At 34.2% G+C, this 72,089-nt stretch overlaps 3 protein-coding genes and 1 pseudogene across 3 annotated transcripts; 1 reads left to right on the top strand and 3 right to left on the bottom strand.

Annotated features, from left to right (window-relative positions):
- Positions 1-13,127: 13,127 nt before the first annotated feature.
- LOC122309176 (lysine histidine transporter 2-like) lies at positions 13,128-15,880 on the top strand. Its single transcript, XM_043122550.1, has 7 exons — positions 13,128-13,546; positions 14,013-14,396; positions 14,482-14,875; positions 14,955-15,060; positions 15,144-15,235; positions 15,320-15,388; positions 15,510-15,880. The coding sequence occupies exons 1-7, from the start codon at positions 13,374-13,376 to the stop codon at positions 15,606-15,608; spliced, it is 1,317 nt and encodes a 438-aa protein (XP_042978484.1). The 5' UTR covers positions 13,128-13,373; the 3' UTR covers positions 15,609-15,880.
- A 3,231-nt stretch (positions 15,881-19,111) lies between these two features.
- LOC122308985 (TLC domain-containing protein At5g14285-like) lies at positions 19,112-20,483 on the bottom strand. Its single transcript, XM_043122286.1, has one exon. The coding sequence runs from the start codon at positions 20,127-20,129 to the stop codon at positions 19,380-19,382; it is 750 nt and encodes a 249-aa protein (XP_042978220.1). The 5' UTR covers positions 20,130-20,483; the 3' UTR covers positions 19,112-19,379.
- Positions 20,484-22,191: 1,708 nt separating this feature from the next.
- On the bottom strand, positions 22,192-35,699 carry LOC122310095 (annotated as a pseudogene).
- Positions 35,700-61,921: 26,222 nt separating this feature from the next.
- Positions 61,922-62,701, bottom strand: LOC122310094 (putative F-box protein At1g67623). The gene has a single exon (XM_043123980.1). The coding sequence runs from the start codon at positions 62,699-62,701 to the stop codon at positions 61,922-61,924; it is 780 nt and encodes a 259-aa protein (XP_042979914.1).
- Between the last annotated feature and the right edge of the window lie 9,388 nt (positions 62,702-72,089).

Here is a 72,089-nt window from a genome sequence, read left to right as displayed (position 1 = left end):
AGATGCCTCACCATGCCAAAAAGTCAACAGAAAGACTCAAAAGTCTCCACAATATTTCACGGGGACGTGGATATGTGTGCGCAACCAAATTTTGTTTTTTATTGAAAAGTCGAAACGAAAAATTAAATAATAATTTCATATATATATAAGAAATAATAATACATTTTCACTCTAAAAACATAGTCCAAAGTACTCTATTAGGCTTCTCGAATAAGCTAATTCAATTTCTATTTTCAAATATCGTAAATTTTTTTATAACTATTAATTTGTCGGTTACTTGGCACTCTCTCTGGTCTATGATAATTAATGATAGATAGATAGATTGTGGCTCTAAGTCAGGAGAGAAAGAGAGGAGAATCCAAAGTATCTTTACCTTAGATGAGCATGATCCTCAACATTTTTATCTAAATATATTTTCTAAATTCATTAGTTTGTCTTCATATTTTCTCCCGCTTGCTTGACTCGCTCTTTGTTTTTAATAGTTGGTGGATCCAATAGAGAATCGTTATAAAGATGAAGCAGCAAGAGCACAAGCAAAAATAGATCTGCTCAACTCCATTGTAGATTATAGGAAGTCTGTTGATTCAATCCCACCCAAGGATCAAGAGGCAGTATGATATGAAATTGTCAATGATGACTATTACTAATCTCATGCTGTTTTGATGATGTTTCCAATGTTTTTAACTTTCCGTTATTTTCAAATCAATAATGAGTGCAATAAAGCAGAAAAGTATTTCACCATAGAATGGCAGTACCATTAATTTCATTTATTATTTTTTAATCATGCCTTTATTTATTATTTATTTTATCAAACTTTTAATTATTTCCTTACAAAAAATCATTTCATTCATCCTTCTTAATCGTGAGACAGCCGAAGAGTGTGGAGACTTTTAGTGGGAGAGTAGTTAGATTTGGTGAGATAAAATAAATTATGCACATGATTTCGAGTGAGAGTCGAGACAAAAGAGAGGTGATATTGGAGAGTGGAGATTTTTAGTGGGAGAGTAGTTATATTTGGTGAGAAAATGGGTGACAAAAGAGATGGTGATATTGGAGAGTGTGCAGACTTTTAGTGGGAGAGTAGTTAGATTTTGTGAGGAAATGGTTGAGGCTGTCGGGAAAGAATCCAAAACTGATTGCCATGTTGTAAGTCGTAATTCACCAAAAAGCAAAACTGAAAACCGTTTTAAGGACGGCTGGTTTTCATTTGGTGGGATAAAATCGACTTCTCAGCACAAATATATTACATGTGGCTTTCTGTTGTGTGTATTGTCACGTACACAAACCTCCCACATTCCTCTAACGAAATAAAAGTAGGAAACATATAGTTGCAAGCATAATTGTGTACTAATCTGTACACCAATGTGATGTGATTGATCAAAAAGTAGATTTTATTGAAAACAATGTTAATTTAAATTTTAAGTATGAATGAATCAGTATTAGTACACAGATTAATACGCGACTGTGCTTGTATACAGCAAAACTCATAAAAGTATTCCCCATTGACCCACCCCGACTTCTATCATTTCGCTCCTCACCTTCTCTTTCCTCTCACTTCTTTTCTCTACTTTTTTTTGCCCTATCTCATAGGGTTTTCATGTCCTGGTAGTTTTGTTACTCTCATGAACTCCTGGCCTAAAGCTATGTACGAAGAGATTTTGGCCGTTGTCTTCTTTGGGTTTCTCTTTTTTGTTCTCTTTTGGAGGGTTTTCTGGTGGAAAACGGTGCGGATTCGAGCTCCTAGGATTTTTTCAGCCGTACCCATGTCCAAGATCTTCGATTTTCAGTGGTAAATTCTCGATTGCCTTAGAAAAACATAAGCGATATACTTTAAATATTATTGTAAATACCATAGTTAGTAGAGAATTCATCAAAATTAAGCCGTTAACCTCTCTCTCTCTCTCTCTCTCTCTCTCAGTTTTTTTTAACAAAAGCGGTGGCCCTCTGTTTTAGACCAGACAACTTTGATCCGTAGGATTTTTACAGGTCTTCTGTAGCTGTCAGGCGCCGCATAGCTATGACACTACATTGCTCTTCTGTAGTTGTCAGGCGCCACATCTATGATACTACATTGCTCTTCTGTAACTGTCAGGCGCCGCAGCTATGATACTACATCGCTCTTGTCTCTTGTAGAGAAATGCTTCACGAGAGATGATTCGTCATAATTTTCTCTATAAAAGAATTATTCAGTTCATCTTCTTTCGCATCTCATCTTCTTCACTTTTCTGAAATCAGTCTGCATTCTTACTCTGCAATTTCTTTCTGCTTTCTCATTTTGTAATGGCTCAACAATCTTCTCATTACCAATATATGAGGTATTCTGCACCTCGTTCACAAGTTGTTTCTGCTTCTTCCGTAGGTGCTATAATTCAATCCAATAATGATCTGACTAATAAGTCAGATGATGAAATTATCTACGAGCTTGTGAGTCTCGGCACTCGATACTCATCAACCATTGTCGCATATTCTCAGCGACTACAATCCAGGACTGGTGGGGTTGACAAACTCCACGAGAATATTTCTATTCTTCAGCGGCTTCTTCTGGAGCCCAACATGAAGATAGAAGCACTAAAGCGAGATAATAGAGATTTAAAATCTTTGCTTAAATCTTCTTTTCGAGTGACTACTCCTTTAGATAGGAAAGACATGCAGATTTTTGAAGAGCAAGAGCGTTTAAAGATTGAGGCGAAAAGCCTCAAATTTCTGTAATTTTGTTTCGAGATAATAAAATAATGCTTCACAAATATTCATATTTGTATTTCTATCTTTTGGTAGATCTTCTATGTGTTCTATTTTATTTCTCCTTTAATAATGCACACTTCTTACAAAATCGTAATATGAATCTGAAATACTAATTGTATTTAACAGATGGTATTTCAAATCTAATAATTTCATTCATGTCCCCCTTGAATGTTCTCTAAATCCCAATTGAAGCTTCTCATTTTACAAATTTTTTAGTTACAGTTCACTTGTAAAATCTTTGCTTGTTATTTGGGAAAATTCCAGGGGATCAAGATATCAACAATCATGACAGTGCTGCTGCTCTCCTTCTAAACAGGTTGATTCACATGAATAACCTCAGTTACTTCAGTATACTTAATGAAATGTACTTATTTCTTCAGTTCTTTATTTTAGGGCATTTCATAAGTTTGAATTTGACGATGTACGAAAACTTGCTGCTAAGCTTTGTGGTCGCATTCACCCCCAAGTATCAACAACTGTGCCCAATCTTGTTATTAGTGCATCTTATTTGGCTTATGCTTGAGATTGTTTGATTATTTGGTTATGGTTTTTTTTTCTTTTTTCTTTTTTAAAAGTTTCCAAATTGATGTAATTGGTGTTGGTTTTACTTTCTAGAAGCAATTATTGGGTTCTCATTTCTGGTTGTTGTTTTAATTGCGTGTCTTCTCATTTTCATGTTCAAATACTTTTTGACTCTTCCTTTTGATTTGTTAGGTTCTATTTCCAATTCTTTGCACCGAGTTAGAGCATGTAGCAGCTCTCAGGATATACTGAAGATAAAAGTTTGTTTGTTTTCAGTTTGCACTTCCCTTATGGTAATAATCTTATGATATCAATATATTTTAATGTGATCATGAAGTATTGTTTTTCTTGATTACTTTGATCCAAAGCGTCATCAATAATAATTATGCCACAGCTAATGTAAAGGTTTTTTCTGCATTGTAGATCAGAGGCAGAGATTCAGTTACCCATCCTTTTGTGTTCAAAATTAGGAAGACGCTAGAAACCATGCTCCTATGGCCTTCACTGAATGGGGATGAAACTGCATGCCTGATTACTCTTTTTTTTTTTCCATATTTTTCTACTGGTTACTCTTATCTCTATGCAAGTAATGGCTGTAAGTATTTTCTCCCCTTAGTTTCCAAAGCACAACATGGATGCATTGATTGTCTAGCAATGATGATATGTGCTGAATTCAAAACTCTAGAATCATTTGCCTCCACCTCAGAGAAGATTACGATTCCTGAAAAGAAAGATTGTACCAGTTAGTTTCATATCCTTATTATGAACATAAATATTGATCCATATAAATATGCAATTAATCATGCATATCCAATCAATCTTAACTAAGCTTAACAATATAGTGGTCTTCAAAATATACCAGGAATCACATTTGCTCTATATGTTCTTGGGGCATCAGTGTCTGTCTCTCCAGAAATGACTGCATACAATCGAGTTGGCACTGGAGGTCGTGGCTTTAGTTTTGAGATCTCTATTGGGCGCTGTAGTTTGAATAATGGGAAATAATTTTCAATGTTGAGTTTTTTAAAATTTCTTTTACGTGTTAAAAAAAAAATGCAAATAGATATCTATAAAAATTTATATACCAATATTATAGTAGTACTTGTTATACTCTACAAAACGATATAACAAGTTGACTAACCAAAATACTTTAAACTTCTATTGCATACATCCACAACATTTAACGCTTAATGATTTTTTGGTCCAACAAAAATTCTTAGATTTTTTTATTAATATTTATTTTATCAACATAATGTCAAGTTATACAATTTTTTATTTTCATCATTCTCTTTGATTAAGAACCAAATTTATGCCCCACCAGGCAAACGTCCGAAGGACATTGTATTTCCTAGTATATATATATATATATATATATATATATATATATATGAGTACTTGTTTAGAACGGTCGGCTGGAATTTTGGGTGTTTAACAGCCCTCAATCAAAGGGCTACACATCAGCAACTTTACAGTAAAGAACATAAAACCAAAACACCCAATAATTTCAAATTTTCACTTTCTGTGTTCATCGTCTGTTGCCCATTCTCCCTCAAATCAGCACAAATCAACATTTTTTGAAGTTAGATTTTTACACAAAGCAACTCAAATCACTGACCCAAACACTTTTATTCCTTCAATTCCTCCATAGCTTTACCAGCTGCCTCCAATTCATCAACCACCTTCTTTTACAGTAGCTACCCAAACAAAAATGGAAGCCATAGATGAAAGAACAAAAAAACCAGCATCCAAGCACAAAAAATTCCAAAATTTTCACCTTTGTCAGATGAAAGTATGACCTTAGTATCTTATCACTTACAGTCAATGCGAAAGCTTGGATTTTTTGAGCTCAAGAAGATCAATTTGTTGGTCAATAGTCCAAACCAGAAAAAATCCATGTGCAGGAAGCTCACGGTTATCGATTCCAAGTTTGTAAAACCATTTCCTGCTAGGCCAACCCCATTACCAGAAATTGCACAATCTCCACTTCAATCCTCTGAGGAAGGGACGTTGATTTGAGGTGGTTGGGGGTGGTCGACGCTGCTGCGAGGTGGTTGCAAGAGGGAGATGTGTCGCAGAGCAGAATTCTTGGAGATGGGGGGGGGGGATTTCTGCGAATCCAATTTTTTTTCGTGAATATTATTAGCATGTGGTGCGGTTACATTGTTAATAAAATGGAACTCATATGTGGCATGTTTTTATTGGAGGGCTGTTATTTGAAGAAAAGTTTTTAATTATATATATTTAATTAAAAGTTTTTAATTAAATATTCTTACTCGAGCAACATGAGAAAAGTTTTTAATTATTAATTGTTGTAAAATAACATTGTAAAATTGTATGACCACCTTGAGCTAGCCGTCAAATGCACAGTGCATAGTGCCAGCATAATACTGTATAGTAACTGGCATAGTAAATGGCCGACATAGCACAGTGTGCATAGTGCCAGCATAGTACTGCATAGTAACTGGCATAGTAAATGGCCGACATCGCACAGTGCATAGTGCTAGCATAGTACTGCATGGTAACTGGCATAGTGAATGGTCGACATATGCACAGTGCCAGCATAGTACTGCATAGTAACTGGCATAGTTCCCTTTGTACGCCTATATATATCGTTGAATTCTTTAAGAAATTCATAAGTTTCATAACTTCTCTGAGTTCTATCTCTCTCTCTCTCTCTCTCTCTCTCTCTCTCTCTCATTTCGATAGTTTTATAACACGTTATCAGCACGAGAGTTCTGACGATCTTGAAGCTAATAGTCCTCTACTTCAAGTAAGTTTTTCAATATATTTTTTTTTTGTAGTTTTCAAAATGAATATGAAATATTAAACATACTTATGTTCCTGATTTATATATGTAGAAAATGTCAAATCTTACAAAATTGAAATTCGTTGCTCTTGACATTTCTGGAAAAAATTATTTATCTTGGATCCTTGATGCTGAGATCCATCTGGATGCAATGAACCTGGGAGATACAATTAAAGAAGGAAATCAAGGGTCCCTGTAGGACCGTGCTAAGGCAATGATTTTCCTTCGGCACCATCTTCATGAAGAATTAAAAACTGAGTATCTAACGGTGAAAGATCCACTTATTTTGTGGAATGATTTAAGGGAGAGATATGAACACCAGAAAACTGTAATCCTCCCAAAAGCTCGTCATGATTGGATGCACCTGAGGTTGCAAGACTTCAAGAGTGTTAGTGAGTATAACTCTGCACTCTTTAAAATTAGCTCGCTATTGAAATTATGTGGTGAAAAAGTCACTGATGATGACTTGTTAGAGAAGACATATACTACTTTTTATGCCTCGAATGTGCTCCTGCAGCAGCAGTATCGAGAGCGAAAGTTCAAGAAATATTCTGAACTTATATCTTGTCTTCTATTAGCTGAGCAAAATAATGAGCTTTTATTAAGAAATCACCAGTCACGTCCTACTGGTTCTATATCATTCACTGAAGTGAATGGTACTAGATTTACATCATTCCCAGAAGCGAATGGTGCATCTTTTCAAAGAAAAAGAGGGCGTGGACGTGGTAAGAAAAACTATAGAAGTGGAGGTCTTAGAAGTGACCACACTAAAAGGGAAAATAATAGATATACACTGTACCACCAGAAGTGGTTCAACTCAGAAAAGGGCAAAGGTCCTCAAAATAAATTTGTAAAGAAATATGAAGATGAATGCCATAGATGTGGTATGACTGGACATTGGTCTCGTACCTGTCGTACAGCTAAACACTTGGTTGACTTATACCAATCTTCCATAAAAGAAAAAATAAAGAAATTTGAAACAAATTTTGCTGAACCATCATATGCTTTAAATTCTATAGATGGAGAAGATATTACAAGTCTTGATGTTTCTGATTTCTTTGAGGATTCTAGTGGTAGAGTTGATCATGGAAGTGTTCCTTTTTAATTAATGAATTTCCTTTATATTATTGTAAAATATTTTTATTCTGTAATGTTTTTTTTAATGAAAGTTTTATATATTTTGTAGAATCATGAGTCTTATTGATGAACTTTCTATCTCCGAGATGAATAATAAAGATGTATGTCTGGCTGACAGTGCTATAACTCACACAATTCTTAAGGATAAAAAATATTTTCAAAATCTAACATTGAGTAAAGCCTATGTTCATACCATCTTCAGTTCATCGAATCTAATTGAAGGTTCCGGAAGAGCTTATATTGTGTTGCCTAATGACACTAAATTTTGCATTAATTATGCTCTATTTTCTTCACAATCCAGAAGAAATTTATTAAGTTTTAAAGATATAAGTCGTAATGGTTGTCATATTGAAACCATTAACGAAGACGATAAAGAGCATCTTCTCATTACTAAAATAATTTCGAGTCAGAAGCTCGTATTAGAAAAACTGCCTGCCCTCTCATCTGGATTGTATTATACAAAAATGAGAACAATTGAATCACATGTTGTAATACACCAGAAGTGCATTGATCCCAAAATATTTATGACTTGGCATGATCGCCTTGGACATCCGGGATCAATAATGATGAGACGAATAATTGATAATTCGTATGAGCATCCCCTAAAGAATCAGAAGATTATCTTACCCAATGAATATCCATGCTCTGCATGTTCTCAAGGTAAATTGATTATCAAACCATCTATCTCAAAGGTTGGTTTTGAATCTCCATTTTTTTTTTATAAAGGATTCATGGAGATATATGTGGGCCTATTCAACCATCAAGTGGACCGTTCAGATATTTTATGGTTTTAATTGATGCATCAAGTCGATGGTCACATGTTTGTTTACTTTCCACTAGAAATGCTGCATTTGCTAAACTTCTTGCACAAATAATTAAGCTACGAGCACAATTCCCTGACTATCCAATTAAAACTATTCGATTGGATAATGCAGGAGAATTTACATCTCAAGCTTTTGATAATTATTGCATGTCAATAGGAATAGATGTTGAACATCCAGTTGCCCACACACATACTCAAAATGGTTTAGCTGAATCATTGATTAAAAGGCTTCAGCTAATCGCTAGACCTTTACTCATAAAATCAAATCTTCCTATTTCTGCTTGGGGACATGCTATAATTCATGCAGCATCATTAATTCGAGTTAGACCATCAGCATATCACAAATATTCACCATTACAGCTTGCATTTGGTCAGCAACCAAATATTTCTCATCTTCGTACTTTTGAATGTACTGTATATGTTCCAATTGCACCTCCACAACGTACAAAGATGGGCCCTCAACGTAGACTTGGGATATATGTTGGGTTTGATTCTCCATCTATTATCAGATACCTTGAGCCTCTTACAGGGGATATGTTTAAGGCACGTTTTGAGGATTGTCATTTTGACGAATCCATTTTTCCAACAATGGGTAATGAGAAGTCGGTGCCTGAAGCACGATAAACATTGTGTAATGAGAAATCGGTGCCTGAAGCACGACAAGAAATTACTTGGGAAAATAAAGCTCTTTCCCAATTTGATCATCGTACAAAAGAATGTAATCTAGAGGTTCAAAAGATTATTTATTTGCAAAGTGTTGTAAACCAATTACCGGATGCATTTACTGACACTAAAGGTGTGGTAAAATCATATATTCCTGCTGTTAATGTTCCAGCAAGGATTGCAGTCCCTGAAGGACAAGTTGCCAAAATAGCAATAGGCGAGTCTAAGATACGCCTGAAGCGTGGACGGCCTATTGGTGCTAAGGACAAAATTCCTCGGAAGAGGAAAATACAAAATGAATTTGGCACTCCTGAAGAGTCCATACCAACACAGGCCATAAGAGTAATTGATGCTCATGAAGAGAGTAAATCTCCTGAGAAAGAACCTCCTGAAGAGGTATTTCATGAAATGTCTTCCCTTGAAGAGGGACAGGTACCTGAAAATAACGAGATCTCGATACATTTCATGAGTACAGGAGAAATTTTGAATAGAAATAAAACTGTTGTCGACAACATATTTTCATATAAAATGGCTCTTGACATTACCAGAAGTAATGAAGAAATTGAGCCAAGAACTGTCGAAGAATGTCGACGTAGAAATGACTGGCCAAAATGGAAATCAGCTATTGAAGCTGAATTAAACTCGCTAGCAAAGCGAGAGGTCTTTGGACCAATTATACAAACACCAAAGGGTGTAATGCTTGTTGGATATAAATGGGTATTTATACGTAAACGTAATGAAAGTAATGAAATTGTGCGATATAAAGCACGACTTGTTGCACAAGGTTTCCTGCAGAAACCGGGGATTGATTATGAGGAAACATACTCTCCTGTTATGGATGCAATCACATTCAGATATTTGATTAGTTTGGCAGTTATAAAAAGATTGGATATGCAGTTGATGGATGTGGTCACCGCATATTTATATTAATCATTAGATCATGACATATATATGAAAATCCCTGAAGGATATAAAATGCTTGAAGCTTCTAATCTGAGTACATCCAGAAGTATGTATTCTACTAAGCTTCAAAGATCTTTATATGGGTTAAAACAATCCGGACGCATGTGGTATAAACGCCTTAGCGAATATCTATTGAAAGAAGGATTTGAGAATAATCCAATATACCCATGTGTTTTTATTAAGAAATCAGACTCCGGATTTGTTATTATTGCGGTTTATGTTGATGATCTAAATCTTGTTGGAACTCTTGAAGAGATCAGAAGAACCGCTACATATTTAAAGAATGAATTTGAAATGAAAGATCTTGGCAAAACGAAATTTTGTCTCGGCCTGCAGCTCGAGCATTTGCCAAATGGAATTCTCATTCATCAGTCAAATTATACAGAGAAAGTCTTGAAACACTTTTACATGGACAAAGCTCATCCCCTGAGTACTCCAATGGTTGTTCGATCACTTGATGTGCAGAAGGATCCATTTCGTCCTTGTGAAGACAATGAAGAAATTCTTGGTTCAGAAATACCTTATCTCAGTGCAATTGGAGCCCTGATGTATCTTGCAAATTGCACTCGGCCTGATATTGCATTTTCAGTTAATTTACTTGCAAGATATAGTTCCGCACCAACTCGAAGACATTGGAATTGCATTAAACATATCCTTCGATACCTTCGAGGTACGGTTGATATGAGATTATTTTATCAATATGGTTCAAGTCCACAATTAGTTGGATATGCAGACGCAGGTTATCTTTCAGATCCACACAGAGGTAGATCTCAGACTGGATATGTATTTACTTATGGAAATTCTGCTATATCATGGAGATCTGTCAAACAAACACTATCTGCTACATCTTCAAATCACTCAGAGATCATTGCAATTCATGAAACAAGTTGAGAATGCATTTGGCTAAGATCAATGATCCAACATATTCAAGAAAAGTGTGGTCTTCCAGTGATTAATGATAGTCCAACAACTTTATACGAAGATAATGCTGCTTGTATTGCTCAAATTAGAGGAGAATATATCAAAGGTGATAGAACCAAACATATTTCACCTAAATTCTTTTATACTCATGAACTTCAAGAAAAAGGTGAAATTAAAGTCAAGTAGATACGATCAAGTGATAATCTGGCAGATTTATTCACAAAAGCATTACCAACTGCAACATTTAAGAAGATTGTGCAGAACATTGGAATGCGGAGACTTGAAGACCTTTTATCATGCACTTTTCAGGGGGAGTAACGTCTTGAAGACTTATGCTGATTGTACTCTTTTTCCTTCGCTAAAGTTTTATCCCATTGGGTTTTCCTTCGCAAGATTTTAATGAGGCAATCTTAAAGCATTTTACGGTACACATGAATATTGTACTCTTTTTCCTTCGCCATTGGTTTTTTCCCACAGAGTTTTTCCTTGGCAAGGTTTTAACGAGGCATATTCATTATATGTGGTCATCCAAAGGGGGAGTGTTGTAAAATAACATTGTAAAATTGTATGACCACCTTGAGCTAGCCGTCAAATGCACAGTGCATAGTGCCAGCATAGTACTGCATAGTAACTGGCATAGTAAATGGTCGACATAGCACAGTGTGCATAGTGCCAGCATAGTACTGCATAGTAACTGGCATAGTAAATGGCCGACATCGCACAGTGCATAGTGCTAGCATAGTACTACATGGTAACTGGCATAGTGAATGGTCGACATATGCACAGTGCCAGCATAGTACTACATAGTAACTGGCATAGTTCCCTTTATACGCCTATATATATCGTTGAATTTTTTAAGAAATTCATAAGTTTCATAACTTCTCTGAGTTCTATCTCTCTCTCTCCTTTCGATAGTTTTATAACATTAATTATATTATATTGTTAATTAGTTATGTTTAATTGTTGTTGAAAACGTCTCACAAGTTAATTACGTTCGAATGACTTATGATGATGTGTTGTCGACGTTGATGTGGGGTTTGGTTGTTCAATCTTTAATTAAATAGTAGTAAATAAAACTTATAAAAGAAATATTTATGTGGTAAGAAAAGTTGAAGAAAAGTAAAAGAAGATGTTGTCCAAGTAGAGATCATATTCATTTATAGAGGTTATCTTGTTTTTTGAAGTAGGCGAGTCGTACTTGTTTTGTGTCACTTGTATATTCTTCTATGCCAATCAACTGCTTTTAATTTTATCTTAATAAAGATGGAAGGATAAGGGCAGGGGCGAATCTAGGATTTAATAAGAAGAGAGAAAACAGAGGGGGGCGGGGGCGGGGAGGATGTATAAAAGTTGAGTTTTGCTACATATAAATATAGTTGTATATTAATTTGTATATTAATACTGATTTATTTATATTTAAAATTTAAATTAATATTATTTTCAATAAAATATATTTTTTTATCAATTACATCATATTGGTGCACAAATTAGTGCACAATTATGCTTGTAACTATACTTTTCCATAAAAGTTTGTGTATAACAAAATTTTAAAAATTACTTAAAAGCATGCATAAATATATAGAAAGTTTCAAGTTTGAATGTAAAATAAAAATAAAAACATTTAACATGTCAATTCATCTCAATGTTCTTTTAACAAATAAAGATCATTATTATCAAATTCTTTATTATCAATATAGACAAGAAAATTATTTATAAGAAAATCATCATTTATTTTATCTCAAAATTTTATCTTGGTAATATTAAAAACTAAAAAATTTCATTCGAAAAAGAGAGAAATTAACACACAATTAGCAGACAACTTAGCGTAAAATAATGTTCTACAGCTTGAAAATAATTTATTTTTAACAAAATAAGATAAGTAACCTAAATTTTTAAAATTTTAAATTATCTAATATTGAGTTTTAAAGTTATATTAAACACAAGAAAAATTTTATAAACCATACGACTATCTTATTTTTATTTCACTGTATAAGATGTGATACATTTATTATTATTAAATGTTTCTTTATTTAATTATTTTTTATTATTTAATAATAATAAATATGTGATATTTTATATATATAATAAGATAAAAATAAAATGATAATACTGTCTATTTATAATATTATTTTAAATATAAATAATTAAACTTATAATAATTGAAAGGAATATGGAAAATGAATGATGTGGCACAACAATAACATTTGAGAAGCTGTAGGTGTAGGATTCGAATAACAGCCAATGCTAATTTGTTGGCAAGAGACCGGTGCTCGAGATACCATACCTCGTACGTATCCAATCAGATTCATCGTATGTACGATTTTATAGAGGGCGGAAATTACCAAAAGCAACTCTTTGAGTCGGTACGACAACTGATAATACCACTATACCAGCATCATTGACTGCAGAATCGAGGGACTTTCATGTCATTTTAGACACCCCCTCACAGCTAAGAATCCCAATGAACGGCTTTCATAGATTCAAAATTAAGTTATAAGCAGAAAGTATCGGTAACGATAATTACGCCTCCGTTTCATTCTTAGCAAATTTGCTTTGCTAATAATTGTGGCATTCTCGATTCCCTCGGATTGCTATATATATCCCTATCTCTCTCTCTCTCTCTCTCTCTCTCTCTCTCTTCTCTCTCTCTCTACATATATGTGGGTGTGTGTGTGTGTGTGGCCGTTTCCATGTGCGTAAGTTGCATGTTCTGCGACTCAGTCGACCTCCATTATTTGTAGATCTTTCAAACTTTAGTTTCCAAAGAGTTTGATTCTTGAGAGAAGCAAATTAAAGATGGCGCAGAATGGGTCACAGAACGATGCAGCCAAGCAGAAGGAAATCGACGATTGGCTTCCGATCACTTCTTCTCGGAACGCCAAATGGTGGTACTCGGCTTTCCACAATGTCACCGCCATGGTTGGTGCCGGTGTCCTCAGCCTGCCTTATGCCATGTCACAGCTTGGATGGTATATATGTTTATTGATTCGCTTTCAACTTTATTTGGATTTTGATATTTGATTTCATGGTTTTGAGCTAAACCGACGACGTTTTCGTCACCTAAAACATGATGTTGAACAACGATAATGACCATGAGGTTTCCTTCTAGAATTTGATTCTTTTGAAAATTTCTCGTTGAATATTTAAGATGCCTACACTATGTTTCTTGCGTTTAAAAGATAAATTGCTTCCTGTTTCCCATTTTCGGAGGGTTAAAATCATGCAAGAGAGACTGTTCGATAAAATTTTAGAATCAGCATGTTGGTTTTTCCCCCCAACATGATCCTGTTAATTTTATTGTCAGACAATTACCTAAAGAAATATCTGGAATATACAGTTTAGAATCAATCGAGTTGTGTCTGATCACAAAATAACAGATCTATCGTTGTCAACGCACGATGTAATGAGATGTTTTTTTTCCCTCAATAATAATAGGGGTCCTGGTGTAACCATTCTTATACTGTCATGGGTGATCACCTTATACACTCTATGGCAAATGGTTGAGATGCACGAAATGGTACCCGGGAAGCGATTCGATAGGTACCATGAGCTTGGCCAGTATGCATTCGGTGAAAAGCTGGGACTTTGGATTGTGGTGCCCCAACAGCTGATCGTTGAAGTTGGTGTGAACATTGTCTACATGGTCACTGGAGGGAAATCTCTGAAGAAGTTCCACGACTCGGTTTGCCCTGATTGCAAGGAAATCAAGACTTCCTACTTCATCATGATTTTCGCTTCAGTGCACTTTGTTCTCGCTCATCTCCCAAACTTCAACTCTATTTCCATAGTGTCACTGGCCGCGGCGGTCATGTCCTTAAGGTGAATGCCTGTCTGTGTCAACACTGTCTGGAAGTTACGTACAATGAAACAGTTAGATTAATGCATATTGGTGTTACATGTGCAGTTACTCAACCATTGCTTGGGCAGCTTCTGCTGGGAAGGGAGTTAAACCAGATGTGGACTATAGTTACACAGCTAAAACCACGTCTGATGCTACCTTCAATTTCTTTAACGCATTGGGTGATGTGGCATTTGCCTATGCTGGCCACAATGTTGTTTTGGAGATCCAAGCAACAATCCCTTCAACTCCTGAAAAGCCTTCCAAGGGACCCATGTGGAAAGGAGTGTTGGTTGCGTACATCGTTGTGGCCATTTGCTACTTCCCTGTTGCTCTGATTGGGTACTGGATTTTTGGGAACAGCGTCGATGACAACATCCTCATCACCCTGGAGAAGCCCGCATGGCTTATTGCAATGGCTAACATGTTTGTTGTTGTTCATGTCATTGGAAGTTACCAGGTGTTTGCATTAATTCCATAGTTCCAATTTCTGCTTTATCTTCATTTATTTTCTTATGCTGAAGTGTTGAAAACCGCAGATCTACGCGATGCCGGTGTTCGATATGTTGGAAACTTTGCTGGTGAAGAAACTGAACTTCAAACCTTCTTTCATTCTTCGCTTTGTTACTCGGACCTCGTATGTTGGTAAGCCAGCCTTCTCTCTCACACACACAAATGAATTCTGAATTTCTTTACTATAAAACTCTGACTTGTTTGCATGACTGCAGCGTTTACTATGATCGTAGCCATAGCAGTCCCTTTCTTTGGGGGCCTCCTTGGCTTCTTTGGCGGATTCGCTTTTGCCCCGACAACATACTTCGTAAGAAAAAAGGATTTTCTTTTCCCTTCGTCACATGATAATCCAATATAATGCTAAAAGATTTTGCTTTTTGACTCATTGCAGCTCCCCTGCATCATGTGGCTCGCCATCTATAAACCCAAAAAGTTCAGCTTATCTTGGATCGCAAACTGGGTAATGTTGACATTGCATCAAACTACCAAACGAGATCAAACTTCGATTTAATGGAATTCTTGTTCTTTTTCCTGTTCTTTGCAATATCTTAAACTGATTCTGTTTGATTTCTGCATGTCAGATCTGCATTGTGCTAGGTGTTTTGTTGATGGTCCTATCACCCATTGGTGGGCTAAGGTCGATCATCCTTTCAGCCAAGGACTACAAGTTCTTCTCGTGAACTACTGTAACAGGAATTCGGACACTTTCCCAGATGATAATGAAGACTAGTATCTCCCTCTATAAATATTCCAGTTTAAGGCTTCAAAAGTTCTGTTTGTTTGCAGAGTCTGCCTGTAAACACATGAATGTAGAATTTAGTACATAAAAGTGATCAGGTATTAGGATTCTGTATTTCCGTCTCGTATTGGTATTATGGTCTGTACACATTCGAACATTTCTGTTATATATTAAATTAAGCTGTTCTTTCAATAGGATGGCCTTTTCGTTAAATAGTGTCTTTGAAAAAAATAGTTTGATAAATTCAAACAAAAATTCTATAAAATAAAAATTTTATGTAGAATCATTTTGCGGCAAACACACTTAAAGAGTTGTTGTCTCCAATCTCTTTAGGTGATGTGGCACATTTCTAGTGAACGCCATTTAAGTAGTTGGCATAAGAAGTCACCTAATATAATACAATACTATGTATGATTGGAATTACAAAATTTAATAGAAGGCATCAAAATCTCAATTCCAAATGACTTAACTCCCAAGATAGAGAGACAAGAATGCCATCCCATAGAGCCCACAATTCCCAACAAGAAGAGTTATAAAGTGCACTAATCTAGAGAACCAACTGTCCCACTCCCATCTCTCTTGAGCGTCTCTAATCATTCCCCCTACCTCCAACATAAAATAACTTGATTTTCCCTAAGTGAGGAATATTTGTTGTTGTTGTCTTGTCCCGAATTTGCCTCTGTAGTACAGCTAATTAGCAAGCATTCTACCACAGAATCTCGACAGATGGGTTTTTAGCAGCCATAGAAATGTGGGTGACAGGGTAGTTCCATGAAGAGAATCCATGTATTCAATCACATAAAGTTCTCGACAATACGTGGAATTTTTAGTAAGGTGGATCAAGACGGGTAAAGACAGAGCACAATTGGGTACAAATATCCATTTTCCATCGAAGCAAAGAGACTCGCGGCAGAAGCAATACCTCAAAAAGAAAAAGAACTGGAATCACAGCATTTTAAAAAGCGGAGGATTTGGTTAACATCAGACGGAAGGAAGAAGAGTTTTATTTCGGGTTAGGGTGAAATTAGGCAAAGAAACAAAGCTTTAGATCAGCTGATTCTGTTAACTGATACCTACTATACACAAGCAAAGCTACCAGTGGAATGTTGGCTTGTATTCTATAATTAGTCTAAGATGGGTTCTCTTCATTTTCTATTTGAGCATATTTTAGGTTTTACTAGATTATTGCATCGGGCCTTCTACCGCAGCAGACAGCTTACTGTTTGAACCTCTCACAGATGCTTATATTGGTGAGTTTCTGTCATTCGATTCCATAAATCTTTGAACAATTTCGTTTTTGAGTGTGTAAGCTTAAGTTCTTTAATTCAATAATCATTTTATCACTATCTTGTATCGAGGCAAGCATATAGAGAGAATACGGTAGATTTAGAACTAGCCCCAAAGGTGATTACAGGGTTTTTGAGACTTGATAGGATAGGATTACCGGTGTTACAATGTAAGTAATAGGCTATTATTTTATAACTATGTATAGTTAATTGTTAAGGGCTTTAGTTTCGTCATTTCTGATCTTAATAGTTCATTTTACACTTTGGTTTTGGTTCTTCTGCAACCTCAAGGTGTTTGATTGATTCCACATAATTCCTCCGCTGTAAGTAAAGGAATGAATAAAATTTGGGTCCCATCCTCTTATAAAAAAAAAGTATAAAAGTTTGGTGAGGTTGACATTATTAAAATTTTCAGCAACTGGGACCATTTGTTTTGCTACTTATCATAATTGTTTTAGAGAAAAGTTACTCCTGATTCTTTAATCTCTATCATTTCTCCTCCATATTGTTTAGTTGCAAGACTATGCAGAATACATGGATTCTTGTGCCATCTAAACGCGATGCAAACCATGACTTTGTTTTCCTTCAAGTAATAATGTCTTTGAAAGAAATAAAATAAGACTTTTGTTACGTAAAAGTAAAGTCGCGTATTAATTTACGTACTAATATTAATTACTTCATTTTCAAAATTTAAATTAGTATTATTTTTAATAAAATATATTTTTTAACTAATCACATTAGATTAAGGTACATATTAGTATGCAGTTGTGCTTACAACTAGATTTTTCTATAAAATAAATATGAACTCAGTATCCGCTCAATTTGGTGGCAATTCTCTTCGTTTATTTTCTTTAACTTTTGGTTCTAGCTTGCATGCAATATGCATGATGGTACTCCACTGAGATATTATATGATTTCTGAGATAAAGAGTAATGGTATGGATTTTGTGCAGCCTCTTTTTGATATCCAACCACCTGATCTCAAGCATCAGGAGTTTTGTCTTTCAACTTTCGATCCTAAATATTTTTCCTAACTTTGGGTCACGCTTATTGAATGTTGCCTTTTCTACTCAGATCACCAGTCTCACAAATCCAGGGCTTTTTGCAAATCAGGTAAAGCATCGATGAAACTTGTCCCAAAATTATGGTTGCCTCTTGTCGCTTTTTCTAAGACGGCATCTTTGCAATAATTCATCCATTTTTGGATCTAAGAAACAAGAATGAAACCAAAACAGGAAAAACAGAAAAAACAGAAACCCCCCAAAAAACCAAAGAAAACTGGAAATAAGAGATCTTTCAAGATTGTCTAGTAGGAAAATTGTTTAATATGCGGTGCTTTAAACTCTGATAATGCATAGATATCGTGATAAATACTTTCTTTATTGCGGCCAAAACCAAGTGAGCTCCTGCCTTGACTGTTCTTGCAGTGTTCATATTGAAAGCTTAAACTTGCAGGACTAAAACATCGCGATGTGCTTGAGATTCTAATTTTGGAAAGCCCTCACGTACAGCTGACCAATAACTGTTGAGTTCTTACAAATTGGCCAAGCACAACTTCAAAAGAAACCTTGGCTTAAGGCTGTCCTGCAGTTAAATTTTATCAGTCTTTATAGACTTTCAGCCTGCCCGTCAGTAATATTTTATTTCTCGTGGGCGGGTATTATAATTCATCGGCCTTAACAGTACAGACCCTTCGGCCATTAAGAAAACATACATGGAAGACGGAACAAATCTTCAGTGCATTTTGCGAGTGAAGCCCTTCGCAATCTAGGTCAAGATAGGTTGCTGCAGCGTGGATATTCTCAAACACCTTAGCGGAGAGGAGATGTCCCCAAACCCAACAGATGGAACAACCAGTGATCGCATGAGTATATGTATATCAGGGTCGGCATGGTTGCTTCGGATCTAAACGGTACTGGAGTTTATTTATTTCACTAATCATTGGGTTAAAAAGGCTCAATGCCCAAGGTAGACCGACCATATTAGGTAGCGCAAGGTCACTCCAATTCAGAAGGATAGGCCAGAAAGTTGGAGAAGAATAGCTTAAAGAGAGAGTCTAACCTAAAGTGAAATCAAAATCAACGAGATTAGCCAATTCTGTGTTCAGATTAATTCTAAATAGTCACACCCAAACAGGAAAACAATTCATTCTCTACTTCTTCTAAGCAAATAGGCTTTGGGATATCTTCATTGCAACAAACATCACAAATGCCTATTGTATATGATCATATACAGATAAATGATATCACCCATAAAATTTAACTACAAAGTTACAACCCTTTAATTACAGACCATCATTATGAACATTGTAGGGATCCATAATCTCACATCCAATTCTGACTTGACTGTTGAGCTGTTGAACCCCATGATTCCCAATTTCCATCCAGCCAAAAAAGAAAAGAAAAGAAAAAAACCACAGATTTTATTTTACCTGACTTTCTTCTGGACTTGGAGACTTTTTTCTTTATACCAATATATCCATTTATTCGAAATCCATAACAAGCTAATCAAGATTGCAGAAACAATTACAACCATCCAGGAAATCCATGCCCACCTCGGAATAGCATTATCAGCTGCCCCACTTGCGTAAAACACCCCCATCTTATACACCACCACCGTCCCCAAAATCCCTCTAGCAACAGAATAGAAAACATAGAAAGGAGGAGACAGAAACTCGTACAATTTTGCAGCCGCAGGAACATCAGCTTTTTTCAACCTAGCAATGCTCCACACGTTCTGACAAGCACTGGTAACCTCAGCCAGAACAAGAAGCACGATTATCGCCAAGGCCCCGTGACGAACCACATAACGACAGGTCACAAACACGTACAGCGTAGCTAAATGGTGACTGATGAATAAGATGTCGTTGGGGAAGAATACCAGGTAGTGGATGAGGTCCATCAAGAAGTAAGCTATGCTGAATTCCAAGACTGTGTTTTGGAAAGCAGCGTTCGGAGAAGCAAAACTACGCGGCGTCGGGGCGTTTCTTAGTGCGTGGATGGCCATGATAACAGCAGGAGTGCCATGGCTAAGAGAGAGGAGACAGCTCGCAGCGTCCGGTCGATGCTTTGTACCCCAGTTGCGAAGAATTACAAAGAAAGCAAAGAGATATAGCAAGACAAACATGAGGAAGAATGTAGGGAAGGTTGGGCTGAAAAGATTGAGAAGAGTCTCCATGAAAACCCAGATTCAGAAACTCCAAGATAGACGATAAAATCAAAGCTTCCAGCGCAAGAGTATGAATGAATTTAGCAAAACCAACCAGCAGAGTCGGAGAAGTTGTGAAGGATTGGAGGACAGTCGTCCACAGAGAAGCGATGAAAACTTTTTGAGTCGAAGGCGAAAACAAATTGGGGAAAGTTTTGATGCGGACTTGCGATCAGTTAATCCGTAAAGAATGGAAAAGATACGTGACAAAATGAGAGGGGATGATTGAAGAGAAAGGGTTAGGCAGAACGCAAATTGAAATGGACGATGATTGTCGCGGGGCTTGGATAATTTCGGTAGTCGTTTCGTTTCGGGTACCAAAACTATTTAATTAAGTTTTAAGATACATAGATTGATTTCAACTAAATAATGATATTCCTTGTGCTGCGTTGGCTTTTTAAAAAGGGCGCATCCACCACTCGCTCAATGACACGTTACTCTTTGTGGGTCCGCGTATGGTCTTTTGGTAATTTTGATGATAACAAATTTACATCTTAAATTTAAAATTTTCATCTTATTATTACAATTTTATTAAATCTCTATATAAAATATAATAAATAATTTAATTTTTTCTTAATTTTTTTAAATATCAAAATAATAATAATATTTAATATTTCATCTTAAACTCAAAATTTTCATCATACTTACTAAACAAGAGTTATTCTATTCATCATCTTTATATTTCATATATTGTAAAGAAAAATAAATAAAAAGATATAAAAAAAAGTCGGTATGTGATATAGAGAATCAAGATGAAGAATAAAATAACTCTTTTTATATATTAGTTAATCACTTCTAGCTTTTACCTCATCGTTGTCTTATCTCTTCTTTTTTGTTATTAGCGATAAGTTTGTTTCCAATAGGTTCAATTATAATTCATAATTTTATACCTATAAAAAAACGAAAAATATATGTTAAAAGAAGAAGAATAAAAATATATATATTTAATATGCAAATATATTATAATAAGAATGTAAATATGGTACGATATGTTTAACAACTTTGGTTACTTTTTAACGAATAATCTTTGTTTCGTTTTTCTAAAGTTTACCGACAGCCAGCCTTGCAACTGAACATTGTTTGCGTGTAATCTACCTATATATTACACCTATCTATATATATATATATATATATATATATATATGTAGATATATAATAATTAAGAATATATGGATATGCTTGTCGTGTGGCTCTGCACAAACTCCTTTTTAAGCCCTCTCTTAAGAAATCAAATAACCTAGGGTAGTTTGTTTTTCAGAATTTTATTACGTACAAGTAAACTTACGTATTAATTTATATATTAATATTAATAACTGTATATTTAAAATTTAAATTAATATTATTTTTAATAAAATTTATTTTTTATTTAATTACATTAAATTAATATATATATTAGTACACAAAATTACTTACAACTAAATTTTTCTTTTTTTCCAACCTTAAATACAGCAAGACAACTAACCCATCAGGAAATGCCGTGCCTCGGCCTTAGCTAATTCCTACCAGTCAGTTATTTAATTTTTAGTGGATTTTAACGTTAGGCTTTAATTAGTTTTATGGACAGGTTTGCGTACTAATGGCAGAAAATGGTAGTCAACGAGAAATTAAACCACTTGATCATCAATCTACGGCAAATGAAATGGATAGAGTAGAGATCAAGTACTCGATCAATGAAAATTCTACTTCACGTTAAAGAAACTAATCATTTTATTTTTATTGTGACGTAATGAATGGTTATGGAAATATTGTACGAAGTGTTCGAAGAGTGCAACAACGTTGTACAAGAACTGGTCATGTTGGGCTACTCCAGTTTGATGTGCAGCAAGTAGCAACATCAAGAGTTTAGTACGAGGTAATTCACTTTGATTCTCCACTCAATGGTTGGAACTTGGTGGGCATTCCAGACGCAAATTCATGTGAAATTGTGAAACATTGGTGGCACATGAGCCACAAGCGCAACCTAGATAGCTAAGCTCGCTCTTGAAGCACATGACTCTTGCGTAGCAATGGAATGCTGCTTGCCCAAACATGAAGATCGGCGGTAGGAGATGTTTGTTGTGGGGTAGAGATCGAGGCCGCCAACATGATCAGTTGATCTTCTTCATGCATAGCTCTAGAAAATAAAAAAACAATAGATATGGAAACCGTGGAGGGAGGATGGAAAGGAAGAGGAGGAGGCTGTGGGGATACACACTTTGTGGGGAACCCACTAAAAACATATCGAATTGGCATTTGGCCTGGTCGTCAAAGTTCCTACCTCCGAGAAGAAATCCTCAAGCCATTCATTACGATAAAGACAGGTCGGGAAACCCACTAAACCTGTCCTATCGATCGGTACCATTCCTAGTCCTAAAATTAATATAGAATCTTAAGCATAATAGATATCTACATAATCTTGAAATCTTTATGCTCATCTGTCAGTACCAAACAATTGCGAGTATTTCCTACCTATTGTAATTTTTGTTATTATATAAATGCTCTGTCATCACAATAGCAGCAAGTGCTCTCTAAAATCTACATTTCAACAATGAAAAACACAGGCAAAAGGAAAGAGTTGTTTTTTTAAAATTGAAATATATTGTTGCATTACCACTTATCAAGGTTCTTTAAGAAGCTTAATTTGAAATTCTATCAAAACTTGACAGGGTGTTATTTTAAAACCTAACCGTCTCAAGCAAAAATTCTAAACTACATTAGCATCGACATAAATTCTTACAGGAAGTCTGAATTTTGTGATTTCAGTGGCATTAGCTTAACTCTGAAGCTCAAACGTTCTGCTTGGGTTTGACCAGTCGGGGTGGACATAGCTGACCTACATGATCACCATCCCTCCATCAATGGTGAACACCTGAAAGACCCAAATTGGGGGTCTGAGTATCAAACCGGGGAAAAACAGGTAAACATAGATGGAGTGATTACTGGTAACACATAAGGGGACGCTAATACAGACTTGACTCATTACATCAGAAAATTGGGGGTCTGAGTAACACTCAAACCTGTCCAGTTATGTAACAGGCCGCGGGGTTGAGGGCCAAGAATTCTACTAGTCCAGCGACTTCTTCCGGTTGGCCATACCTTCCTGATTCCAGAGTATAAATAAAAACCGTCATTACAATCTATTTTTGATTAGTAAACAAAACTTTATTGATCAAAAGATTAGGCAAGAGTCCACAACCATCATTACAATCTTAAGGAGACAAGTTTTATTATCATTCTTAACTATCCCGTCTAAACTGGCACCCTCGATTACAAAGCAATAAAGCCTTTCTTAAAGTCTCACCTAATGGGATGGTCTCCAGCAATTTCTTCTCAACGTCTTCCCCTAGCTTGGCTGTCATGTCAGATGCAATGAACCCGGGGGCAACAGCATTAACCTGAAGGGCAATCCTTTAATCATAACGGTTCTCCACATATAGCATCAGCTGCAATTTAGGATGTGTCTGATATATAACTGAAACAAAAAGATACAAATTTCTAAGAACTCACATTGATGTTTTTGCTTGCATATTCCTTTGCAACAGTCTTTGTTAGGCCGATTACCCTTGCTTTTGCAGCACTGTAGTTGGCTTGACTAGCATGTCCATTGATACCAAAGACCGATGCTATATTGATTATCCTTCCCTGTAAAAAGACCACTTGACCAAGATGAGGAGATGACAACAAAAAGTAAAATTAACAACTGACAAACAACCTATTATTTTGGAAATCTCATCTTGTTTATATATACATATAGGAGACATTGGTAGCTCACTAATATTAGTAACCCACACTAACTAACATTTGCCTCGTGTATCATGGAGTATAGGGCAACAAAGCACAGGAAATTCCCAGAAATAAATTTTGAGTTAAAAGTTTGAGTTCTTTGGCAATATACTCCGCACTTGGACAAACGAGATTGACAGACAGCAGTGCTATGTCACCTTTTTCTTCTTCATCATAATTTTTGCTGCTGCCTACAAAGAGTAAATTCTTCTCAGTCTTGAATAATAATTCAGGCAATGCACTTCCATGGGGTTAAAAAGTTTGACAAGCATACCTGTGTACAGACATATACACCTGTAAGATTCAAATCAATAACCTCCTGCCACTAAGATTTCTTCATCCTCATTAATAAAGTATCACGAGTAATTCCTGCAAGTATGATGTATAAGTTCAGAGAGTAGAGTTTGATGTTAATAAATGTTGAAAATGGAAGTGAACATTCAGTCACCTGCGTTGTTTATCAATATATAAATAGTTCCCCATGCATCAACTGCCTATAGATGAGGGGAAAATATCATTAAGCATGCCAGAAGTAGAAACTCATGCCGTCAAACTAACTCGCTTAGCAAGGAAAAACATAGGCTTACAGCTTTAATCATTGATTCAACGTCAGCTTCTTTTGATACATCTCCCCCGAAAGGCATGGCTTGTCCACCATTTGCCTTAATCTGCAATAAATAATGGAATAATCCGTCAAAAGTGATTTCTATAGTACAGTAACGATTTCCGTGGGCTCAATGCCCAACAACAAGAGACAAGACAACAGCACATCGAATCATTAACCTCTTTAGAGGCTTCCTCAGCCTCCTTTGATAACCTGGTGAGTTTTGTTAGGTAGAACTAAGTTCATGTACCATGATGATTTTTTTTATTTAAAAAGTATAAAAGAATTTTTGAGACAATAAGAAAATTCTCAAGATATAACAAAAACAAAGAATGAGGACTCTGCTATTCTCTGCATCCGAGACACCTAAGACAAAGTTTCTATCTATTAGAGGCTGAGCAACAACTCTGCTCCACCACCTGCTGCTGCTGCACTGCACCTGTTGTACTACTTTTGTCCCATGTCAATGGCCACGACACTGACCCACCTCAGCTGCACATTGTAGTGGAATAGGACATTGTACATAGAATATTCCTTATTCTTTTTGTATGCATTATACCAGCTCAATGTATATATATAGTACTGCTTTGTATACTCGACAAGTAATAAAAATCACAGAAATTCTCTCTCAATCTTTCTTGCTTTAATTCATCTTTCTTGTCATCTTTCCTCTCAGTTTTGACATGGTATCAGAGACAGGTCTTATAGTAATCCTGCTTCATTTTTCTGTTCAGGCTTCTTCACAATACATTCATAACATTCATCCATTTGTTCACATTCAACTCCTTCAATGGAAGAAGAAAGTTCATCCAACACCCCACCTGAAACAAACAACCCATTACATAACTTCCTACCCACTGAGAATCCAAATAGCCCCTTTTACCTTCATTACAGTGACAATGCCAGCTCTGTGATTGTCTCTCCACCTCTTACAGGTCCAAATTACCTCTCTTGGAGTAGATCATTCTCACTATCCATCTCAATCAAGAATAAACTTGGATTCTTGGATGGAACCATCACTAAACCAGAGTTGACTGACCCCTTGTATCTCCCATGGTTAAGATGCAACAACATCATCCTTTCATGGCTTCTTAACTCAATATCCAAAGAGATAGCTTCCAATGTCCTCTATATCAGCTCAACTAAAGCAGTATGGGACAAGCTGAAGGTGCGTTTTGCTCAGCCAGATAATGTCAGGATCTACCAGCTTCAACAATAGCTTGGCACCATTGTGCAAGGAACTCAAACTGTTAATGAATATTTCACTCAGCTGAATGCAGTTTGGAAAGAACTCAACATCTATAGACCCGTGCCTTGCTGTTCATGTGGCCTTTGCACTTGCAAAGCCTTGAACTCAGTAGGTGAGGTTCAGCAGTTTGATAATGTCTTCAAATTCCTTATGGGGTTGAATGATTCTTATGAGAGCATTAGAGGACAAGTCATACTCATGAGTCCTGTCCCTTCTATAGATAAGGCTTTTTCTTTAATTCTACAAGAAGAAAGGCAGAGGCAAGCACGGATTGTAGCAATACCACCAACTGAATCTTCAGCTTTGGCAGTTTTTAACAATCAATCTAAGAAAAAGGAGAGACCTGAGCTCACTTGTGGACATTGTGGAAAAACTGGACACAGCCGTGACAAGTGTTATAGGTTGATAGGATTTCCACCAAATTTTAAGTTCACAAAGCAGAAACCTGGACACTTCAACAATCAAAATTTTTCTGCTACTCATTCAGCTAACCAAGTAATTTCCCAAGGACAGGAGAAGGAAGTGATGGAAGCTCCAAACTTAACACTCTCGCAGTCTCAAATCCAGCAACTCATAGCACTGGTCAATAATCAAACACCATAGCTGACTCATAAGTAATCATCTCAAGCACCTCAGTCCATCAAGACCACCTCAAACTCGAGCAACAACTCTCCTACTCACTCAAATATGGCATGTATACCTTCTTGCTCCTCTATAACTTCAGAATCATCAACATTTGGCACAAATCACCACTCATCACTTGTGCATCATCAATCAGATGAACCTATCAACATCCATTGGATCATTGACACTGGAGCAACAGACCATATAGTCTGTTCTCCATCCCTTCTCACAACCATCACTTGCATTGCCAATGCATCAGTCCAGTTACCAAATGGGACATGTGTAGAGGTCACACATATAGGTGATGTCCATCTCTCAAAGTCCATCATTCTCACAAAGGTCTTATGTGTTCCTTCCTTCAAAATCAATCTCTTATCTGTCAGCAAACTCATTCTTAACCCTCATATTTGCCTCATTTTCTTAGATAAGTTTTTCTTTATACAGGCCCTCTCTTCATGGATGACGATTGGACTAGTTAAACTCAATCATGGTCTATATTATCTCCTTCCAAACCATCTTGGCTGCAGTACTTCTCAACAGATTCCCAGGACCCTATCAAAACTGTCAAATGTTTCAGCTTGTAATACTGTCGATGAACAGTCCTTTGATTTATGGCACCTTAGATTAGGACATTTATCCAACCAAAGAATGAATTTAATTCATTCCTCTTGTCCTAATGTAAAAGGGTGTGATCAATATTGTACTGTTTGCTCTTTATCTAAGCAGAAACGTCTTCCATTCCAAACAAGCATTATTTCTACAGTTTCTGTTTTTGAGCTTATTCACTGTGACATTTGGGGCCCATACTCTCAAGCTTCCTTGAATGGACATCATTACTTCTTAACTATTGTTGATGACTTTAGCCGAGTTACATGGGTATACCTAATGCAATTCAAATCAGAAGCTAGATCTCTCCTATAGTCCTTTGTCCTTATGGTTCAAACTCAATTCAACTCCAAGGTTAAAAATGTTAGAACTGATAATGGATTGGAGTTTCAAATGTCTGATTTTTTTAATTCCCATGGAATTTTACATCAAAAAATATGTGTGTACACACCCCAACAAAATGGAGTTGTGGAGAAAAAACAACAACATTTAATCACTGTTGCTCGAGCTCTACTCATTCAAGCCTCACTTCCCATAAAATTTTGAGGAGATGCAGTTTTAACAGCTGCACATTTGATCAATACAATACCTTCACCCATCATTCATAACAAATCTCCATATGAGATGTTATTTTCATCTAAGCCTTCTTACAATCATTTGAGAGTCTTTGGGTGTCTTCGTTTTGTGTCTACACTCAAACATAATAGGACTAAGCTGGATCCAAGAGCTCAAAAATGTATCTTTCTTGGATATCCAGCAGGAATTAAGGGCTACAAAGTGTACAACCTTGATAATCAAAAGACCTTCATTTCCCGAGGTGTAGTGTTTTTAGAATCTGAGTTCCCTTTCAAAAATACAGATTCTAAGAAACCTGCACCTTATTCAAGCTCACAAGATGTTAGCATTCCTCCTCCATTGCCTGACCAGCTATGCTACCCTCAAGAACTTTCACAAACCACTTCCCTCCAAACACCTCCACCTCAATCAAACCTTTCCTGTAACAGCCCGCTAGAAATTCAATTGTGAAATTTCTATTGACTTTAGGAATCTCGTGAAGACTCTATAAGCTTTCACGAATCCATTAATCATATAGGTTTTAGTCTAACTATATAGTTAGTGTTATTACTCATTATAGTATTAGAAGTGTGTTTTTGATTATTGGAGATAGTTAGAAGTGTCTAAATATATTATGGTTTGTGCCATTAGACTCGGATGGTTATTTAAGATCTTATGGCGCAATAACACTTTTTCATATTTTCGGATGAAACGTCTGTTCAAAACTGTAGATTTTATTGGATAAAAATATCTTGAACTAATTTTTGTAGATATTATTGGGTAAAAATATTTTAAGCTAATTTTGTGGATATTATTGGATAAAAATATTTTAAGCTAATTTTGTGGATATTATTGGATAAAAATATTTTAAGCTACTTTCGTGGATATTATTGGGTAAGAGAGTCCTACACTTAACTCTCACTTCGGGTAAGAGAGTCCTACACTTAACTCTCACTCTAGTCTCATCTCTTCCATATCTCATCCATAAGTATCTCCAGCCACTCCTCCCCACGAAATTATCTTCATTTACATTTTCCATTAAAAGAATACCAAACACTCTCTCTTGGACAGCTTTTAGGAGTTCTTTTGCACACCCATTTCGAAGGTTTTGTAAGTATTTTATCATAAAGTTCCCTTCATATAAGTTATTCCTTTTTTAGTCTAGTTTACATGGATATCTTATTTGTCCCATTTGAAGATCACTTAGTCAGTCAAATATTATGTAAACTATAGAAATGTCATTCTGGGAGATAAACTGGAGAATATGATATAGTTTGGAGTTTTTGACCAAGCTAATGGATAGATATTGATCCAAAATTTTTATGGAGTATTTTTAACATGTGTATATGATTATTGGTTGAGGATTTTTGTATGATTAAAGGTTTTGATGAAAGATTTTCTTAGATTTAGAAACTTAGAAACTGGAAGAGGAAAAACAGTTTCTGTTTTGAGAAAGTTTAACTCTTTGGTAGTCTAAACCTATTCCAATGACTTTGATAATTTTATTAGAAGATCTTAAGCATCTTATATAAATATTGTATTATTATTTTGAAGATATTTGATGTTAGTTTCAAAAATATGAAATTTTATGCAAACAGATATTCAAATAAGCCAAAGTGTGGATGTTCTTGGTTAAAGTTATGTTTTGGTTAATTTTTAACCATGTGATAGTTTGGTTTGAAGATCACATCTTTATAAGTCATAGATCAAAAGGTTAATCAAAACAAGTTAGAAACAAAAATCAATGGAAATGGCATATGAGAATTTCGGCCCTATGGAGTTTTAATAGTTGTGATTAGTTTTAAATTTTTCTAAATTGATATTTGAGTTGAGGATAAAATTTACATGAGGCATGTAAATTTTGGTGACTTTTGTAGTTAGTATGCAAAATCCTTAAGTTATGGGTAAAACGGTCAGTTTTCTACATATATTTGAGTTGAGGATAAAATTTACATGAAGCATGTAAATTTTGGTGACTTTTGGAATTAGTATACAAAATCCTTAAGTTATGGGTAAAACGGTCATTTTCCTACATATAGAGAGTAAAATGAAAATTTTACTATTCAAGTAGTATTTTCCATATTTCAAATTATTAGTGATTTAGTGCTAACTTTTAGAATCACTAACTACAGTTCCTCGTGATCGCGCTTGAGGTTTTATAAGAAACGCAGAGATCGAGGTAAGTTAGCTTTTAACTTACTAGCAGTCTACTATGTATGTGTGCTAAGTAAATGAACTACAATGTATGTATGTGTATTATCATATATGTCATGCCATGCCAAGTTATCACATAATTGTCTATTATACAGAATTTATTCTATCATCAATTTTTATCTGTTACATAATATATTCTGTTATGTATTACTGTACATTACAAGTACGTCATGCTATGTATGCCATCTATTACATGTATGTCAAGTCATGTAATATTCACTGTTGCAACTATATCATGTTAAATATGTTGTCTATTATATGTTATGCCATGTTACGAAAGGTTTCTATCTCAAGTTGGTCATGTATTTCAAGTTATGTTCAAGTCACGTTATGTTACGTCAGGGGTTCAGTCCTTTCGTATTCCAATCACGTTTCATATTAAGTGTGTAGAATACATGGGGCCATAATAACTGTGGAGTATGTATTTACACGTAGAATACATGGGGCCACAACAACTGTGGAGTATGTATTTACACGTAGAATACATGGGGCCACAACAACTGTGGAGTATGTATTTTTCATGTTAAGTCAAGTTTGTGTAGAATACATGGGACCACAACAACTGTGGAGTATGTATTTACACGTAAAATACATGGGGCCACAACAACTGTGGAATATGTATTTTTCATGTTAAGTCAAGTTTCAGAACAAGTTCATGATAAGTCAAGTTTCATATCACGTTCATGTTAAGTCAAGTTTCAGAACAATTTCATACTGAGTCAAGTTTCAGATCAAGTTCATGTCAATTCAAGTTCAGTTCATTTTTCAATTTAAGTTATATCAATTATGCTATGTTGCACGCCAAGTTATACTTTAATTACTTATGAATTTGATTATCCAATTATGCTTTTACTGTCATCCATGCATCATTAGCTTGTGTGGAAGTTTTTTTGTTAACTTGCTGAGATTTGTAATCAAATCTCACTGTAGTAGTCCCAACTACCATTCCTCCTGAATGGTAGATCTTGTTATAGGATCTGAAGGAGGATCAGGAGCTGACTAACTAAACACAGTCGACTGAACGACGGTGCGTCGTTAATGTTAATATAGTAGTTAAATTACTACTTATACGATGGAGTTGCATCTCCAGTACTTTTTGGATCATAACTATTTTGGATTAGTGTTGTGATCTTAGTTATTCAATGGATCTTTATATATGGAGTATGTTTTAAGTATTTGAGATATTTTCAGTTTGGTGCATAGTATTGCTAAAGAAAAAATTTATCCGCTGCAAATATTGCATAATGTTAGATGGATGTTAGGAATATTGCATCTTATATGTCATGAACGGGGACAGGTAACCTTGTGTTACATGTATCGATCCTTCAAATGTCCGTCCGATCCCAAACGAAATTTGGGGGTGTCACATTTCCCCTCATTCTCATTCTCAATCAGAGGCCTCCACTCCTCCCTCTCCTTCACTCAATCAACCTGAAGACACTATGGTATCACCCCCACCCCGTGCCTTCACCACACACTCCACTTCGAAGGTCTGATAGAATAAAGTTTAAACCTTCTTACTTGCATGATTGTCACTGCCAACTTGTCACCAATCCATCTCATTCATATACTTTTCCTTCTTCCACTGAACACCCAATATCCCATCACCTTTCATACCAGCACCTCTCCTCCTCACATCAAGCCTATGCAATGTCACTTACACTCATCTCAGAACCAAATACTTATGAGGAAGATGTGGTTCATGAACATTGGCAAGCTGCCATGGCTGCTGAATTGAAAGCCCTTGAAGCAAATGGCACTTGGTCCATTGTGCCCTTACCTCTTGGAAACAAGCCAATTGGTTGCAAATATGTCTACAAAACCAAACTAAAATCAGATGGCACCATTGATAAACACAAGGCAAGGCTTGTAGCTAAGGGTTATACACAAAGAGATGGGTTTGATTACCAAGAAACATTCAGCCCAGTAGCAAAAATGACTACTGTCTGTGTGTTCCTTGCTTTGGCTGCAATTTCTGGATGGCACTTAGAACAACTAGATGTTCACAATGCATTCCTCCATTGTGACCTTAAAGAAGACATTTACATGGAGCTTCCACCAGGTTTTCAGCTCAAGGGGGAGTCTCAATCCAAAGCTCAAAAACTGGTTTGCAAATTATACAAGTCCTTATATGGCCTAAAACAGGCCTCTAGGTAATGGAATTCAAAATTTACAACTTCTCTCCTTGACTTAGGTTTTAGTCAATCAAAATCAGATTACTCTCTTTTCACCAAGAATGATGAAGATGGTTTTGTGGCACTCCTTGTATATGTTGATGATATCATTTTAGGGAGTAATTGTTTGAAGGCCATAAAAACCATCAAAGACCACTTGCATAGGCAGTTCAAGATTCGAGACTTGGGACATCTAAAGTACTTTCTAGGTTTAGAAATTGCAAGGTCAGCAAGTGGCATTCATGTGTGCCAAAGGAAGTATACTTTGGAAGTCCTTGAAAGTGCTGGTCTACTTGGATGCAAACCTGCTTTCACTCCCATAGAGCCAAATTACAAACTAGCACACTCCTCAAATGACTTGCTGTTGGATATCACTACATATAGAAAGCTGGTAGGAAGACTCATTTACTTGACTATCACAAGACCAGACATAACATATGCTGTCAATGTGCTTAGTCAATTTCTAGACAAACCAACTCAGGCACATCTTCTTGCAGCTCATAGGATACTCAAGTATCTTAAAGGTTCAATTGGGCAGGGAATTTTCTTCTCTTCAAAATCATCATTGCAGTTGAGGGGATATAGTGATTCAGATTGGGCAGCCTGCCCTGAGACTAGGCGATCCGTGACTGGTTTCTGCATGTTTATTGGTGATTCAATGATCAGTTGGAAAACCAAGAAACAGGCCACGGTATCAAGATCTTCAGCAAAGGCAGAAAACCGAGCTTTGGCACATGCAAGCTGCGAGATTGTTTGGTTAAGAGAGCTCTTGAAGAACTTCAACATAGTACATTCACAACCTGTCCAACTCTATTGTGACAGTCAGTCAGCCATCCACCTCACCAAGAATCCAATTTTCCATGAAAGGACCAAACATGTGGAATTGGATTGTCATTTTGTAAGGGAGAAAGTCATAGCTGGAATCATTGCACCCATTCATGTAGCTTCCAAGTTTCAGCTGGCTGACCTTTTCACAAAGGCATTACCAGGTCCATCTTTTCATTCACTATTGTCCAAGATGGGCACCTTAAATATATATGCCCATCTTGAGGGGGAGTCTCAAGATATAACAAAAACAAAGAATGAGGACTCTGATATTCCCTGCATCCGAGACACCTAAGACAAAGTTTCTATCTATTAGAGGCTGAGCAACAACTCTGCTCCACCACCTGCTGATGCTGCACTGCACCTGTTGTACTACTTTTGTCCCATCTCAATGGCCACTACACTGACCCACCTCAGCTACACATTGTAGTGGAATAGGACATTGTACATAGAATATTCCTTATTCTTTTTGTATGCATTATACCAACTCAATGTATATATATAGTACTGCTTTGTATACTCGACAAGTAATAAAAATCACAAAAATTCTCTCTCAATCTTTCTTGCTTTAATTCATCTTTCTTGTCATCTTTCCTCTCAGTTTTGACAAAAATATCTTATCTTATAAAATTTATTTATCTTCAATTCACATCGTTTTGTTAAACATATGTCTTATATATGTGCACGAATTGGTGAATTCTTCTTGCAAGCAGATTTTCCGTTTTGGTAATTGCAATTATCAACGAAATTCCGCCCCTTTTACAAAACATAATCTCAACAAGGTATGCAAATCTAATCGGTAAACAAAAACCACCAGAGCTTCAATAACCCCTTTTCATGGGCTATTGACGAAAGAAATTATCTTGCAGCAAAGAATCAAAGTCTTCTACAGAACTACACCAACCGATCAGATAACCAAATTACTTTGTGCTCTCTAAGTCACAATCAAGTAAAACGTTCAGGGTCCCAATATCACAAAAGTCCTTCCAACCAGCTTTTCTTAATGACAATGCAATTGATCTGCCAATATCTCTGGAAGCTCCGGTAACAATCACCACAGGAGCTTCCACTTTTTGGATAGTTGCAGCAACTGCTTGTCCGAGTGCGGCTACCAGGGCCCTCGCCCCTGAAGTAAATTCCTAGTTATGGTCGTAATGTTTCGAAAACCCCTATGCAGTCAACGAGGACTACAATACCTTGACATTCAAATGCAAACAGATACCTGTGTAACTTTCAATAGCTTAAAAACAAACTTTTTTTTATTTTTTTGGCTTCCAAACAAAACAATTTGAACATAAATAGGAAAAAAAAAAAACAAAAGAACGACATGCAAAACAACATATTCGTTACCGGAGGAAGCGAAGCTCCTCGCTGTGCACCGGAGGCCAACGCAAGGCCGGACCTGACCCGAACCCACCACACCCAAAACCGGAGACCACTGCCGAAAGTGAGCGTATTTACGGTCGAGGGTACATCGAAATTTCAATGCGGATCTGAAGGCCACGACGTCTGATCCAGCAATGGAAGAAGCCATTGCAGCTCCAAAGAGTCTCAGAACCGTTGAAGAAGAAGAAGAATGGGAAGCGAGAAGTTTAGCCAGAAATAAGAGCAGAAAAGTATGAGTCGATCGTATAAAGAGAAAACAGAGGAAATGTTTATGGCTCTTTCGGTTTCGGTCTTCGGCTTTGGAAGCTCCGGAGACTTGGGGCAACTACTTTCAGTCGCCGTTCATTAATATATGCTTTAATTTTGAGTTGCACTATGTATTTACAAGTTTCGTGCAACACATTATAATATATTACTTAAATATAAAGAATAATTATTAATATTTTTATATAAATTAATATATATAATAAACTTCTATATTAATTAATTAAATAAAGTGACTGATGCATTAATAAAAAGACTTATAATAAATAAATTATTTTTAAAATTTTTAATTTAAAAAACCGAAAAATACAAAGACAAAATCATGAAAAAATACAAAAAACAAAATAAAAAAAAGCATATTATTCATCGTTGTTTCAACTAGAATCACACTTTTCAGATACAAAACCTGCATGATCTCGATCATGGTATGATCATAACTTAGCCAGGGTACTGCCTCTAACATTGCATGAAGCATTAATACATGCATGCATGGCTGCCTAGAAAGAATAATGATCTGTTCCAAACTGCCCATTACAGAACCAAGTTATTTCACGATTGCATCTGCAACTTTCGCAAAGTACTTCGTCATGTTCATCCACCTCCTCGTCCGTTGCCAGCCATCCGTTCGTGATCTTTTGTATCTTGCATGGTTCCTTCCGCAGACACGATTGTTGTCTTCTAACGATGATGTTCTTTTTTGGCGACCACATACATATCCACATCATTCTCTTAATTTTCTCTCGGCATTCTTTCATTATCTGGCGTTCCGATTTAGCCTTCAAAGAAGATAAAATCTCCATACCTTTTAGCTTTGATTTACGATGACCATCATTATCATCTCCCAAACATAGCAGGATAATACTGTAAACGTACGTTGCCTCCATGTGTCCTTTCTCTGCCGCTCTTTTCAAATACTCCAACCCTGATTCTGTCATTCCTTGATGGAAATAATCGAGCATTCCCTGTCTATACAACGACTCGGGGTTTCGGCATTCTTTGCAGCGTTCCAAGAATGACGAGATTTTGGGGTTTGCACTGCATGGAATCGCAGAAAATTTATCCAGGGATACGCGTTGAAATATTTGATCTTCCTCCGATAGTTTGAGAAAATCTTTGCAACTCAGTTTTGCATTGTATAAATCAGTGAAAGAAGCCGAGCCGACCTCTGCAAGAACTTCCGTCAGCAATTCATCAGGAAGAGATATGATGGAGGTCGAACCCCGAAGCTGCTTGTATTGATGATCTGTTATTGTCTTCTTCGCCTTCAGCAAATCCATTAAGGCTTAAACTAACGTACGTACCGACTGAAGAAGAACTCTCTTTGTTAATTAATTACGCCTCATCATGAACATTCTTAGCTCTCTCTATATATATAATATATCTGAAGGCCGCATGAAATTAAAAACAAAATCTCAGATAATCGGCCCTGTGTGGAGGAAGGGGGTCCCCAGATATGCTATATTTATAGAGAGATCGAGTCGAAATCCAAATCCTGTTGAGATTAGGAAAGTCTTAAGGTAAAAAAGACCAAGCTATCAATCACCGCCTGATCTCTCTATCTCTTTTATTTTGATAGTTTCTATATTTGGTGAATCCAAATCCTGCTGAGATTGGGATATTTGTACAGGAAAAAGTTATTAATCCCCAGCACCGTTGCTTGCTCACTAATTAATAAAGCCTCGTTGGCTTTTTTTTATAAGTTAAACGATATAAGTGAATGATTGATTTTTTTTTTTTTTACTTAATTATTAAGGAATTGATTATTATTAAATCGATATATTTTTAATTTTTTTAAAATATTTAAAGATATATAAAAAATTATTAAAAGAAAAAGAAAAAATAAAAAAATAAAATAAAGTATATTTACGCTTATCAGTCAATTTATTCGGTTAAATCGATCACAGTAGCAGTATTCTTTTCAATAATCATGTGAATAGTTGGTTGAATTAAAACAATAAAATTTTAATTGTTCTTTTCTTTATAAATGTTAGACGATCCGACCATCGATTCAAAAGTCTCATCATTATTAGATATTAATTTGATTAAATATTTAATTAATTCATCTTTAATTAATTCTTATGATTAAAATATTCTATCACGCTTTCAAATTTAGTACCTACACCGTTCCACTCTATTGACATTGATTTAATGGTAGTCATTTATCGTTAGAGAGCTTCACTCATCTATTAATATTCAATGACGTAATATCAATGCATGATTTTAATCTAGCCGATATCAATTATTAAAGATCCAACCAATATTATTTCAAAATTTCTATAATTATTAGATACTAATTTGATTAAACATTTAATCATTAGAATTATAACATTAAAAATAATATATATTAGATTCTATGATATTGTCCTTATCTTATTCTTATATTATTAAATTTATTTATTTTTAAATAGATCTAATTATTTATAAACAATATATATATATACGAAAAACTAAATCAAAATTTTACGGAGAAAATAGTCATTCCCTTTAGGTTCCTGCTGGCCGGCTCCGCAGAATTCTTGCATTTTTTTATTTTGTATTTTTTAAAATATTTTTTAAACTCCTTTAAATATTTTTATAAAAAAAATTACAAACTCACTTATAAACACTTCTTCAATTATTAAATAAAAAATATAAAATAAAAATAGGTGACTTTTTTGGGTGATATTCCTATGCAGGAATATCATTTCCCTTCCCTTAAATACCTAAAATAAATTCTAGCTCCAACTAATGTATTATAGAATTAACCGTAAACCAAATTTTTCAAAACATAGCTTTTGTTTTCGAGAAATTATTTAGTTATAAAAGAATTTCATAAAATTAAGTAAATTTATAGAATGACATGACTTGATATAATATGTCAAATTATAAAATTATTTTTATTATAAAATATAATTAATAAATTGCATAAAATTATGAGCAATGCTACTCAACCTTCCCAACCTTCACATGCCATTTTTTTGCATTTTTTTCAAATTTTTAATATTTGTTTTAAAAAAATTTAAGTTTATTCTTCTTAAACTAACTGAATTATTCTATTCTTTTTTTTTTTTTTTTCCTAAGCAAGTTAACTTCATTAAACTAAAAACATGATACATGAGGAGAGTGTGGGGGTTCCCCAACAAACGTCTCAAAGCAATAAATAACTGTGCAAAGTGGTAGAAAAAGAAAAAAAAAAGTTTATTTGGGACTAATTTCTTGAACCCTACCCATTTCTTACAACACTACAAGAGATATGATTTTTTGAGACAAAAAATTTTGTCTCAAAAAATGGAAATTTCGTCCCTAAAAGTTTTGGGAGACGAAAAAATTTCATCTCTATTTTGTCTCAAAAAGGCTGTCTCAGAAAGTTTTCAGAGACGAAAATTGATTTTCGTCTCTGAAAAGTATTTTTAGGGACGAAATTAGGCGGAACCGGTCGAAACCGTTAGAACAGGAAATTTTTTCTGAAACAAAAAAATGTCATCTCAGAATCAAGTTCGAACGGAAATATTTTTGTTCGAACAACATGAAATGTTAATTCGAACCAATAACCATATCTGACCAAGTCCGTTCGAACAAAAAAGTTCGTAAGCGACTTTAGTTCGAAGAAAAATATTAACTGTTCGAACAAATAATCTATTTACAGAAATCTTCTGTTCGAACGGACTTTTAGAAATGAATTTATTCGAATGAGTATTTAGTTGTTCGAATGAACGCATGGATTGTATTTCCCGGTAAGTTTGAATGGGTATATTTTTGTTCGAATGGGAATTTATTGGTTCGAATGGATATGTTTTTGTTCGAATGTATGCATAAATGGTAATTTACCATTCAAACGACATTGATCAAACAAAATGAAATTGATACTAATACAAATTGTAATCTATATACATCAATTGTTCAAATGTTTACAAACATCGTAAATATTAAAGGCAATTAAAAAAAAACAAATGAATTATGATTGTGGTGGTGGTGGTGGTATAGGGTTTTGGGACATCATTAATTGAAATTGTTCAAACATTTTTTGGTTATTTAATTGTAGCCTCTCTTCTAATCTTGCTTCTAAATCTGCTGCTTGATCTAATCGGGTCAACAACTCTTTTTCCTTCGATCTCAATCGTTCTATCTCAAGTGCAGCTTCCTCTAATTTTTTAGTGTTGTCGTCATTCGATCTGGCTTTAGAAGATGATAAAGATGCTGAGGATAGCTTCACGCAATATCCTAAGCCCCTCAAATATCCAGAACGTGATCCAAGAACTTGAGAAAAGATTTGAGCATCGTTGACAGATGATTCATCAGATGGATCTGCAACAGTGTCTTTAAGAGATATCATCTTGTCCTGGAAAAAGAAAAACATTAAAATTAGTATATGTAACAAAAATATATTTAGACAATGAAATTAAATAAACTTAAACTTATATAATTTGCCTCTACCTCAGGATTGCTCCAAACACCATCACGATTTTTATGTGCTTTAGCATACAATTGGGTCAGATCATAATCAGTAGGATTTTCTTCTTGCTGCAAAATGAAAATTAAAATCATAATTTATACAAAAAAAGTGTATATATTAAGATTTAATGGAGACAATAAGAACTAACCATTTTTTTTGACAAGCGATGAAAAGATCGAGAACCCGCGTGATTGTGTATCGTTAAATTTGATCTATTTGTTTTGTTCACTGCACTCCATTTCTAAAAAAAAGTATTATAATTTTTATTTAATACATCTATTATATATTATTAAAAAAAAATAGTAGCAAAATTACCTGATAAGCAGGATCTTCAAAAGATCACAAACTTTCTCCCATTCGTTTGGTGGCATTTTTTGGAATGGATTTTAACGCGTCTCGATCGTAGTACTGAACTTCTGGTAGTGTGCATGGCATCGACCTTTGTACCTCCGGAATGCATTCGACATGAGTTCTTCAATCGTTAGTCGATCCTCCCGCCGACCAAAATTTAGTTCAAACTCGTCCTTCAAAGAATTATAAACAATTAGTATAATTTCAAACATTCGCATTTAAATAAAAATGTTATACAAAGTAACTTATTACCAGACAACGATTTTTGATGTGGTCTTTCACATCTTGGGGAACTTTAGCCCAGGATGATGTAGCCATCGGTGCATACGTGCGAGTAAGTGTACCAACATAAGAAGCAAGCCAAGCTGCCAAATCCCCAGAGCCACCGGTGTGATCATCAGATATATCAACTTTAATTTTACCCACTTTCCTTACTTTTTCTATACAGACACTCCTCGTAATGCCTCTAACTCGGCGCTGGTTTACAATAGCTATATATACAAATGGCTTAGAATATATTTTAATTAAATTAATCTTATTTGAAAGATATACATTGAAAAAATACCTTATTCTGGTTCTGGTGACGGTGGCCCACCATTGTTGGCAGGTGAAGCACGCGGAGATTCGCTAAGTGGTGGGGATGGCTCACGTGTTCTTTTGCGTTTAGGAGGCATATCTGTTTGAAATTATAATAAATTATTATTCGAACAAAATACATGAAATATTTTTATAAGAATTTTACCTACACAAATATCTGTTTGAAAATCATTCGGTATCAGTATTGCTGGACCAATCGCTCTCATCCTCAGTAGACACTTCAGTTGATTCATGTTCTTCCGACATGTCACCTTCAATTACTTCGGGTTGAACATCTTCTCTGCGCAATGGGACCATGTCATAATGGCTTAGATCAACAAACAGATTGATGCTTGATTCATTTTCTTGATATGCTTCTTCATGGTCTGGACTATCAACTTCTTCATGTGGTTTGTCTGCCTTTGGAATATAATCATACACATTTCTTGGCGCAAATTTTTCGACTATTCTCCATGGATTTCCGAACTCCGGATCATCTAAATAAAAAACTTGATTTGCTTGGCATGCGAGAACAAATGGGTCGTCCTCATACCATTTGCGAGATGTATTGACACTTACAAAATATTCATCCTTACGCACTCTCAACCTAGGATTCGAGACATCCCACCAATTACATTTAAATAATCAGACCATATATCCCCTCACATACTTTAATGCTATGATATCCTCCACAATTCCGTATAAATCAATATTTTCATCCCCATGGCTTCTTTCGACAATAACCCCACAATTTTGAGTTTTCCTATATCGTTCTCTGTCTGCTATGTGAAATCTATATCCACGCACCAAACATCCTGAATATTGGATAGCCCGCTTAGACAAACCACATGCCAAAGCATATACTTCTGGTGAGATTTCACCTGAATGTTCATTATATTTCGATGCAACCTACATAAATAAATTTTATTCTACTTATATCAATATCATATATAAATATGATGACACCTACAAATTAAATAAAGTTTAAAATACTTTCAAGCATAATTTTTTCCCGAATAATACCGTATGTTCAAACCATGAGGCAAATTCTTCTTCATGCGTCTTTTCTACGTCAGTCACACCATTCGTGCGAAGTAGTTGTATATGTTCGCTGCATATGTTAATGTGAGTTATTAATTTGTATCAATATATACTATATTATTAGAAATGCACTTAATACTACTACCAAATTAGATGATCATCACGAACCTCAAATATTGTTCAATCTCTTCACAATTATTTAAGACATACCATCGAGCTCTTTCAAACTCTCGCCCACATAGGTCATAGCCCCCTTGTGCACCTATAGGACGTACTTTCTGGGAAAACACAATAAATGCTGACGAAACTCCCACTTGTCCACCTTCATAATTTTGATCCGGTCTTGTAAATCTAGTATCAACCCCACGAAAATACATTGAACAAAATGTATGCTACTCATTATGAATATATGACTCTGCGATCGATCCTTCCGGACGAGCCTTATTCCCCACAGATCGCTTAAGTTTTCCCAAAAACCGTTCAATAGGATACATCCATCTATACTGAACGGGGCCAGCAACTAAAGCCTCACGAGGGAGATGCACAGCCAAATGAACCATTACATCAAAGAATGAAGGCGGGTATAAACTCTCCAATTTACACAATATCAATGCAATGTTAGCTTCCATTTTTAATAAGGCATCAACTTTCAACGTTCTACTGCAAATATTTCTGAAAAATCGCCCTAATTCTGTGATAGCTATATGAACATCTGGAGTAAGCTTTCCGCGCACACCAACTGGCAACAATCGCTGTAAAAATATATGGCAGTCGTGACTTTTTAGACCAGTTATCTTCCAATCATGAGGTCGGACACATCTTGACATGTTCGAAGCATAACCATCGGGTAATTTGATTGTCATAAACCAATCACAGAATTTCTTTCTCTCATCACTTGAAAGTGTATACCATCCAATGGACATATAAGCTGATGACCCAGTATCTTGCAAATGCAACTCTAATCTGATTCCCAACTCTTTCAAATCTTTACGAGAGTTGACTGTATCTTTTGTTTTTCCTTGTATTGACATCAGGGTACCCAAAATATTCTCACATATATTTTTTTCAATGTGCATTACGTCTAGATTGTGACGCAGTGTTAAGGTAGACCAGTATGGCAACTAAAAAAAAAATACTTTTTTTTGTCCAATTCAATTCCACTGCTTGTCTTTTCCTCTTTCAGCATCTTGCATTCTTTCCAAATCTGTTGTCTGGGACATCTGCCAATTGAGTGAGAGTATCACTGCCAGAATACTCTGGCGGTGATGACCTACGATCAACCGTTCCATCAAACATTACCCTATTGTTTCGCCATCTATGATCATGAGGTTGATATCAACGGTGTCTCATGAAACATAATTTCCGGCCATTCGCTAACCACTGAGACTGTGTATCTTTGTTACAAACAGGACAAGTCATTTTTCCCTTTGTGCTCCACCCAGACAAGTTCCCGTATGCCGGAAAATCATTTATTGTCCAAAGTACTGCAGCATGCATTTTGAATTCATGCGAAGCGGCCACATCATATGTATTGACACCCTGTTCCCACAACTCTTTCAACTCTTCTATCATTGGCTGTAAATATACATCTATTTCATTTCCTGGTGACCTTGGCCCTAGAATCAATAGAGTCATCATAAAATAAGGATCCTTCATACACTTCCATGGTGGCAAATTATAAGGCATTACTATGACAGGCCAAGTGTTATGAGAAGTGGTCATGTTGCCAAATGGATTAAACCCATCAGTTGCTAAACCAAGACGTACATTGCGAGGTTCTTCAGCAAACCATGGATACTCGTCATCAAATTTCTTCCATTGTAAGGAATCTGCAGGATGAGTGAGAAATTGATCATTTTGAACTCTTTCTATGTGATGCCAAGTCATATCTTTCGCAGTCATCCGGGAAGTAAATAATCTTTGAAGTCGAGGAATAAGCGGAAAATGTCTTAGCACTTTCTGGGGTACATTACGCTTATTTGATGTCCATCTTGACTCAAGACACACCGGACATGATTCACGTTCTACATATTGCTTCCAGAAGAGAACATAATCATTCTTACATGCATGGATGATATTATAATCAAATCCTAACCCTCGCTTCAATTTCTTCGCTTCATAAAAATTTCGAGGTACTACGTTATCCTCTGGCAGAGCCTCTTTAAATAATTCAAGCAGCATATCGATAGCCTTTGCAGAAATACGACAAATAGACTTTATATGGAGCAACCTGACAGTGAATGACAACTTGCTATGACGGGTGCACCCTTCATACAATTCTCGTTGTGCATCCTCCCACAATGATCCAAAGTCTTCATTTCCCTCAAATGACTAGGTAGATGTTCCTTCTCCAACCCTGGCACCAAATATGCCTGCGCCAAGATCTCCTAACATTTCAGTCATATCTTCTCCGTTATCATAACCATCATCAGAAATATCAACATTTATGTCCTCCGTGTCGATCTCGTTACATTCATCCATCTGGTTGAGATGATTGCCAAATCTAACTCCTTGGGGAAATGGTTCTCCATGTAAAACCTAATGTGAATATTTACCATCAATTCCATTTACGAATAAATGATCCTCCACAGCCGTCATATTATAAGAACTAAGGTTTTTGCACTTCTTACATGGGCATCTTATAAATCCTCGACTATCAACACTCCCACAAGCAAATTCTAAGAAAGACTTCACCCCTTGTGCATATTGCTTATAGTCTCGTCTCGACCAAGTCTATCTCCCAACAACATCCAACTTTTATCCATCTATAAAAGAAAACCACAATCATGGGATAAACACTATCATTCAACTATTACAATACATGTGTTTAATTACCCTGTACTTTTAAGGTAGTTGGTCCTATCCCATTCGAGAGACTATCATCTATATCGCATATATACTCAGTTTAAAACTCGTATGTTAGTAAAAATTTCGGCAGCATTTCCCTACAATTCTCCAAGTATGCTAGTCACGATAAGCCGTCAACCCTATTCATGAGCCGAGAAACTTATGAACTACATACTCGAAGAATGTAGGAAAATGCTAAACCAAAATTTAAATTGACTAACACAGGAGTTATAACTAAATATATATGTCATATAGATGATAGAATCCCAAACTGTCCACTTTGGACAATTCAAGAGTTATACCCAAATATTCTCTTAGAGAATATTTGGCCACAACTCTCGAACGGGTCTAAGGTTTAACTGCATGTAAAATAACTACAAAATCCAAACACTCAGTAGTAAACATAACAAGCATACATCACAAATATATAGGAAGATTACATTACAAGTATACATGATGGGCCATTAAAGATTTTGAAATATTTAATACTTGAGTACTTACTTATATTCAAGTATTTAATTATAATTTTTTAATTAAATATCTTATTATTCCTTTGGAGTATTAAGCTATTTAATTAGTGTGCTTAGATATAATTAATTATATATTATGTATTAATCATCTTATTACTTGAGTACTTAAATATCTTCACATATTTAATTATAATTTTTTAATTAAATATCTTATTATTATATTTGGAGTATTAAGCTATTTAATTAGTGTACTTAGATATAATTAATTATACATTATGTATTAATCATCTTATTACTTGAGTACTTAAATATCTTCACATATTTAATTATAATTTTTTAATTAAATATCTTATTATTATATTTGAAGTATTAAGCTATTTAATTAGTGTACTTAGATATAATTAATTATACATTATGTATTAATCATCTTATTACTTGAGTACTTAAATATCTTCACATATTTAATTATAATTTTTTAATTAAATATCTTATTATTATATTTGGAGTATTAAGCTATTTAATTAAACTATATCATAGATATAATTAATTATACATTATGTATTAATCATCATAATTAATACTTGAGTACTTACTTATGTTCAAATATTTAATTATAATTTTTTAATTAACTATCTTATTATTATATTTGGAGTATTAACTGCTATTTAATTATCACTGCAAATAATAAGTATTTAATTGATACTGTTTGAATAAACACTCTATAAGTTCGAATGGAACGCTGGTCGAGTTATATTCTGTTCAAACAAATAAAAATAAATTCGAACAGTATTCAGAGTGTTCGAATTAAAGCAACCCAGAAACCAGTCACGAAATAGAGTACAAAACTGATAAACAAAACACAATTTTCACATTCATGATGTCATATTTCAATACAACACATTGAAAACTATATGAATATATCTAAATATGATTATTAAACAACTTAGAAAACTAATAAAACGTATCTCTTGTACTAGCAATTCAAATTTCAGTTAATCCACAATACCTATATATACATAAAACACATTAAATTGTTGTTCTATCCCAACAAATAAATGCAAAAACTCTATAGATATTTGTAAACGAAAATCGGAATGAAAAATACAAAAAAACACAACTTCCTCTTGTCCTTCTCCTTTCTCTCTCAAGAATCTCTTCTCTCTCAATGCTTTCAAGCTCTCTCTCTCCACAACACTCTCTCACAGCCTCTGCCACGCTCTCTCTCCTTTTCTCAATCTTCAATCCGAGTGAAAATGAAGTGAAAGGATCGGATTAATAATATGTGCATTTTAGTTCGAACTAAATTTTAAGCAGTTCGAACGCGAAAATCCAAATACCGCTAATTTTTCCCACAATTTTTTCCCGTTCGAATTAATATTTTTCCAGTTCGAACAGAAAAAAGGAATATTCTCCAGCATATACTGATAACTTGGCGCGAATTTTCCCTCCAAACAAAAAAAATTCGTTCGAACATGAATTATCTCTATTCGAACTAACATTATATTAGTTCGAACAGATAATTAGATAAATATATAACTATACACATAATACACCCAATATTATTATGTGTATATGTAAAAATTATATAGACTATATAATACTAAGTGTCACTAATATCATAATACTAAGTTTCTTATCAATCTATAATATTAAGTATTTAAAATAGTATAATATTTTATTTACAATCACTAATAGTGTTATACTTATAAGTTAGTATCACTATAAGTATAATACTAAGTATCACTAATAGTATAATACTAAATGATATTAAAGTATAGATACCATCAAAATATGAAAACTAATAATACTGTAATACTTTATAATATAGTCCAAGTACTTGGTTTATTATTAATATACAAACTAAATATATTAGAAATATGTTTTTTATACATATAATTAATGCAATGTTTTACTATATACTTACTATATTTACTTTATAATGCAATGCTTTAGACAATAATATTTTATACTCATCTAATGCATAATATATATACTATTACATATATATATACTATTACATATATATATACTAGATACTTACAATATATATAAGTAACTAGTATAAAACTCTATACTATCGATATATAGTTATCTAATATATATTATTATATATACTAGTGAGAAATTTTTTATTAGTACTAGTATACTTTGTATTATATACTAGTATTACTAATACTTCTCAATTGTTTTTCCTCTTGTACTTATATATATATATATATATATATATATATATATATATATATATATATATTTTTATGAAGTATTATATAATTCATTCGAACTTATACCCTTTTAATTCGAACTTATACCCTTTTAGTTCGAACTGATTATACTTCCGTTCGAACGACATCACGTTATTTAAGCCGCGAACTAGTTTCTTCTCCATTCATTTCGTGTCTCCTCTCATTCGAACTCTTCGATTCCTCCGCCGTTAGCAGCCACAACACCGCCACCAACTCCGACCAACTCCTCAAATCTCCTAAAACAAGAGGTATGGGTTAAATGTGCTTTATTTTTATTAGCTTTTTAGTTAGTTTTGGGGGGGTCGGATTTTGAATCAATTCGGCCCCATTTTGTTGTTTTGGGGGCAAATGACACAACTATAATCGGTAGAAATGATAGGGATTTACTCCTAAATCATTTCTACCGATTAAAATATTGGATTCCTTCATAAAAATGAATGTGTCGGTTCGATTCTGAGTCGACTCAGCCATGTCTATTTGGCTCAGGTCCGTTCGAATGAATATAAATTCCATTCGAATTGAAGTCAAGTCCATTCGAATTAAATTTAGGTTCATTCGAATGGAATATAATTTTATTCGAATGGATTTTAGGCTAATTCGAATGGAGTTATCTGAGGTCATTCGAATTAATTTTATGTTCATTCGAATGAATTTAAATTTCATTCGAATGAATATAATTTAATTCGAATGGAATTAAAGGCCATTCGAATAAGCAGTTGTCAACCATGACAGCACAACATCATCATTCCTCTAATTCACTTTAATTAGATCACATATATCTTTTATACATCAACAGTATACTAATGGCAAGCAGCAGCGGAAGAAAACGTTCCAGACCCCAGACAGTCGAAAGTACCTCCGCATCTCCTTCTCAGCCGGCCGTCAGGCCTATACTAGTTGAGCGGGAGATCATTCTAGGTGACTTCCATGACCTCACTTGGGAGGGGCGGAGCATACATGACATCATCACCGATCGTGGATGGACCCCGATCTGTCGACAGAGGGGCACAGCATATCCTGAGATGGTCGGTGAGTTTTACCGTGCCATGGGTGAGCAGTATGGTGATGCTCTATGCTATAACTTAGTAGTCCGGGGAGTGAGTATTATATTCTCTCCCCGCGTTATTGCTGAGTTTCTAGATTTGCGACGAGAGCCTGGTGCCTATCCTGCAGTAGCAGCAGAGAGAGCAGCAGCGAGATCAGCGACTGCACCATCTGGAGAGGACACAACAGTGGCATCCTCATCGCCAATGCCGAATGTACAGACCGCAGAGCTGGATGCTAGCTCGGATGATAGCGAGAGCGGTGATAAGGTACCTGATGATGGTCTCACAGACGATCAGGTTTGTGACCTAGTGCGAGACCCTGAGGCTCCTCCATATGATGGCAGTAAAGTGATCCGACAGGCCGACTGTATAGTATTTTTCAGAATGCTTAATTTGATTGTTGGGTATAACATTGATCCGAAAAAATACAAGACTGATTTCGGGATCGAGCGGGCTAGATTTTTGTTACGGTTAGCACAGGGGGAGCCGATTGATCTGACATTATATTTCTTCCTCCGCATTCGCACAGAGTCACGCTATTCGGGTGGAGGTAGTCTACCATTTGCGCTTTTGATATCTAACATCTTACTCCATTCAGGGGTTACAGTGACTTTGACTGAGCAGAGGTCGCCACAGATGGGGCCCGTTAACAAGATCACATTTAGTAAGAGCAAGGGTCACTTGTCGAAGACTCGTGCAGTCCTACAGGATCAGCCTCCGCCTACTGATCCAGCTTCTACTGCTGCTACCCCTATTGAGAGACACCCTGCTGGGGCTACTCCAGATGAGGTACGAGCTATATTGGCGGACCACCGTGACATTTTATTGAGAGACTTCATTCAGCCCATGATGGAGAAGCTTAAGGACCTAGAAGGACGCTTGCAAACTTTACAGGAGGATTTTGATTTATATAATAAATAAATAATGTTAGTAATTTTTTTACTTTTTTATGTTGTATAGAACGTCTAACTCATTTTGAAATGTAATTAATGCAGTATAGTTTTTATTTTTAGTGTTTGCTAGCCTCTTTATTGTTAATTATATTTTCTTCTCATTATACTTAGTGTTCACGATAATTGAAAAAATGACACTATCTTTAAATTAATATTTAGTTAACTAAAATATTTTTAAATTAATTACATAAAATTAATTATTTATGAATTTTTAAATATTTTAATTCATTGTAAATCATAATATATAATATATAGAACTTTTTATTTACTTTGGAAATGATAAAAAATTAATAGAAAAAATATGTATTCTTACAATTTTAACAATATATCTTTTCAATTAAATAATACCGTTCGAACACGTTAATACTAATTCGAACAAATAATATTGCATTCGAATTAATTAATTTTCTGTTCGAATTAAATTTAATTAGTTCGAACGGTATAGATTTTTTGAGACGACCTAATTCGTCTCAGAATCTCAAGTTCGAACTAATTTGTTTTAGTTCGAACGGATTTATAAGGTTTTCCATGTTTTGAGACGAAATTAAAATTTCCTCTCAGAAAAGTACTTTTAGGGACGAAATTGATTTCGTCCCTAAGCAATTTCGTCCCTAAAAATTAAATTTCTTGTAGTGCAAGAGAACGCTGTCTTTTAAAAAGACGAAAATAAAGTGTTCGCAATAAAGCAAACAATGGAACCACCACTGAAGACGATAGAACCTCCACTGGAAGCGGTGAATATGGTGGGTGCACTGTCACATATTGTGTTGAGATGATTTTTAGAGAGGTACACGATCCCTCTTACAAGATCACAGTTTAGGAAAAGCGATAACATATTGCAGCAGTCGGAAACTAAGTCGAGTCGCCAACGAAGAGCCAACACAGGCAGACCTGGGGAGTTGGATGGAGGAGCAAATTTGAAGGAGCTGAGGCTTTTGAAGCCAATAGGGCTGCATGTGGAAAACGCGCATAGCAGTGGTTGCTCGTGCGTCGAACGCGCAAAGTAGAGGCAAATTTTTCTTCCGCAAGCAAGGAGATCAGCAACCAGAGAGGCTGAAATGGCATCGCGTGCTGGTCAGAAATTGCCGAAAAACAAGAGATCGGTGAGGGTCGACGTTGCGGAAGAAAACAACGGAAAAAACTAGGGAAAAAACTTTAAAATGCTACTACGGATGACTAGGGGAGGAGGTGGTCGGAGTGGAGGTGGTCGGAGTCTAAGCACCGAACCCCCTCATCCCGATGAAGACGAGAATAAAATGGGCTTGGATATTTAAGAGAGAGAGTGAGCGGGAGAGAGAGAAGAGAGAGAAGAGAATAAAATGAAGCCTTTTGATTTATTCTATTCATTAACTCTACATTAAATATTTGATAAAAGAAAAAAATAATAAAGATAAAAAAAAATGTAGTATAGTGATGTGAATAATAAGAGATTGTATAGTATTTTTTTAAATATATATGAATTTATTTATCTTCTAGGACAATGGCAAAGCACTAGGCATTTAACGTTACCATACCAATAGCCCAATACGTGTCACACGTCATGAATCATGATTAACAAGTTTGCAACTTCTTATATGTGTACTTTTAAAAAGAGGTGCCGTCTGCCGACATCCGAACGAGTCTTCTTGAAACTTAGAAAGACTATTTAGGTGGAAGCTTTGTTTTGAGAGTTTTAGAGAAAATTCATATAGCTTTATGAAAATGGTGGGATCCATTGTTTGAAAAAATATTTGCAAGATTTATATTTTTAAAAGATATTGTAATTATTTAATATATATTTGAAATAAAATTACGAGATTTGACTTTTGATATTCTTGAAAGATGTTTTTGACTTTTGATCGAAGCACCATGCTACATACACATCGAAAATCTCTATCGATCAGTGTAAAGCTTTTTTTTTTTTACCATGTTTTAAACTATTTAAATATTTTTAAAAAATAAAAAAAATCATATATTTATTTAAAAACACTTACTTAATAGTTAAGTAAAAAAATTAAAAAATAAAAATAAAAATACATTTCGGTAGAGATTTGTGAAACTAGTATTTTCCTTTGATTGAAATAGTCTCATTTAGTTGGAAGATTAAGTTGAAATTAACTCAATCGAATCTAATTTTAAATTGAATCTAATATCCAAACACTTAACTCTTATATTACTAAACTTATCTTAACTCAAAACCTCCTTACACATAGGACCCACAATATTTTTTAACTCAACACATCTTTATACGTGGGACCCATAACTTTTTTCGATTTCGCATAAATAGTATTAAACTCGTCTTAATATCCAAACACATCTAAACTCATTTTAAATAAGCCATACATAACTCATTCCACCTACTCAACTTACTACTATTCATTAAGAATTTAACTTAACTCAATTCAGTTCAGTTCAACATCCAAACCTAGCATAAAAAAATTTAGAACATAACAGCATATGTTACCACAAAGTTCTGAAAACGTGCACCAACACATTGTAGTAACGATAAATTCTTAAAATTTATAAATCACTCGCAGGCTGTTGTGAAACTTGCTGATTATATAAAGAGAAATACTTTTAAGGATGGGTTTGGGTGAATATTTCACTACTATTCATTATTTTATCATTATTTTTTACATATTTTTTACTATTTTGTACTACTATTCACTATTATTCAATATTTTTACATTACTTTTTCATTTTTTTCACTATTATTCACAGAGTATCTGAGATTAACTCACTGCTCAAACACAATCTAAGTCATAAAGAGCTTACACAAAAATAAATTCACAAATTAATATAACTTGATGTAATACGTCAGACTGTAGAGTTACTTTTATTATAAAGTAAATCGAACGGATCACATAAAATTACATCAATTTATAAATTTATTTATATGTATTCTTTTTATGTATGTAGCATTTCTCTTGTATAAATTATTTTCCTTATTTTTTTATAATTAATAAGAAAATTTTATTCCAAGTAAATAGGCATAACCAAAGTACACACGATGTATACAAGAGAATATACCTAAATAATACAAGAGAAAATTTATTTATATGTACTCTTATGTTTCGCAGCCCGAGCAATTCCACAAAGGCCCAAAACTAAAACCTGTAACCAAGAATAAGCGTGGGTTCCGGGCTGATCTGGAATCCTTCCGATGCCAAAGTCAAACAAAGTTCCTTGTGTAGGTGATGGGAGAATAAAATAGTAAAAGGAAGAAGAAGAAGAGATCAGAATTCCCCTTCTTGGTAGGATGGGCATATTTATACCTGGTTCAGGCTCGGCCACCAAGTGAGATCATGGAGTGTTAGAACATCCTCTGGTCAGACCTGCTGCCTGAATCCCTACCAGGCAGTAGTGTGTCAAACAAGGGTTGCAGCAACCTTTGACACTCCTGGAAGCACACTGTCGCGTGTCTAGCCCCCCTGAAGCACACTGAATGCAACATGGTCTCCAACTGTGGCATACCCTCCTCCACCTTCCATTTAATGCAGCATGTCTTTGGTCAGGTGCGCCCATTCCAAGAAGTGTCCAGTTGCTAGGGCTCTGGGGAAGGCGTCTATCTCATCCTTGTGGACAAGACTTTGTCGGCTACTTGGGTGTTAAGTGGTCATTGTCCATGGCTTGCTTTACAGCAGCCTCGCAGCTAGGCCTCCTAAATGGGTTGGGCTCGACGCCCAGGCTTCCTAGTCAAGTTGGGCTCGATGTCCAAGCTTCCTAGACAGACCTCTAAATGACTCCCTTCTTGCCCTTTGGGCCCAGGGCCTTCTTGTACCTTTTCGCTCGACCCTATTTGGCCAGGACAGGTCATGAGGAGAACCCCCCTCATAAACCTATTATTTTAGAAATCTCATCTTGTTTATATATACATATAGGAGACATTAGTAGCTCACAAATATTAGTAACCCTTAATAACTAACATTTGCCTCGTGTATCATGGAGTATGGGGCAACAAAGCACAAAAAATTTCCATAAAATAAAATTTGAGTTAAAAGTTTGAGTTCTTTGGCAATATACTTTGCACTTGGACAAACGAGATTGACAGGTAGCAATGCCATGTCACCTTCTTTTTCTTTATCATAATTTTTGCTACTGCTTAAAAAGAGTAAACTCTTCTCAATCTTGAACAATAATTCAGGCTACGCACTTCCATGGGTTTAAAAGTTTGACAAGCATACCTGTGTATAGATATATACACCTGTAATATTCAAATCAATAATCAATATGATTTATGAGTAGATGTGCAAGTCACGGAGCTAAGAGTGGTCCACCATAGTATGCTAGAATACTATCAGCAGCTCCCCTCGTGGCTGCATGATGTGGGGTCAGTGTACAACCTTACATATATGGTTAAATGCGTGGGTCAGTAAGATAAGTATGATTAGGAGTGTAATCGGTCTAGTTTTGAACAAAATTTAGGATCGAATCAGTATGTACCGATTTTACATTTTCTAAAATCGAATACGCACCTGTTATCCCCCTAAACCGATACGTCCGATTTTAATAAAATGTAAATTTGTTATTAAAAAAAATTGTATGTAAAAAATTAAGGAAATAAATTTCTTTAAAAAAAAAAATATGTTTTATACTTTTATTCCAAAATCTATTAATATTACAAAAATCTACTTTACTTAAAAAAATATACTTTACTAAAATAGATTTGATTTACTAAAATATGTTTTACTAAAAATTGCTTTACAAAAATATGCTTTACTAAAATATGTTTATGCTTTAGTATAAATATTAGTATTATTTATAGTTATATTAGACTATATAATAGTATTAGTATTAGATTATTAGTATAGTTATATCATTATTTCATATGTAATTATTTAGTATAGTGATTTATATACTAATTTAGCATTTTATATATAGACTAACAGTATATTAATAATAGTAATAGTAATACAGTATTAGACCATTAGTATTAGGCTATAAAATGTAAATTGTAATTAATATACATTACATACTAACGTATATTATTATTACTAATTTACTAATGTATTATGTACTTATCAAAAAGAATATACTGAGAATTTATTAGGCCATACAAATTTGAAAATAAATTAATAAAATTTGAGTGATTTTCTTTATTTTTGGGTAAATAATGTTTTAGTGATCTTATTTACAATTTTGGCATATAAATTCAAATCTTTTGATATTTAGGATTTTTTTTTTTTCAATTTTAAACTGATTTTAAGTGATCAAACAAATATTGGTGTGATTTATCAATTTCAGTTCAAAGTTTTACAATGTCAGTTTATTTTTAAATTAATTTATTATTTATCAATTTTATGATTTATCAATTTTATTTTTAAGTATTTTTTCTCAATCTAAGTGATTCTTATGATAAAATGTTATTAATATACATTTTACGTTTAAAGCATATGATCAATTAAATTTTCATATGTAAGATTAAACTTTTATTTTATAAATTATACTACTATTATATTATATATAATATAAAAAATGTTTTATATAATATTCAAAAAATAATTTAAAATGCATATTAAATGGTACCGGTCCTGTCCTAAAAAGCCTAGAATCGAAACCGGCCCTTTTCTGCTGGTTTTCCCATTACAGAAATCGGTTCGGGCCGGTCCGAACCGATTTTCCAGATTTTTTTTCTACACCCCTTAGTATGATAAGTAAGATAAGTCAAGATAAATCATGCATAGCATTATCATACATATGAATGATCAAGATTTTAAGTTCTCAGTATTAAATGTTTTATAAAAATATTATGTCAAGTACGTCTGTTTATGTTATGATGGGTTTCTTACTAAGTCATCAACTCATTTTAATTTTCTTTTATGTTTTTAAACCACTCCAAGTTAAAATATTTATGAAGGTAGAGCTATAAGACGTGACTAAGTCCAGGGAGGCGTGACAGTGTCCTAGATCATGTACAGAGATTTTAAGTTATGACTTTTTTATAGAACAGATTTTGAGAAATTTTAATAAACGCTTCTGCGAACTCTCTCATTTATGATTTCAGTATTTTAATTCAAAATTACTCTATTTATTTTAAGGAATCTTTGTATCTGGTGCAAGTATAAGAAAATATTTTTTAAGTGAAGGTTTAGTAGTAGCACTCTAACTTACTCGAATGATTTTATTCTTAAACCTTGGGAGCAGGGTGTTACAGTTGATATCAGAGCCCAGATTTATAGATTCTATAGACTTTTCTTTAAAAAGAAAAAAGAAAAAAAAAAACCTTTTTACAAAGTAAAAGGAATTTTGGAAGGTTAAAGTTAAAAAAATAAAATAAAATCTAGGACAAGGACTCCTCAAGGCATGTCTTGCTCTGCAGTAAGTATATTTAACTTTTACTATTTTATTGTTTAGTGAAAATTATGAATGAAAATTTTTTAGATACATGCATGTCAAAGTGCACCTATTACGTGAAAGGGTTTTAGCGCATAAAGTGAAGAAGTTTCTAAATATGAGGTTAGGAACCTTTGGTTTTAAGATTGATGAAACATTTTGTTCATGAGAAAATAATCTTATATTTAGATGAATTTGATCCAAAGAAATTAGGAATGAATTTAGTGGATTTTGGAGTTATGACATAGATCTATGTATAGTGTATAGTATTTTATGATGATTGGTGGAACATATCTTACTTTATATAGGGAACAGGATTCTATCACTAAGAACAAGGTGTAAGATTTAGGGTCCGAACTTTAGAGAGTTTTAAGTTACGATTTATTGAGGTATTATTTTAGGTGGAGGATTTTATTATTATTTCACGTGGAGGGATTTGTTTATGTGGAGATCGTTAGTTACTATTGTACATGGCGTTAAGATAATTGTTGGGTGAATTTATTTTTAGGCTTTTAAATCAATCACGTCTTTAAGGTTGATATTTGTTTAAGCTTGAATTAAATTTGGAGTGTATGATGGTTGACAAGTAGCGTGCTAACGTATACATCTAAAGGATCAGTTAGGCATTGGACCAAAATATGATACAATTGGAATTTTTTGAATATTAGGCTCGACTAAGGTCTTGTTTAGATATTGAGCTGAGTAGAGATGAATTGAATTCTTTATGAATAGTAATGAGTTGAGATGGTTGAGTGAGTTTTATGAGAACCACCTAAGATGAGTTTATTTATGTTTAGATGTTAAGATGAGTTTAGATATATTTATGAGAAGTTGAAAAAGGTTGTGGATCTCATGTGTAAAGAGGTTTTCAGTTTAGATTAGTTTAGTAATTTATGAGTTGGGTAATTGAATGTTAGACTCAGTTTAAAATTAGACTATCTCAGTTCAATCCAAGTTCTAACTAAGGCCTAAATGATTGAAGAGTAAGAAAATATGAAAAGCATGTAGTGGATATGTATGTAAGTTATTTGAGGTGTAGCAAATTCCAAATATAGAATTTTTATAAGGAATGGAGTTTGTAACAACCCAGCCTAATAATTTTAGGTTGGAATATTGATAACTTTTAATGAGCCTAAATTATATTTAATGGGCCATATTGAATAAGCCCACGAGTAATAAATTATTGAAATTGATTAGAAGTAATAATTAGGTTCAAAAACTAGGTTAAATCGCATTTATTATTTATTGAATGAGTTAGATTCATTTTAAAATTTAAAGATTAACTATTAGATATTTATTTCAAATTAAACTCTTCAATGATTGAAGTTCCCTACACAGCCTCAGTCACTCCCAATCTTACATTGAATGAACTACTAGATCATATTTTTTAATTCAAATTCTCTTCTTGAATGATTGTGATCGAGTCTAACTCAAACTCGTCGACATCCTATTCTAACAGGGATGTAACTCTACGAGTCATTTTCATGTTAAAACACTTTAACCGAGTCTAACTCAAATTGGTCGTCACCCTCTCCTAAATCTCTTTATAAATATCTCCCTACCCTATGTTATTAAAAATAAATAAATAAACCCATAAACCTCCATGTCCACCACCGCGATCAATTTTGTGTTAAAAATTTTAGGAAGCAACACTATAAGGTAAATAGCTTGATCATAAATTAAGATTAACATACATTATCTAGTTATATATATTATTATTAAAGTAAGTTCTTTCAAAACCAATGTTTACATATCACGCATGTCATTCATCATATTTCATTCTGCATATTATAGTTATGTATATATTATGCATCTCACGTTCCATAAGATATGTAAGCTATTTTAAGTTCAAGTGTAAGATAAACTCAAAACATTTAATAAGATGGTCATTCATATGCATAGTACCAATGTGATTTACGGGTGGATGTGTAAGCAACGGAGCTAAGCATGGTCCACCATGGAACTCTTAACACCTCCCCTCGTAGCCGTGGGATGTGGGGTCAATGCACAACCTTGCACACGGGGTTAATTAATATGTGGGCCACACTATAACAAAATTGTCCTTTTCCCACGAGTTCTTTTCCCACTATAGAAGCTTATGGAAAATACTTCCTATTGTTACAAATCTTGTCCGTGGGAAAAAATATTTTCTTTTGCCACTACTTCACATTTCACGATTTCAACTTCGTGAGTAAACTACCTTTTGTGGCTACACAATGGCCCCACAAATAATTATGAACTTTTTTGCACGAAAATACGTTTGACAATGCACTTTTGTCAGTAAAATTGACTTTTTGTAATGAGTTTGTGTCGCCGCAAATAAGTTTGCAATAAAAACATATTAAGCCAGGATATATTAACCTTTTGTGGTGACTTCTTGTCGCGGCAAATAAGTATTTCACACATTTAATCTCCACCCTTAGATTAGAATTACAATGGAGACGATCAATTACATAAAACCCTAATTCCCCTTATTACCTCTCTTCTCTCTTCCCCCTCCCCCTTCCAGGTGTTGCAGCCTTCCCCTTATTTCCTCTCTTCTCTCCCCCTACCCATGGCCTTCCCCATATTTCCTATGTTCTTTCTCTCCCCCACCCCCCAGCACGTGGCCTCAAGCCCTCACCCAATCTCTCTCTCTCTATGAGTCTCGATCTCACCCTGCGACAATCCCCCCTATCTCACCCTATCGGCTTGACCCAGTTCCCTAAACCCTGATCCAGTCCCCCCGACTCTCGTCTCTCTCTCACCGAGTCACCGCACTACCTCACGCTAACCTAGTAACCACCCTCGAAGGCCGCTGTCTAGTCGACACGGTAAGTCTCTCTCTCTCTTCTCCCTTCGTCTTCTCTCTTTGTTTAAAATGTGAATCTATGTAATTTTGTGATGATATCTTGTATCAAATTTTTTTGATTTTGTGATGATATGGTTGTGTAAAATCTATGTAATGTTGTGATGATATGGTTGTGTAAAATCTGTGTAATATTGTGATGATATACTTGTGTAAAATCTGTGTAATTTTGTGTAAAATTTGTGATGATGAGTTTGTATAAAATATGTGTAATTAAAATAAGATGGATGTTGCAGACTTGTAGTTGATCATGAGTTTGAGTTAATATTGGGATTCTTTCTTCTTCTTTTTTTTTTTTTTGTTTTAAAGGAATAAACTATTATTATACTCTAATTAGAGCCTTGAAAACTATAAAGCATGAGTAATTAACTAGCTATACGGCATATTAATGTAAATTTTTACTTTTTTAGGCATACATGAGCTTAGTTGTCATATTAGACATAATAGGAGACCCATTCTCTGTATATGGTTATTTATAAAATACTTGTTATTGATGGTTTTGGCCTGTCATGCTTATAACTAAAGTTGCATGAAGTTTCACTTATCATTCATGCAGCCATGCAATTCTTACCTATCTTACTTATGCATTTTCTATAAGTTATTTTAATATTTTTTTTATTTATTTCATTGCGCAATTATCTAAGATATGGGATTGCTCCAGTGCTAGGCTAGGAACCTCATCATAGAATGAGGGAACCCAAGAAAAGAAATGAAAAAAGAAGCCCATTCAATTGGTGATGTTAATTTCCTAGAAAGTCTCAACTTTATTAGTATCCAAACACTTTCCTATAGTAGTAACCTCTAGAATTTGTTTTTCCTTTAGTTCCTACTCCTATGTATATCTCTCTGATCTTATAAGCAGATGTTGGGAAACGAGCTGGATGGCTTAAACTTCAATGAGCTCCAGAACCTAGAGGACCAGTTGAGTGAGGGGGTATTATTGGTGAAGGACAAGAAGGTGCTAAATTTTAGACTTTAAATCTCTATTTTTCCTTTTGTTGTCTAAATTGAATGTGCTTATTTCAAAAATCAGCCTTTCATATTATAGAATTCAGTTTTAATTTTTTACTCTAAACAACAATTCCACAAGTTTATATTATAATGAAACGATAATGTGAATCATATAATACACACTTAGATGTGATTTTTTGTCAATTTCTTTCAAATGGGTATGTAGAAGGACGGATTCCTTTCATATATGCACCTATTTAAGTCCTAATCAGTCCTTCATTTTGTTAAATGGCAGCCAAACTTTCAATTTAAAGCTGTGTTTAAACATCAAAGTGGGAATCAATAACATACTCTTTTGGATTACGTTTTACTTTTTATTGGAATTAACTTGGATTTGGTTTTATGTTACCTTCAAGAGCAAAATGTCATACTGGAGAATGAGGCCCTGCCCTTGCGCAAACAGGTGAGAATTAAACTTGATTCAACTATGCAAACATACACGTCATATTAGTGTTATGTTATGCTTTTGGATGTCAGAAATAAATGGAACTTAATTTGGTATAAGATTAGTGTTAGATTGGATTTGATTGCGTATGGAGGAAGGGTTGTATTAGTATGCTTGGTTGGGTAATGTAATTGTGTATGCTTGTGTTACCTGTTTGTTACTTCTAATGCATGATGCGATGCAGGATCTGAAGACATCTCAAAATTTGAGTGTTGTTGTTTTGTTAAGGAGTAATACTTAGGTCCTTTCTATGTCTTAGGGTGCTGTCACTTAATTTAATTGATTTTTTTTTTTTGGCCTTGTACAGGTCTTTTGCTCTCAAATATGCAATTGAAGCTACTTGCACTATGCTTCATATATACCAGGTAGTTGAACATGCAATTAGATATTTTGAACTTGCTTACACTATGCTTCATGTATACCTTCTCAAATGAGAAGGTGTCATTTCATTTTGGTTATATTTTTTTTGATTGAATCTTTTGTCGGTGTAACTCAAGAAGTCTGATTTTTTTTTTTCTTGGAACTATGGTGCCATTTCTTTTCTTGATTATGGTGACAAGAGATGTCATTTAGAACTCAAGTATACATTCAAGATCAAAAGAGCAATTAGATGAGTTTTGCCAAAACAATTATATTTTTATTCTTTTATATTTCTTTCTCTATTTCTTTCCTCTCTTGTGAACTGCATACATGTTTGTTAGTGATATTGAATAATTTAGTTGAATGTTGATCAGTAGGTGTGAAACAATATCACTTTTTTTTTTTTTTTTAGCTTTTACAATTTTTTTTCCTGAATTCTTTTACCATTTGCCGCAAATATGTCTCGCGGCAAATACTTTTTTTATTTTGTCAAAAGACATTTTTTCCCACTAAATGCTCTAGTAGACAATACTAATACCCACAAGCACATTTTGTTATAAAATATAGTATTTCTCACCAACCAACCTGATTTGAGTAACCTTTTGCCACGAAATTCGTTGGCTTTCTCCGCTAACTATTTGGTGAAAAAATATCACAATTTTCCACGAGTTCATGAATTGGTGGGAAAAAATATTTAGTGTCACAAATTTTAAGTCACTAGTCTCCCACGGATAAACTTAGGATATTTTTTCACTAAAACCATAACTTTTCTGACCACATGCCCTTGCGAGAAAAGCCAACGTACGTATGATAAATATGATAAAGAAGATAATTCAAGATAAGTCATGCATAGTATAACAATACGTATGAATGATCATGATTTTAAGTTTTCAGTTTTAAATTTTTTATGAAAATCTTATATTAAGTAATTTTAAGTTATGATGAATTTTTTACTAAGTCATAGACTCATTTAAGTTTGCTTTTATATTTTTAAACCACCGCAAGTTAGAATATTTATGAAGGTAGAGCTATAAAACGCGACTTTGTCTAGGGAGACATGACAGTGGCCTAAATCATATACAGAGATTTTAAATTATGATTTTTTTTAAATAGATTTTGAGAAATTTTAATAAATACTTCCTCAAACTCTCTCATTTATGATTTCAGTATTTTAATTCAAAATGACTCTATTTATTTTAGGAAATATTTGTATCTAGTGCAAATAGAAAAAAAATAATTTTAAACCAAGATACAATAATAACATTCCGACTTTTTCAATAATTTTTAAAGTTGATTTTATTCTTAAGAGTAATATTATATATAGTTATTTTTTTGTATTCTGTACGCTTTATTAATATGATTAACTATATCAAATTATTTTTAAAATATAACTAATTAAATTAATAAAATATATAAAAAATATACCCAAAAAAAAAAAAACTCTACATAAAATTTTTATATTAACCACTAGAGTGGGAGTACTGTTACAAATCACCACAGGAGCTTCCACTTTGTGGAAAGTTTCAGCAACTGCTTGTTCGAGAGCGGTTACCTGGGCCCGCCCCTGAAGTAAATTCCTAGTTATGGTCGTAATGTTTCGAAAACCCCTATGCAGTCAACGAGGACTACAAGACCTTGACATTCAAATGCAAACAGATTTACCTGTGTTGCTTTCAATAGCTTAAAAACAAACCCTTTTTTTTCCCTTTCCAAACAAAGCAATTTGAACAGTAATAGGAACAAAACCCAAAGAACCACTTGTAAAATAACATATTCGTTACGGGACGAAGCGAACGAGCTCTATGCTCTGCACCGGAGGCCAATGCAAGGCCGGATCTGACCCGAACCTACCACACCCAAAACCGTAGACCACCGACGAAAGTGAGCGTATTTACGGTCGAGGGTACAACCAAATTTCGCTGCGGATCTGAAGGCCACGACGTCTGATCGGGCAATGGAAGTAGCCATTGCAGCTCCAAAGAGTCTCAGAACCGTTGAAGAAGAAGAAGAATGGGGAGCGAGAAGTTTAGCCAGAAATAAGAGCAGAAAACTATTGAGTCGATCTCATAAAGAGTAAACAGAGGAAATGTTTATGGCTCTTTTGGTTTTCGGCTTTGGAAGCTCCGGAGACCGTTGGGGCAACAACTACTTTCAGTCGCCGTTCATGAATACATGTTTTAATTTTGAGTTGTACTATATATTTACAAGTTTCGTGCAACACATTATACTCATGTGATGTTTACATTTATATAAAGATTAATTATCAATATTTTTATATAAAATAATAGATATAATAAACTTCTATATTAATAAAGTGACTGATGCATTAATAAAAAGACTTATAATAAATAAATTATTTTTTAGTATTTCAATTTAAAAAACCTAAAAATACAAAGATAAAATCATTATTAAAAAAAAAACATATTATTCATCGCTATTTCAACTAGAATCACACTTTTCAGATACAAAACCTGCATGATCTCGATCATGGTATGATCATAACCTAGCTAGGGTAGACTCCCTCTAACATTACAGGAAGCACTAATACATGCATGCATGGTTGCCTAGAAAGAATAATGATCTGTTCCAAGCTGCCCATTACAGAACCAAGTTATTTCACGATTGCATCTGCAACTTTCGCAAAGTACATCGTCATATTCATCCACCTCCTCGTCCGTTGTCAGCCATCCGTTCTTGATCTTTTGTATCTTGCATGGTTCCTTACCCAGACACGATTGTTGTCTTCTAACGATGATGTTCTTTTTTAGCGACCACATGCATATCCACATCATTCTCTTAATTCTCTCTCGGCATTCTTTCATTCTCTGGCGCTCCGATTTAGCCTTCAAAGAAGATAAAATCTTCATACCTTTCAGCTTTGATTCACGATGATCATCATTATCATCTCCCAAACATAGCAGAATAATACTGTAAACGTAGGTTGCCTCCATGTGTCCTTTCTCTGCCGCTCTTTTCAAATACTCCAATCCTGATTCTGTCATGCCTTGATGGAAATAATCGAGCATTCCTTGTCTATACAACGACTCGGGGTTTCTGCATTCTTTGCAGCGTTCCAAGAATGACGAGATTTTGGGGTTTGCATTGCATGGAATCGCAGAAAATTTATCCAGGGATACGCATTGAAATATTTTATCTTCCTCCGATAGTTTGAGAAAATCTTTGCAACTCAGTTTTGCATTGTATAAATCGGTGAAAGAAGCCGAGCCGACCTCTGCAAGAACTTCCGTCAGCAATTCATCAGGAAGAGATATGATGGAGGTCGAACCCCGAAGCTGCTTGTATTGATGATCTGTTATTGTCTTCTTCGCCTTCAGCAAATCCATTAAGGCTTAAACTTACGTACCAACTGAAGAAGAACTCTCTTTGTTAATTAATTACGCCTCATCATGAACATTCTTAGCTCTATATATAATATATCTGAAGGCTGCATGAAATTAAAAACAAAATCTCAGATAATCGGTCCTGTGTGGAGGGAGGGGGTCCCCAGATATGCTATATTTATAGAGAGATCGAGTCGAAATCCAAATCCTGTTGAGATTAGGAAAGTCTTAAGGAAAAAAGACCAAGCTATCTATCACCGCCTGATCTCTCTGTCTCTTTTATTTTGATAGTATCTATATTTGGTGAACCCAAATTCTGCTGAGATTAGGATATTTGTACAGGAAAAAGTTATTAATCCCCAGCAGTACCGTTGCTTGCTCACCAATTAATAAAGCCTCGTGGGCTTTTTTTATAAGTTGAACCGATAAGATAAAAGTGAACGATTGTGGTTTTTTATTTTTTATTTTTTATTTTTTATTTTTTATTTTTTATTTTTTTACTTAATGATTAAAGAATTGATTATTAGTGAATTGATATTTTTTTAATTTTTTAAAAATATTTAAAGATATATAAAAAATTATTGAAAGAAAAAGGAAAAATAAAAAAATAAAATAAAGTGCATTTGCACTTATCAGTCAATTTATTCCGTTAAATCGGTTAATAGTCTCATTTTCAGATAATCATGTAAATCGTTCGTTGAATAAAAACAATAAAGTTTTAACTGTTTTTTTCTTTATAAATGTTAGAAGATTTGACCATCGATTCAAAAGTCTCGTCATTATTAGGTATTAATTTGATTAAATCTTTAATTAATTCATCGTTAAGTAATTCTCATGATTAAAATATTTCACCACGCTTTCGAATTTAGTACCTACGGTGGTCCACTCTATTAATATTGATTCAGTGATAGTCATTTATCTTTTGACGGCTTTACTCATCTATTAGAATTCAATGACTTAACATCTGCATACACTTACATCATATCAATGCATGATTTTAATCTAGCTAATATCAATTATTAAAGATCCAACCAATTATATTATTCCAAAATTTCTATGACCGTTAGATAGTAATTTATTAAACATTTAAACCTTAGAATTATAACATTAAAAATAATATATATTAGATTCTATGATCATGTTCTTATCTTATTGTTATATTACTACATTTATTTGTTTTTAAATAGATCTAATTATTTATAAACAATATATATACGAAAAACTAAATCAAAATTTTTTGGAGAAAATAGTCATTCCCTTATAAGCTTCCTGCACATATATATCTAATATATATATATATATATATGCATTTTGGTTGTAAATAGTCATTCCTTTAAGGTTCCTGCTAGAGCCACTAGGAGTGGCTCTGCAAGATTCTTGCATTTTTTTATTTTGTATTTTTTTAAATATTTTTAAAATTCCTTTAAATATTTTTGTAAAAAAAATTACAAACTCACTTATAAACAATTCTTTAATTATTAAATGAAAAATATATAAAATAAAAATAGGTGACTTTTTTCGGTGATATTCGTCGGTAGGAATATCATTTCCCTACCCTTAAATACCTAAAATAAATTCTAGCTCCAACTAATGTATTATAGAATTAACCATAAAGCAAATTTTTAAAAACATAGCTTTTGTTTTTGAGAAATAATTTCATAAAATTAAGTAAATTTATAGAATGTCGTGACTTGATATAATATATGAAATTATAAAATTATTTTTTTATAAAATATAATTAATAAATTGCATAAAATTATGAGTAATTTTACCCAATCTCTCCAATATTCACTACAAGAAATTTTCTTTTTAGGGATGAAATAAATTTCATCCCTAAAGATACTTTTTAGAGACGAAATTTAAATTTCATCTCAAAATAGGAAAAACCTTATAAATCCTTTCGAACTAATAAATATTAGTTCGAACTGGAGATTCTAGGATGAAATAGATCGTCTCAAAAAATTGAAACCGTTCGAACTAATAAAATTTAATTCGAACAGATAATTAATCTATTCGAATACAATATAATCTATTCGAATTAGTATTAATTTGTTCGAACGGTATTATTTAATTGAAAAGATATATTGTTAAAATTGTAATAATACATATTTTTTCTATTAATTTTTTATCATTTTCAAATTAAATAAAAATTTCTATATATTATATATTATGATTTACAATGAATTAAAATATTTACGAATTCATAAATTAATTTTATATAATTATTTTAAAAATATTTTAGTTAAATAAATATTACTTTAAAGATAGTGTCATTTTTTCAATTATCGTGAACATTAAGTATAATGAGAAGAAAATATAATTAACATTAAAGAGGTTAGCAAACACTAAAAATCATACATTAATCACATCCCAAAAAGAGTTAAACGTTCTATACAACATAAAAAAAGTAAAATAATAACTAACAATATCTATTTATTAAGTAAATCAAAATCCTCCTGTAGGGTATGTAAGGGTCCTTCCACGTCCTTAAACTTATCCATAATGGGCTGAATGAAGTCTCTGAATATAATTTGGCGGTGCTCCGCCAATATAGCTCGTACCTCATCCGGAGTAACCCCAACAGGCTATCTCTTAACAGGGGCAGCAGCAGTAGAAGCTGGATCAGTAGGCGGAGGTTGATCCTGATCCTGTATTGCATGAGTCTTCGGCAAGTGACCCCTGCTCTTGCTGAATGTAATCCTATTAACGGGCCCCATCTGTGGTGTCCTCCGCTCAGTCGAAGTCACTTGAACCCCTAATTGGAGTAGGAGGTTAGATATCAGCAGTGCAAATGGTAGACTACTTCCACCCGAATAGCTTGACTCTGATCGAATGCAGAGGAAGAAATATAATGCCATATCAATCGGCTCCCTCTGTGCTAACCGTAACAAAAATCTAGCCCGCGCAATCCCGAAATCAGTCTTGTGTTTTTTCAGATTAATATTATATCCTACAATCAAATTAAGCATTCTGAAAAATGCTATACAGTCGGCCTGTCGGATCACTTTAATGCCATCATATGGAGGAGCCGAAGGCTCTCGCACAATGTCACGAACCTGATCGTCTGTGAGACCATCATCAGGTACCTCAACACGGCTCTCACTATCATCCGAGTCGATATCCAGCTCTGCGGTCTGTACATCCAGTGCTGGCGATGAGGATGCGACTGGTGTGTCCTCTCCAGATGGTGCAGTCGTTGCTCTCTCTGGTGCTGGTGCTATAGGATATACACCAGGCTCCCACCGCAAATCAAGAAACTCAGCAATAACGCGGGGAGAGAATATAATACTCACTCCCCAGACTACTAGGTTGTAGCACAGAGCATCACCAGACTACTCTCCCATGGCACGGTAAAACTCATCGACCATCTTAAGATATGCTGCGCCCCTCTGCCGACAGATCGGGGTCCATCCACAATCGATGATGATGTCATGTATGCTCCGTCCCTCCCAAGTGAGATCACGGAAGTCATCCAGAATGATCTCCCGCTTAACAAGTATAGGCCGCAAGGTAAGCTGAGAAGGAGCTGCTTTGCTACTTTGGCCTATCTGGGGTCGAGAACGTTTTCTTCCACTGCTGCTTGCCATTAGTATACTGTTGATCTACAAAATAATTATGTAATTTAACTAAAGTGAATTAGAGGACATAAATGTTGTCCTGCAGTGTTTGGCAAGTCTTTATTCGAATGGATTAAAATCCGTTCGAATAAGGGCTGCCAAATATCATGTTTAGTTCGAATGATTAAAATTCAATTCGAATGGCCTAAATTTTCATTCGAATGAAGTAAACGTCCATTCGAATGGAATTTAACATCATTCGAATGACCATAAAGTTAATTCAAATGACCTCATAAAACATTAATTCGAATGAGCAAGAAGTCCATTTGAATGAACTTCTTTTTCATTCGAATGGAATTTATGCTCATTCGAACGGAACTGAGCTAAACAGACATGGCTGAGTCGACTTAGTCCCGAGTCTACAAATTCAAAATCTTCAATGTACCAATATTTTAATCGGTAGAAATAATTGAGGAGTAAAACCCCATCATTTCTACCGATTACTTTTGTGTCATTTAACCCCAAAACAACAAAATGGGGTCGGATTGATTCAAAATCCAAACCCCCCCAAAACCAATAATTTAATCGGCTAAAACTCAAGAAATTTAACCCATACCTCTTGTTGTAGGGGATTTGAGGACTTGGTCAGAGTTTGCGACGGCGTTGGGGCTGCGAACGGCGGAGGATTCGATCGGACGGTTCGAATGAGAGTATGCACGAATGACCGGAGAAGAAACTGTATCGCAACTTAAATAAGGTAAATTCGTTCGAACAGAAAGGGTATAAGTTCGAACTGAAAGGCTATATGTTCAAATGAATATTGTAATAATTCATAAATAATTTGATATATATAAGTACAAGAGGTAAAACAATATATACTAGTATTAGTACTAATACTTAAATTATGCATTAGATGAGTATAAAATAGTCTCAGGTAAAGCATTGCATTATATAGTAATATACTAAGGCTATAGTAAAACATTGCATTAAATATAAGTATAGAATACATATATCTAATATATTTAGTTTTTGTATTATTAATTAATAAACCAAGTATTTAGAATATATTAGAAAGTATTATAGTACTATTAGTTTTCAAATATTTATGCTATCTATACTATAATAGATAGTATTATACTATTAGTGATACTTAGTGTTATACTTATAGTGATACTAATTATAAGTATAACACTATTAGTGATACTAAATAAAATATTAGTATATTAGTAATACATAATATTATAGATTGATAAGAAACTTAGTATTATGCTATTAGTGACACTTAGTATTATAACGTGTATTGTATTTTATTATATACTAATAATAATATAATAAGTATATTTATATATTTCTATTATTATCTGTTCGAACGCATATAAAAAGGTTCGAATAGATATAAATTTTGTTCGAACGAAGTTTTTTTGTTTGGAGGAAAAATTCGTGCCAAATTATCGGTATATGCTGGAGAATATTCTTTTTTTTCGTTCGAACTGAAATATTATTAATTCAAACAAGAAAATATTGTGGGAAAAATTCGCGATTTTTATGATTTTCGCGTTCGAACTTATAAAAAATTTGTTCGGACGTAAATTCACATATTATTAACTCGATCCTTTCACTTCATTTTCACTCGAATTGAAGTTTAAGAAAGGGAGAGAGTGTGTGGCAGAGGCTCTTAGAGAGTGTTGTGGAGAGAGAGAGCTTCAAAGAAGTGAGAGAGAAGAAAGAAGGACAAGAGGTAAATGGTTTTTTTGTTATTTTTCATTCCGATTTTCATTTACAAGTACAATTTCATTTGTTGCATTTATTTGTTGGGATAGAACAGCTGTTTAATGTGTTTTATGCATATATAGGTATTGTGGATTGATATTTTTATTGGATTGCAAAAATTAGAGGTAAGTTTTTATAGTTTTCTAAGTTATTTAATAATCATATTTAGGGATAATCAGATAGTTTCCAATGTATCGTATTGAAATATGCCATCATGTATATGAAAATTGTGTTTTGCGATTCAGTTTTTTGCTCTTTTTCGTGACTGGTTTCTGGTTTTGTCTCATTCGAACACTCTGAATACCGTTCGAATTGAATGTACTCAGTTAGAACGGTATCAAATGATGGCTTTATTCTATTCAAACATATTGAGTATTTGTTCGAACAGTATCAATTAGATTATAGTTATAATGTATTATAAAATGTAATTATAATGTATAATTGTAAATATTTAAGTACTGTATTGTAATATTCAAAAAATTAAAATATAATTATTTGATATTTAATAAAAGAAGTTTAATGTATTAGTGAAAATATTTAATAGATTAATAGGTTAATACTAAAAAAAAAACCATAAAATATTAGTTATAAAAAATTATAATTAAATATTTAAAAATATTTAAGTACTCTAATTAAGATGATTAATACTCTAAATATTCTTATTGTACTTAATTAAAAAATTATAATGTATAATTAATTCTATTTAAGTACTCTCATTAATAGATTAATACTTCAATTATAATTATAAAATATAAGTTATAAAAAATTATAATTAAATATGCAGAATTATTTAAGCTCTCTAATTAAGATGATTAATACTCTAAATATTCTTATTGTACTTAATTAAAGAATTATAATGCATAATTAATTCTATTTAAGTACTCTAATTAATAGATTAATACTTAAATTATAATTATAAAATATAAGTTATAAAAAATTATAATTAAATATTTAAGTACTCTAATTAAGATTATTAACATGATGGAATCTTTAAGTAAAGGATTATTAACATGATGGAATCTTTAAGTAAAAAATTATAAGTACTTAAATATATGGCAGGGCCCATCATGTATACTTGTAATGTATTTGTGATGTATACTTGTTATGTTTATTATTGAGGTGTTGGATGTTCTAATTATTTTACATGCAATTAAACCTTAAACTCGTTTGAGAGTTGTGGTCAAATATACTCGTAAAGAATATTTGGGTACAACTCTTGAATTGTCCAAAGTGGACAGTTTGGGATTCTATTATCTATATGGCATATATATTCAGTTAAAACTCATGTGTTAGTCAATTAAAATTTTGGTTTAGCATTTTCTTACATTCTTCGAGTATGTAGTTCGTAAGTTTCTCGGCTCATGAATAGGGTCGATAACTTACCGTGATTGGCATATTTGAAGAATTGTAGGAAAATGCTACCGAAATTTTTACTAACATACGAGTTTTTGACTAAGTATATATGCGATATAGATGATAGTCTCTCGAATGGGATAGGACCAACTACCTTAAAAATAGATGGTACGCAGACATGTTTATTATAATAGTTTATTGATAATGCTTATCCCATGAATTGGGTTTTTTATAGATGGATAAGAGTTGGATGTTGTTAGGAGATAGACTTGGTCGAGACTATAAGCAATATGCACAATGAGCTAAGTCTTTCTTAGAATTTGATTGTGGGAGTGTTGATAGTCGAGGATTTATAAGATGCTTATGCAAGAAATGCAAAAACCTTAGTCCATATAATATGATGACTGTGGAGGATCATTTATTCGTAAATGGGTTTGATCCAAAATATTCATATTGGGTTTTACATGGCGAACCATTTCCTAAGGGAGTTCGATTTGGCAGTAATCTCAATCAGATGGATGAATGTAATGAGATCGGCACGGACGACATAAATGATGATATTTCTAATGATAATTATGATAATGGAGAAAATATGACTGAAATGTTAGGGGATCTTGGCGCAGGCATATTTGGTGTCAGGAATGGAGAAGGAACATCTGCACAATCATTTGAGGGAAATAAAGAATTTAGATTACTGTGGGAGGATGCACAACGAGAATTGTACCTAGGGTGCACCCATCATAACAAGTTGTCATTCACTATCCGACTGCTTCATATTAAGTCTATTTGTTGTATTTCTGCAAAGGCCATCGATATGTTGCTTGAATTATTTAAAGAGGCTCTCCCATAGGATAACATAGTACCTCAAAATTTTTATGAAACAAAGAAATTGAAGCGAGATTTAGGATTTAATTATAATATCATCTATGCATGTAAAAATGATTGTATTCTCTTCTGGAAGCAATATACAGAATTTGATTCATGTCCGGTATGTCATGAGTCAAGATGGACATCAGATAAGCGTAATGTACCCCATAAAGTGTTAAGACATTTTCCGTTTATTCCTCGACTTCAGAGATTGTTTACTTCCCAGATGACTGCAACAGATATGACTTGGCATCACACAGAGAGAGTTCAAAATTATCAATTCCTCACATCCTGTAGATTCCTTACAATGGAAGAAATTTGATGACGAGTATCCATGGTTTGCCAGAGAACCTCGCAATGTACGTCTTGGGTTAGCAACTGATGACTTTAATCTATTTGGCAACATGAGCACTTCTCATAGCACCTGGCCTATCATAGTAATGCCTTATAATTTGCCACCATGGAAGTGTATGAAAGATTCCTATTTTATGATGACTCTATTAATCCCAGGGCCAAGGTCACTAGGAAATGAAATAGACGTATATTTACAGCCAATGATAGCAGACTTGAAAGAGTTGTGGGAACAGGGTGTCAATACATATGATATGGCCATGTCGGGAGAATTCAAGATGCATGTTGCAGTACTTTGGACAATAAATGATTTCCCGACATACGGTAATTTGTCTGGGTGGAGCACGAAACGAAAGATGGCTTGTCCTGTTTGTAACAAAGATACACAGTCTCAGTGGTTAACGAATGGTCGGAAATTATGTTTTATGGGACACCGTCGATATCTACCTCATGATCATAGATGGCGTTCAAATAGAGCATTGTTTGATGGAAGGGTTGAGCGTAGGTCATCACCACTAGAGTATTCTGGTATTGATATTCTCACTCAATTGGAAGATGTTCTAGACAATAGATTTGGAAAAAATGCAAGATGTCGAAAGAGGAAAAAACAAGCAGTAGAATTGAATTGGATAAAAAAAAAAGAGTATTTTTTTTGAGTTGCCATATTGGTCTACCTTGACACTACGTCACAATCTAGACATTATGCACATTGAAAAAAATATATGCGAGAATATTTTGGATACTCTAATGTCAATAAAAGGGAAAACAAAAGATACAGTCAACTCTCGTAAAGATTTGAAAGAGTTGGGAATAAGATCGAAGTTGCATTTGCAAGATACTGGGTCGTCAGCTTATATGCCCCTTGGATGGTATACACTTTCGAGTGATGAGAGAAAGAAATTTTGTGACTGGTTCATAACAATCAAATTACCTGATGGTTATGCTTCAAACATGTCAAGATATGTTCAAGCTCATGATTGGAAGATAACTGGTCTCAAAAGTCATGACTGCCATATATTTCTGCAGCGATTGTTGCCAGTTGGTGTGCATGGAAAGCTTACTCGAGATGTTCGTGTAGCTCTGACAGAATTAGGATGATTTTTCAGAAGTATTTGCAGTAGAACGTTGAAAGTTGATGTGACGCCCCCAAATCCCCACTCACGGACACGGGGAAATCGAGACGTCCGGATGATGACATCACAGGTTACCACCCTATCGACATGTGCCAAGTGTGTGTATAAGCAACGAATGTCCACGAGAAACACGCAGCGAAAAGCAAAGTCAATAACTAAGGACCAGAATTTTTCTTAATTTAATACAAAGTTGTTTAAAACATATGTAAAGAAATATTACAAAACACAAATATATTTTTAAACCAACAACAAAACTTAAACTTTAACTCAGAACTCCGGCGGAGCCGCATCCTCGGGTTACATATGTGTCACACGTCATGAACCATGATTAACAAGTTTGTAACTTATAGGTGTACTTTT

This window comes from Carya illinoinensis, chromosome 5, assembly GCF_018687715.1.
Source record: "Carya illinoinensis cultivar Pawnee chromosome 5, C.illinoinensisPawnee_v1, whole genome shotgun sequence".
Classification (NCBI taxonomy): Eukaryota; Viridiplantae; Streptophyta; class Magnoliopsida; order Fagales; family Juglandaceae; genus Carya; species Carya illinoinensis.
This window is presented reverse-complemented; position numbering and strand designations above follow the sequence as displayed.

What these genes read in the sequence shown, in the direction of transcription:
- LOC122310094 (XM_043123980.1), bottom strand. Translation starts at nt 62,701, where the DNA reads ATGGATTTGCTGAAGGCGAAGAAGACAATAACAGATCATCAATACAAG.
- LOC122308985 (XM_043122286.1), bottom strand. Translation starts at nt 20,129, where the DNA reads ATGGAGACTCTTCTCAATCTTTTCAGCCCAACCTTCCCTACATTCTTC.
- LOC122309176 (XM_043122550.1), top strand. Translation starts at nt 13,374, where the DNA reads ATGGCGCAGAATGGGTCACAGAACGATGCAGCCAAGCAGAAGGAAATC. An exon ending in ATGTCATTGGAAGTTACCAG is followed by an intron (nt 14,876 to 14,954) that starts GTGTTTGCATTA and finishes TGAAAACCGCAG; the next exon opens with ATCTACGCGATGCCGGTGTT. An exon ending in TATCTTGGATCGCAAACTGG is followed by an intron (nt 15,389 to 15,509) that starts GTAATGTTGACA and finishes TCTGCATGTCAG; the next exon opens with ATCTGCATTGTGCTAGGTGT.